The sequence below is a fragment of the Callospermophilus lateralis genome, chromosome 6 (assembly GCF_048772815.1).
Source record: "Callospermophilus lateralis isolate mCalLat2 chromosome 6, mCalLat2.hap1, whole genome shotgun sequence".
Lineage (NCBI taxonomy): Eukaryota > Metazoa > Chordata > Mammalia > Rodentia > Sciuridae > Callospermophilus > Callospermophilus lateralis.
This window is the reverse complement of record NC_135310.1, coordinates 74,714,414-74,786,502: the sequence shown is the minus strand read 5'-3', so window position 1 is coordinate 74,786,502 and position 72,089 is coordinate 74,714,414. Positions and strand designations below refer to the sequence as shown.

General features: G+C 35.3%; 1 protein-coding gene across 2 annotated transcripts; it reads left to right on the top strand.

Moving 5' to 3' along the window:
• The first annotated feature begins 19,752 nt into the window (after positions 1–19,752).
• On the top strand, positions 19,753–37,653 carry Spaca1 (sperm acrosome associated 1). Of its 2 annotated transcripts, none has more exons than XM_076859932.2 (8): positions 19,753–19,872; positions 19,963–20,086; positions 25,465–25,521; positions 30,463–30,564; positions 31,289–31,395; positions 32,378–32,513; positions 36,813–36,933; positions 37,497–37,653. In XM_076859932.2, the coding sequence occupies exons 1-8, from the start codon at positions 19,753–19,755 to the stop codon at positions 37,651–37,653; spliced, it is 924 nt and encodes a 307-aa protein (XP_076716047.1). The 2 variants fall into 2 exon arrangements, with proteins under 2 accessions (XP_076716047.1, XP_076716048.1); XM_076859933.2 differs by having other exon boundaries at positions 19,753–19,890; positions 20,014–20,086.
• The last annotated feature ends 34,436 nt before the right edge of the window (positions 37,654–72,089 follow it).

Genomic DNA, 72,089 nt, shown 5'->3' with positions numbered 1-72,089 from the left:
ACTTTGCAATAATACAGATAACCAGGAATATACCAAGTAAGAGTCAACTGTGTGCCAAATAATGTTTAAATTTAAATTATAATTTAGCATTCTGAATCCATACTTTTAGCACCTTTCATATTACTAAAATGATCATTACAACTAGCTAAAAGAAAGAATTATTCACACTGGGAATAGTTAGCATTTTAAAGGCCAAATATGATTTTACAGTCAATAGACTAATTCATGTAATTTCAGTCAAGGTCACAATGGAGGAAGAACTTAGGACACATAGATAGAAGCCATTTATATCAGGGTATTATTTTATTTCTAAATGTGGATATTTGAAATATTATGGCAACTGGACCAATGATTGGTAAAGCTCATCTTTTAGTTATCTAACATATTTATATATACGTATATTTGAATATGAAATAATAAGTCTGTCCTCAGCCTCCCAGAATCCTTGAATCCATTTCTAATAATATTCATGACTGGGAAAACGCAGTTAAATATTTTTGATGACAGGATGTGTTTACTGGCAATTTCAGGGAGAAGAGATAAGAGTACTGCACGATATCAGCAAGGGATATAAAAGGGGAACTAAAGACTAGAGAGAAATGAAAGAATCCCTTACTTTAATTCTATTTCATGGATCCATGTGGTTTCAGAGTCAGATGAAAACGCATCTGTCAAGTACAGCCCTGTCTTTTTCACACATGTGAAACCAGACTCAGGAAAGGTGAAATGACTTGCTCAGGGACCTGCAGATCGAAGAAGCAGAGCAGCAGCTGGAACCCAGGCCTCTCTTCACCCAGCTCCTCAGAAAAAGTATACCGATTATTGGGATAACTTGAAGAGCCCTGTGCAACAGCGCTTGAAGATAACGGACTGTCTTGGAATAAATGTTTATATCTAGGCATAATAAGCACTACCTGTGAGTGTGTGGCTTTGTTACAGAAGGAAGCAGACACATAATTGGTATACACACACACATACACATCTTTTTTATATATATATATATATATATATATATATATATCTTTGTTTTCCCTCTAGATTTTGATTCAAAACCATCTGAATTGTTTCTAATTATTCTGTAATGGAGGAAATTGCAACTCATTTCTCATATTTTGTGCAGGATGTGTGTAGTACTGAGATAGTATTTATATGGGTAAGTTGGGAATTATGATGGGAAGACCAAGATGAACAGGATAACGAAAGGAGAGAGCTATTTAATTTTCTTAGGTAAACTTTGGGGGTATAATATGGAAAAAAAGCAGAGTGCAGATTTCAAGAGACAGCTGGGATCCTGGCACCCGGGTGCATTCAGCACTGCACTTCTTTCCGGATTGGCAGACACACAGTCTCTGCATTTGACATTGTTGTTATTGTTTAGTGTCTAGCATAGTCTTTAGCTGGAAAGAAGTCACAGGGAACTTGTTGGTTGATTGACTAATTCTTCACAGTCCAGAACTGCCCAGTTGTAAGGCGTTGCTGGAAGCTTTATTCTACAGTTGAGCAAATAAACAACAGTGGGGGTATAGCATTAGACTCACAAATTGCATAGAATATCTCAGATACTTTCTACAGTTCTAACATTGATCTATTAGTATTCTTAAAACATTACTATGGCAACAGTCCCCATTCAGTGGGGGAAAGAAATGCATTATCTATGCAAAGAAAGATGTAAGAAAAGAGTATTTCAGATAATGCTTTTTATACCTTGCAGACAGATGTGCACTGACCTCTCAGCATTATTTTTGCAGAGGACAATGTCTGGAAAATAAAAATCTGTTGAGAGTTACTCACTGACTCTGGAAGATATCATCTATTCAAATACTATGCCAGATAAAATAGCATCTCCTTGATTTAAGACTTTCCACAAAAATGAATACTTTAATCATACTTGGAGTCAATCAGGTTACCATTTGAAAAAACAATGTTAAAAAAAGAATATTTTTAGCCAGTAGCTGAAATTGCTGCGTAGGTTACATTACTAAGATGTGGTTGTAGGTGTTCATGAATTTGTTCATGTGGCATTTACAGAGCAAATATTTACTGAGCATAGTCTAAGAGAAAGAAGGCTGCTTTTTGTCAATTCTATCAGCAAGAGTTACTAGAATTTATGGATGCTTTAAAAACATTTACAACCAGATTGTGCTTTTATTGCTCAACAAGCCAAGCCTCTGTGAAGCATGACCTTACTCAACAACATTTCATTTCTTTTTTTTTCCCCACAGAATCGAGAAATGATAGGTAAGTTAACTACTGTTTATTATCTGTGTTTCAAAAAATGGGAAAACTAAGGAAACCAGACTATATAGCACACGTTGCAGTGTAAACTGGACATTTTCCAGAAGTTGTTTCAACTTGATGGCCAAACCTGACAGAACACTTTATATATATATACATACACACACACACACACACACACACACATATATATATATATTATATTTAGTATTCATATATACATACACTTATATGTATATATATATGTAAAGTGTTCATATAAATACACTTATATGTATATATATGTAAAATGTACATACATACACACTTATATGTGTGTATGTATGTACAAATACATATATTAATTACATATATACACATGTAGATATATGAATTATATATGTACACACAAGCCTATCAGCATATGAATAATCTGGACTCACTAGATAAATGGATTACTCAAATTTGTTAGTTAAATATGGTCCTTGAACCATCAGCATCAGCATTACCTGGGAGTTATTAGAAATGAAGAATCTCAGGTTCACCTCAAATCTACCAGATTAAAGTCTATCTTTTAACAAGATCTGCAAATAATTCATATGTAATTCAAGTTTGAGAAGCATTACTTTAACAGATTCCCACCAGCCAAGTTGACACAATTGCCAAAGGAGGGAATAGCTGTTTCGATCATCTATGTGATTTTTAAAAAGTGATTATTTGGAAGGTAGAGGAAGGAATGGTCAGGATGTTGAATTATCTGGATAAGTACCTCAATTCTCAGATTTTTTTTTCCAGCATAGGAACTTTCATGATGACTGCACAAGAGTAATCACTCATGTCTCTTAAGTCACTGACAAATTGGGAAAGACAAAAGACAGCTCACTATTTAGATATAAATTACTTACTATATATAAACAACACTAGAAATTTAAAACTTAAAAATAAAATCTTAAATCCCATCATATGGCTTTCAACTTCAATGCCCCACCATTGAAAGGGTCAAACGTTTAAATAGTTCTTTTTGTAAACTGATTCATTTATTCCAAGTTAAGGAGTGAGGATGGACAAAGCTGTGGAAGTTAGATGGGAAGCATGTGATGTTTGAAGCTTTTATATTCATTCTTTTTTGGAAAGTGCCATATTGAGCTCACTATAATCATAATTAACTAGTAACAATAATTCCAACTACAATCAAACTTCCTAATCATGATTTCTAGTAGCTGCATCAAATCTCATTGTGTTGCTGCACAAATATTATTTAATCATTTTGCTATTATATAGATATTTAGATTGTTTTCATGTTTTGCCATTATAAATAATGTAGTAATAAATATTTTTGCACAATAGATTAATCTATTAAATTCATTTCTATAGCAAAATTTACCAATTAACAGAATTATTGCATTGAAGTAGAGGGAATTGTTTTCACAGTGCACATATAAGTATATGAAAAATTATGGATAAGGTGTTTCAGATTAATTCTGAATCTTACATTAAGAGAATTCTGGTTTCATCACATCTTGCAATATAAATGATTATTTCCAAATTTATTAATTCATCAGTATATAGCTTATGACTTTTACATAATGAAAAATAATTGAAACTATAATTAAAATGCACTTTTTCAAAGCAAAATTTCCCAAGAGCTCTTTGGCAGTTGAGGTACTGAGACATTGCGTTCCATGGTCTTCTAGTAGGACTGGAGTTAACTAAAGCTTCTAGTGGTCACTCTCCACCATGAATAGGTCAGTAAATTTTGGGGCAGGCTTAGAATCACTATTTTCACTACTTTGGCTTTCTTTTTTGAAAAAAGATTCATTAAAATTTGTAGGCTAGGGATGAAGGAACAGGAAAACATTTATTGATGGGCACTGAGTTGCAGTTAGATAGGAGCAAGATGTTTTGATGTACTATTGTATAGTAGGATGTCTACAGATAACAAAAATGTCCTGAGTGTTTCAAAAAATGGGAAAAAAGGATTATGAATGCTTGCATTATAAAGAAATGATAAGTGTTTGAAGAGATAGATGTGTTTAACCAAATCTGATTTAAACATTGTACAACGTATACATGTATTGAATCACATGGCATCCCATTAATATGTACAATTTTTGCTTTTTTAATATATCAGTGGAAAAATAAATTTAATTTAAATTATTTTAAAAAGTTTAGGGCTTAGAAAATACTCTGTTTGAAAGTGTAAGGCTATATACATGTCACTGTAGCCAAATCCATTGACTATATACCACTCATGCTAACTCCTAATGAAATCTGTGGACTCTGAGAAACAATGATGTGTCAATGCAGATTCATCAATTGTAATAAATGCACTCTAGTGCGGAATGCTATACATGTGTGGGGTATAATACATATCAGAAATATGTGTACCTATTGCTCAATTTTGCTGTAAGCCTAAAATTAATCCTAACACACTTCTTTTAAAAATTAATATACTTAATATTTAGATTTACAGAAAAATTGAGCCAAAAGAACAGAGTTCCCACATAGTCCTTTAACCTCAATTCACTGCCTTGTTTCCACTATTATTAATATTAACATGTTTCATTTGTGTGGTGCATACTTAATGGATCAGATAGAAACAAGGGAAGGATGTCTGCTCTTAATGCCCCTACACAACATGGTTCTAGAAATCTTAGTACAATAAGATAAGAAAATAAATGGTATACATACATTGAAGGAAGACATAAAACTACCTTTGTTCATAGAAAAAACATGATTGTGTATGTAGAAAATTTCAAATAATCAACAACTACAATAAGCCCTGGAACACAAAAGTTATTATAGAGAAAGTTGCATGATACAAGGTTAATATATAGAACAGTGCTTCCTTATACACAAGCAATGAAAAATTAAAATTTAATATAAAAACAATGTAATTTGTATTAGCAGTAAGAAAAAAGCAATAAATATAAATTTAATGAAATATATACGTGATCTATATGAAGAAAACCATGTAAGACGGATGAAAGAACTCAATGAATATCTAAATACATGGAAAGATTCCATTTATATAGACAGAAAAATTTGGTGTTTTCAAGATGTCAATAGTTCTCAAATTTATATGTAGATTCAATGCAATCCCAATAGGAATCCCTGCAAATTACTTTATAGATATTGATAAGTGATTTTATAGTTACATGTAAAGACAACAGACTCAGAATAGCAAACAAAGTATTTAAAGGAAAATAACAGTCAGGGACTGATACTACCTGAAATTAAGATTTAATATAAAGCTACAGTAATCAAGGCACTATGAAAAAACAGACAAATAATTCAATAGAACAGAAAAAAAGAGCCCATAAATAGACTCAAGCAAATATAGTTAACTGATCTTTGACAGAGAGGCAAAGACAATCTAATAGAGAAAAAAAAAAGTCTTTTGAACAAATGCTCATCTATATGCAAAAAAAAAAAAAAAAAAAAAAAACTCTAGACTCAGGCCTTTTGTATTTCACAAATATTGATTAAAAATAGATGGTAGACCCAAATGTAGAATGCAAACCTACAAAACTCCTATAAGATAAAGTTGGAGAAAATCTAGGATCTTGGCTTTGGTGATGATTTCTTAGACGTGATATGATAGCAAAAGAAAGAAAGAAAGAAAATACCCTGATAATGTAGATTTCATTAAAATTAAAAACTTCTGGCCTCCAAAAGATATTACTAAGAAAATGGAAAGATAAGACATAGACTATGAGAAAATATTTGCAAAACACATATCTGATAAAGAACTGTATTGAAAGAACTCAACAAAAAACTTAAAACTCAACTATAGGAAACAAACAACTTAAAAATGGGCAAAAGTTCTGAACAGACACCTCATCAAAGAATATTTGCAGATGGCAAATGAACATATGAAAAGATGATCAACAACATATCATTAGCTAATTACAAATTAAAACAACAATGATATACTACAAAACACATTAAATTCAAAATACTGGAACACCAAATGTTGGTGAGGATGTGGAGCAACAGAAACACTCAACCATTGTTGGCAGAAGTGAAAAATGACATGGCCATTTTGGAAAATAGTTTGGCAATATTTACAAAGCTAAATATACTCTTATTATATGATTAAGATGTTGTATTCCTCAAAAAAGTTTAAAACTATGTATCACAAAAACCTGCACACAGATGTTCACAGCATGTTCTTCATAATGGCCCAAATTTGAAATCATCCAATATAGATGAATGGATGAACTGTCATACATCCATGCACTGAAATATTACTCAGCAATAAAAAGAAATGAACTATCAAGCTATGAAAAAAATGTGTAGAAAATTTGTAAGTCAGAGAAGCCGATCTGAAACCATATACGCTATGTGGTTACATCTATATGACATTCTGGAAAAGGCAAAAATGTGGAGATTGTAAAAGACCACTGGTTTCCAGGGACTCAGGGGAGGATGGCAAGGGAAGGATCAATAGGTAGAGCACAGGTGATTTTTAGGACAGTAAAATTATTTTGTATAATACTATAATATTGGATACATGTGATCATTAGTACAAGACAGAGTGAATTTGAATGTAAACTATAGACTTTAGTTAATAGTAATATACCCATAGTAGCTCATAAGTTGTAAAAGATTGATCATACTAATGCAAGATGTTAATAATAGGGGTATTAAGGTTTAGATATAAGAGGTCACCCAAAAGCTCATGTGTGAGACAATGCAAGAAAGTTTAGAGGTGCAATGATTGGGTTCTGATAGCCTTGACCTAATCAGTGCATTAATCCACCTTAATGCATTAACTGGATGGTAACTGTAGAGTGTGGTTGGAAAGGTAAGTCACTGTGGGCTTGTGTCCATGGAATAGACATGTTGTTCCTGGTTAGCAGAGGTCTCTCTTCTTCCTTATTTGCATATACTGCACTTAGTTCCTTATTTGCATAAATTGCTTTCCTCTGTCACAACCTTCTACCATGATATTTTGCCTTACTTGGACACAGAGCAATGGATTTAGCCATCCATGGACTGAGACTTCCAAAACAGTGAGTACCAAATCAATGTTTCTTCCTTTAAAACTGTTTTTGTCAGGTCTTTTGGTCACAGTGGCAAAAAACAAACAAACAAAAACACCTGACTCAAACAAAGGGGAGCTGGAAGGGTGGGACAGGGTTTATAGAGTATATGGAAACTCTGTGTACTGTTTGCTCAAAAATCACAGTACATTCCTAGCATATAAAAGGCCCAGAATTTGATCTCCAGCACCAAACAAACAAACAAAATAACAACCAAACCCTTTAAAAGTTAATACACTTTATTTGGGGAGTAGTTTTAGATTTTCAGAAACATTGAATGAAAGGCACAGATTTTTTCCATCTACTTCTGATCCCTTGGGAAAGTCATCTAATATTTATTAATGGAATCTAATACTAATCTCTAGTTATAGTATCTATTAGCTACTTCCTCCTAAAACCTTGGGTCCTAGAAGGAAAATATTCTACCTACTCTGCCTACTAGTATATTAATGATAAATGTTCAGAAAGATTCTAGTCACTGAATTAAAAGTTGTATTTGAGATGTAGAAAATGTGGACTTAGAGCAGCTGCAAAACTTGGTCCTTAAAAGAATGTTCCAGTGTCTTATCCATGAGCTCTAACCTCGTCATTTCATAATACACAAAGTTAGACTAACTGTCTATCCATGCTATTCAATTGGATCTTTCTGAAGATCTGAATTTTCTAGATTTTCATTTATGAAAACAAGAGCATAGGAAAAGAGTCCATTACATTGAATGCCATTGAATACCCATATGGAGACTTTGGCTTATGTCAAAGATGGAGGAAAAGGAACTGGTTTTACTCTGCATAGCTAGCAACTTGCCCTCCTGCCCCGCCCCCCCCTCAAAAAGCAAGAAAAGAAGGTATGTAATAACAGTTTGCAATGAAGTACAGTGATCTCTAAAAAGCAGAAAACAAATAAGGTGCCCCTATAAGTGCCCCCACATATTCCCTTGATAGTTTCCAGGTTGTGTAGGGAAGGTGAAGCCAGGAAACATATGGTAGATTTTCTGAGTTGAGGGGACAGAGTTGACATTATGTGATGATAAACATATCTACTTATCAAGAAGATATAGCAATATTAAATGTGTATGGATTAAACAACAGAGTTGTAAAATACGTGAAGTAAAAACTTAAAGAACTAAAAGGAGAAATAGATAATCTTAAGTTAAAGTTTGAGCCTTCAAAATTACTTTCTTAGCAATAGATAGAATCACTAGAGTAAAACACAAGCAAGCATATAAAAGAATTTAACAGCACCATCAACCAATAGTATTTAATTGATATCTATTAAATATGAAACCCAGCAACAGCAGAATACAGTTTCTTTCCAAGTGTCAGTGGAACATGTACAAAGGCATATCATATTCTGGGCCATAATACAAATCTTAACAAATTTAAGAAAACTGAAATCATGAAGAACGTGTTCTCTCACCACAATGGACTCAGACTGTAACTCAATAACAGAACTAGGAGAAAATTCTTCAAACCCATGAAAACTAAACAGACCCTGATCCATGAGTCAAAGAGGAAATCTCAAAGGAAATAAAAATACTTTGAACTAAATGAAATGGAAAATACAACATGTCAAAATTTAAGGGACACACCTTAAGTATCTCTGAAAGGGATATTTATAGCACTAAATACAGTAGGAAAGAGAAAGCCTCAAAATCAAGAATCTAAGCTCCCACCTTAAGGACATAGAGGGAAAAAGAGTAAAATAAATGCAAAGCAAGCAGAAGGAAATAAATAATCAAGAGTGGAATTCAAAGAAACTGAAAATAGAAAATTAATGAAATAAAAATCACACTCTGAAAAGATTTTAAAAATTGAGAAATCTCCAGCAAGCCTGACAAAAAAGAAGAAGATACAAATTATCAATATCAGCAATGAAAGGGGATATTGCTACAAATGCTGCAGACATCAAAAGATAATGAAGATATGCTACTAAAGAACTCTATATCCATAAAATTAACAACATACAAAATGGACCAATCCCTCAAAAAATGTGAACTACCATAAAGCACCCATCATGGGATAGAGCATTTGAATAGCTCTATAATTACTTAGGAAATTCACTATGAAATTTAAAAGTTTTTCCAAAAGACATATTCAGGTCCAAATGATTTCACTGGAGAATTCTAACAAATATTTGAAGAATTAACACCAATTCTACATCATACCTTCCAAAAAACAGAGAAAGGAAACACTTCCCAACACATTTCAGAGGCCTGTGAAGGACCTGTAAAGAGGCTGAAAATACAAGTTGCAATGTGGGAGAAAATATTTGCCAACCGCAAGTCTGATAAAGGACTAGTACTTAGCATATAAAACATAACCACCAGAATGAGTAAAAATTTAAAAAAAATACTTGGTAAGGATGTGGAGAAACTGGATCACTTATACGTTGATGATAGGAATGTGAAATGGTACAGCTACTCTAGAAAAGGGTTTGGTAGTTTCTTTAAAAACTAAAGATGCACTTATCACATAAGCCATTTGTTGTGCTCCTAACATTTATCTGGGAAGAGTAAAAATGTATGTTCAGGGGGATAGTAGGGGATAGGAAAGGTAGCAGAATACAACAATCACTAATATGCCATTATGTAAAAAGGTGAGTGTGTAACCGATGTGATTCTGCAATATGTATTTGGGGTAAAAATGTGAGTTCATGATCCAAATGAGTCAAATGTATGAAAGATGATTTATCATGAGCTTTGTAATGTTTTGAACAACCAATAAAAAAAATAAAAAAAAGAGAAAAAAAATGTATGTTCACTCAAAAATCTGTATATGTTCACAGCGACTTTACTTCTAACAACTGAAAATTGAAACAAATCAAATGTGCTTCAACATGTGGATGTTAAACTCTACTATATTCATACTATAGAATACTACACTCAGCAATAAAAATTAAGTAAAAACTATGGATACAGATATTATACTGAGAACAGTACAGAGTTAAAGAAAAGAAAAAGAAAAACTAATCCCAAAAGGTTACATACTATATGATTCCATTAATACAGCATTCTTGAATTGACAAAGTAATAGCTATGGACAATAGATTGGTGGTTGCCAGGGTTTGAGGAAGAGGCTGAAGCAGCAAAGAAGTGGGTGTGGCTATAAAAGGGCAACAAGAGGGGTTCCTGAGGAACGCAAAAGCTCTGTATCTTGGTTATTCCAGTGTCAAGATCATCCTGAATGACTCCTTCTTTTCTGCCTCTCTTCTTCCCTCCTTTTCTTTCTTTGTGTCACTAGTGATTTAACCCAGGCATATTCTAGTGCTGAATTACATTCCCTGTCATTTTTTTTTTCTTTTTGAGATAGGGGTCTCACTAAGTTGATTAGGGTGGCTTTAAATTTGTCATCCTCCTGCATCAGCCTCTGAAGTCACTAGGATTACAGGTATGTACCACCATATCCAGCCTGTATGATATACTATTATATTTTTCCATGATGATACCATTGGGGAAAACTAGGCAAAGGGCACAGAAGACTTCTCTGTACTACTTCTTACAACTATATCTACAGTTGTCTCAAAATAAAAAGTTTAACTTAATAAATAACAACTAAGTGTTGCCTACCAAACTATAAAGGAAGCTGGATTGGCTATTCTAATCCCAAATATTAGATTTCAGAGAAAGGATTATTATCAAGGATAAAAGAGGTTATTTAAGAAGACAGAAGTTTCATGGGCTGGGGATGTGGCTCAAGCAATAACGCGCTCGCCTGGCATGCATGGGGCACTGGGTTCCATCCTCAGCACCACATAAAAATAAAATAAAGATGTTGTGTCCACCGAAAACTGAAAAATAAATACTAAAAAATTCTCTCTCTCTCTCTCTCAAAAAAAAAATCTTTAAAAAAAAGAAGACAGAAGGTTCATTAATCTTGAGAACATAGAAATCCTGAATATTTATGCCCCTAATAACAGAGCTTCAAGATACATGAAGTAAAAATTGATAGAGCTGGAAGGAGCAAAAGACAAATTCACAATTATAGTTAGAGATTTCAGTACCCTTAGTTCAAAAATTGATAGAACAAGGGAAAATACAATCAGTAAGATACAGTTGACTTAATGAATTTTATCAACCAACTTGACTTAACTGGTATTTATAGAACCTTTTGCCCAACAAGAGCAAAATTATATTGTTTTCAATGCGCATGGAATACTTACCAATTTAAGCCATGTTCTAGGCCATAAAATTAATTTCAATAGATTTAAAAGAATACAACTCATATAAAGTATGTTTTCTGACAATAATACAATTTAAATTAGAAATTTAATGATCAAGAAAATTCCCAAATATTTGGAAAATAAATGCTATATTTTTAAACAATCTGAATCAAAGAAGAAATCAAAATGAAAATTAGAAATTATTTTGTGCAGGTGAAAATGAATTCACATATATCAGAAACTGTGGGCTGGAGCTAGAGCAATATTTAGGTTGAAATTTATAATATTGAATGACCACATTTAAAAAATAAGAAGATCTCAAGTCATGACTTCATCTTTTAAAGCATTAGAAAAAGAAGAGAAAGTTAAGTCTAAAGTAGGTAGAACAAAAGTCAGAATGGCAATTATAAAGAATACAAGTAACAGTAAATGTTGGCGAGGATGTGGGGATAAAGATACTCTCATACATTGTTGGTGTGGCTGCAAATTGGTGCAACCATTATGGAAAGCAATATGGAGATTCCTTATAACATTTGGAATGAAATGACCATTTGACCCAGTTATCCCCACTCCTTGGCACATATACCCAAAGAACTTAAAAATGGCATACTACAGTGATGCAGCCATGTTTATAGCAGCTTAATTAACAATAGCCAAGCTATGGAAAAAACCTAGGTATCCTTCAATATCCTTCAATGGATGAATGGATAAAGACACAATGGAACATTATTCAGCCATAAAGAAGAATGAAATTAAGGAGACTATCATGCTAAGTGAAATAAGCCAAACCCACAAAAACCAAAGGCCAAATATTCTCTCTGATTTGTGGATGCTAATCCAAAACAAGGGAGGTTGGTGAGGGGAAAAATAGAAATCCATTGGATTGGACAAAGGGAAATGAAGGAAAGGGAGTGGGTAGGAAAATAGCAAATACAGGAGAATTAATCAGTCATAACTTTCCTAGCCTTGTATTTGTATACATGATCAGGGTAACTCCACACCACATACAACTACAAGGGTGAAATCCTAAATTGAATACGTCACATGCTATGTATGTATAATCGGCCAAAATACATTCTACTGTCATGCATAACAAAAAGAACAAATAAAAAAAGTAGGTTGAAGAAAGAAAATAAAAATTAAAGCAGATATCAATGAACTAGAAAACATAAAAGCAATAAAGTTATTGAAATCGAAAACTGATTCTTTGAGAGTATATCTGTAACACTGATAAACTTACAGCTAGTCTAGGAGAAAATGCAAAAATTACCAATATTAGAAATAATAAAGGTGACTTCACTATGTATATTACATATATTAAATGGATAATAAGGAAATATTATGGACACTGTTTTCCCTGTGCCTCTTACAATTTCCCTGAAGTGGACAAGTCCTATGGAAAATGCAAACTATCAAAGCTCACTCTAGAAGAAAGAGATACCTGAACAGCATTATATCTATTAAATAAATGGCATTTATAATTAAAACTCTTCCCATGAAGAAAAATTCAGGACAATAATTCATAGGTAAATTTTACCAAACACTTAAAGAAGCAATAATGTCAATTCTATACAAACTTTTCCAAAACACAAGAAAAAGTAACCCTCAACTAATTCTGTGAGACCAGCATTGCAGTGATACCTAAACCAGACAAAGATATTACAAGAAAAGAAAACTACAAACCAATATTCTTTATGGATACAGATATGAAAATTCTACACAAAATATTCAGTTGAATACAACAGCAAATAATACATCAGAAGTAAGTGGATTTTTCCCCTTAGGAATGTAAAGTTGAGTTAGCATCAGAAAATCAATCAATAAAATGTATCACATTATTGATGTTGATGTTATTAATGTTATGTTGATGTTATTGTTGATGTTATTAATCCAACATCTATTTCCGATTATTTTTTTTCCTAGCAAACTAGGAATGAAACAGAACTCCTCAATCAGATAAAGGGCAACTACAAAATACCTAAAGTTAATGTACTTAATGGTGAAAGAATGACTGCTTTCCCTCTTAGATAAGAAAAAAAGACAGTGCCCTCATCCACCACCAGGGAGTTTTGGTCATTGTAGTAAATAAAGAAAAATAAACTGCATCCTCATTGAAAGAGAAGTAAAAACCATCTTTATTCACAGATGACACTGATTATCTATGGAGACAATTAAAAAGTTATCAAAAAATCTATTAGAGCTAATAAATATTTTTAACAAAATTGCAGGATACACTATATACAAAAGTTTACCCTGTTTTATATAGTAGCAACAAATAATCAGATAGTTGTATAAAAACAATACCAATGATCAAACTACTATGTGTGAACTATTTAGGGAATAATTTTGACAAAAGCTGTAAAAGATCTGTGTGCTAAAAATGACAAAATTTGCTGAGAAGTATTAAATAATACCTAAAGGTATTTACCTTTGAGTCCAAACACTTGCTAGTACAGGTAAGTCTACGTTCCTGAATTAACCTATAAACTCATGCAAACTCCTTCAAAATGTCAGGAGACTTTCTTTCTTTCTTTTTTTTTTTTTGTCAGAACTGACATATAGACTCTAAGACTCATGTGGAAATGCAAAGACTTAGAATTGCCAAAATAATTTTGAGGATCAAAGCAAAGATGGGACGTAAACTACCTGATTTCAAGATATATAATAAAGCTACATGAATCAAAACAATAAAATAAAAGAATAAAATTAGATTAGTGGGACAGAATAGAGTCCTGAAACAGACACAAATATCTGAACAATTGATTTGTGTTAATGGTGCAAGGGTAAGTCAGTGGAGAAATTATTCTTCAACAAATGCTAGAATAGCTAAATATCCATGTCTAAAAATTAACCTCAATCCATATCTCTGCCCATATACAAAAATTAACTGAACATGGATCATAAACCTAAATATAAATCCTTAAATTTCTAGAAGGAAACATGAGAAAATCTTAACTTCGCAAGTATCTTGTAGATAGGACAAAAAACCCAAGCCGACCCATAAAAGAACAAATGGATAAAGTGGAGTAAAACAGAAATGTAAAACCTTTGCTCTAGAAAAGACAACATTAGAAGAATAAAGAACCAAAATACAGATGGAGACAATTAAAAATGGGCAAGAAAAATTGGGCAAGAGACTTGAACACACATTGCATAGAAGTATACAAATGGCAGATAGGCACATGAGAAGATGCTCAACATCATTAGGCATCAGAACAGAGCAGGTTAATACTGTACTAAGATACTTCCGTATAGCTTCTACATACCATTGTGCCTATTAGAATAGACAAAATGTAAACGACTCAATGGTTGAGTGCCTCTGAGTTCAATCTCTGGTACTCAAAAAAAAAAATTAATCTGTCGGTGACAGAGATCAGTGGTTTCAGAAAAAAGGGGCGAGCAAACTTCCTGCAGTGATGGACATGTTCATTGTCATTGATTGTGGTGATGTTTCACAGGTGCACACTTGCATGCCAAAACTTCCCAATTCACACTTTATATATGTGCAATTTCTTGTATGACACTGTTCTCAATAATGCTACTTTTTATAAGATCTCATTTGGGGGCAAAAATCTTTACTTGCATATCAAAGCACCCAGAATATTTTAAAAGTGAGTATGAGTTTGGGGAAGTGCAAGGTTTTTATTTTTACCTACATCTGAAGCACTCTTCTTCAGAATGCCCATCTTGTGCTTTTAGCTAGTTGAAAGTAAAGTGGAAATCTGAGGTTATTTTAGGTATTTATGATGTTTAGTGGTACCAGGGAAGATTTCCTAAAGACTAAAGATATCCAGTTCTTTGATTCTCAACCTTAGGGCTATAAGAATTTACCAAGTGTTAAAGAAAGAACATATATTCCTATGGGAAAAGATAACTGGGCTTAAATATATCAAAAGATAGTATATTTTTATATAGCTGTGTTACTAACATATATCCTGAAACATGTGAGTTGCCACATCTGCAAGGTTACATAGTGATGGTGACAGGGAGTAGAATTAGAAAGAGAGTTATAAAGAAACTGGAGATTTCAGAAGTAACTGAATTCATAATTAGGATAGCAATAGACTTATTTCCTGGGAATTTCATGTTTAGAAATCAGGGTGAGGGGCACACCTGCTTGGGGGAAATCAGATGAATGAAAGAAGAAAACAATTAAATTGGGTTTGGAGTGGGTGTGGGTAGAGAAGTACTGGAATGGGACTTTGTACTTGTTCCTTAGTAACCAAGAAAATAAGAGTATTTATTTGGTATGCTTATTATAGACTCAAAGAAAAAATAAGTAAATTAAGATCACAAAAATTTTAGGGGAAACCCAATGACCCGCATAAATACTAAATTTTGTTTTACATACCAATCTCACTCAGCACATGTAGCTGAGTGAGGCTGGGCATTTATAACCTGTATAACCACAGATAGGGTACCTTATTCAAACGTAAAAAATATGGTTGATACCACCCTGTGAATAGAGGAATTTGAGAATGCTATGTGCTTTATATCAAAACTCATGCACAATGTGCTATTTATTGCTGTTACAAAATGCTGACCATATTTCTCTAGAATATTATTTAATTTTGATGGCTTTTCAACTCTTCCTATTAAAAAAAGAAGTTTTAATAGAGAGTTTAATATGTTCTTTCTTTAACACTTAGTCAATTCTTATAGTCCTAAGAATGCCTACAGAGAGGACAGCCTTTGTGGGTAGCTGCATTAGATGAGAAAATACAAGAGTAGGAGAGGATAGGGCTGGAATAAGAGCAAGAAGCTACTGACCATGAAATGGATGAACTTTGAAACTACTATTCCTACATTTTAAAAAAAACCTGGAGATTTCCCAATTCCTATCACAAATTTCTTCCATTGTAGAGCAATGATTTTATCTGATGGAGAATGGATAGAGAAGACCCACCTGGGATAAGAGTGCCAAGGGGAAGGGGGAGAAATAGGAGTGGGGGGAGGAGGAGGAGGAAGAGGAGAAGGAGGAGGAGGAGGAGGAGGTGGAGGAGGAGGAGGAGAAGTATAGACAGGAGAAATCCTGCTCCTGAGATCTTGTGTTCCAGGAAGAAAAAAATTATTTTTCTCTAAAATGTGGATATATCACAAAAGTAGTGTGAGAGCCTTCTCAATGGTGGATGACTATGGGGAATGATTTGGACTAGGTTAAGTATATTAAAGCCTAAATAAGTTTTCTCTCCTGGGCAGCTATTTTCATAAACACTGCTATAAAGTTTCTAATATTACAATAGGACTTAGAACATTCCATTAACTGGATGTACACATATTATTTTTATGTGTATAGAATGTGTCAATGGTTTCATTTTCTGATTGTATATGTGCTGTCTGCTGGATATTACCACTTGACTTCTGTTGACACCTGTAACTTAACCCCATTAACCAAAATATTTACCAACTTTTGCAATTCCCTTCATTTGCTCCTCTCTCCTCCATCTCACTAAGACAGCCAGTTACTCCACTTTATCAATCCTTCCTTTGTAGTTTCTCTCATATTTGTTTCCTTTTAAAATTTTTATGGTGACCCTATAATCAGGCCTTGATTGTCTTGTGTGCATATTATAAAAACTTCAAACTGTTCTTCCTTTTCAGAGTATGGAGTCCTCCTGTGTGGGTAGAGTGGAGACAGGGGAAAGGGATGACTTTCCTGCCCCTAGGCATATCAAGTGAGTGCCAGCAAGGCAGCTTAGGATGGAGGGGGTGGGATGGGTGGAGTGGCTCTCCTCTCTGCCTCTTGGAAACTGGAACAGAGCAGAGATACTTAGTGACTCAAGGGAAAGGAGGACTGAAGCTGTAATTCTTGTTCCTTGGTATCCCCAGGTCAGAGCAGGGTCTTGGATACCTTGGCTAAAAATTTACTTTTCACTTACTGCGGCTTCACCTAGACAATGTATAAATTTCTTGAGGACAGATACTAAGTTTTTCCTTATACAAATTACCATAAAAAGGCACATTTGTTTTGTTGATATTGTAGATATAATTCTATTTCATTATTTCAGAGTCTTATATTTCAGTTCCCCTTTAAGATCCATTTGGATGCCCTTTGGAGCTGCTTATATATTAGGTCATTGAGTTTCCTTGAATTCAATTGTATTATTTAGGGTTTATGGAACTTCCTCTACTCAAAAGGGTACTATATAGGAATAGAGGCCCTAAAAATGCTCAATAATTTGCCCCTGACAGTAATTCAGAACTTCCTTTTAAAGTTCATGTTTGAAAGCATGATTTTTTTTACTTATTCTCAGCATTCAAAAAAATTATTTTTTATTCTTGCCAAGAATCAAAAATTTCTCATTTTAATGTCCCTCATGATCTTGTCAGATGCCACAGTACTTTAAGGTTTTTTAATTCATACAAAATATTCCCAGAGACTCCCTACCAATACCAACTCAAATTTTAATGCTGATCATTTTTTTTTGCAGTTTTTGTCTTTTCAATACTAGAAGCCTGTGTGAGAGAAAAATGCAACTAAAATGTCTACTTTTGCTTCACATACTTTTGTTACAAATAAATGGTCCTGAAGAATTTGAGTTATTGGTTTACCTGTTACTCTGCTGAGACTAGATACAGAGTTTATGCCTCAAGTTCAGCTTGTAGTGTGACTGCCCATCCTGGATGTCATAGGAATTTAAACACTGAGCCTTAAAGGATGACACCCTCTATGTCTTTTTTAAAAACAATCATAAAAAATCACAAACTACCACATTAAAATCAAATTTGCAATAACAAAATTTTTAAAAAGTCAATCTTAACTTACTTTTTTAGTTTCTGAACTCTTAACTCCCAATTACTCCACTAAATACATATTCATTGTCAACTTTGCATTGTAAGAATCACTATGCACTGAATGAGCAGTCAGGTGATCTGGTTATGAGATCCAGCTTTGCAAATAATTTGCTGAACAATCTTGGGTCTGTCATTTACTCTCTCCAGTTCTCTATCTCATTTAATAATAAGAGGTTTGAAGCATTTAGATGATATCTAAGCTTGTTTGACTCAATGCTATGATTCTATTCCTAAAGAAGAAATCTGAATTAATTAGACCATTGAAATTCACACTTTCAATAGAGGGAACTTAACTAAATTTCATTTCTTTCTATAACATAATTGGACATATTGATACTGAATAAGGCAGTGGGGAGTTACACCTAAGCTTTAAGATTTTCTACTGATTCAAATGGAAATGCAAAGGTATTAAGGTATTCTTTCTTCTAGCCTGATTCAACCTTAGTAAAAGACATAATTCCTTTTTGGTAAAAAGAAGAGAGTCTTGGTTTAAACCAACATACAAATTAGTGGAACATATGTCAGAGCATAGCCTCACAAGGCTCCATCCTTGGCCTGTTGAACTTTTAACATTTTTGACAGTGATCTGAAGGAGACATATTTTCCAAATCAAACTTAGGATGCATATTTAACAACAGAATTAAGAATCAGGAGGATTTGAAAAAATCTCTCAATGAATTAAAAAAAAAAAAAAGCCAATCAAACAAATAAAAACCAACCAATCAACCAAACCAAACCAACAACCCACAAAATCCAAACCAAGAAGATGGAAGTTACCAAGAATGAAGGTTAAGTCCTGTGCCTCACACTTGGTACCCCAAACTTATCAGGTACTCCCCACCAATAAAAAGAATGGGGACAAAATTGCTTGAAAACTTGCATGAGCACCTCCCCATCATCCCAGTCTCACTCAATGACGTTCTACATGGAACTGATGGTGCTGCACAAAATCTTAAAAGGTGAATACGTGATTGCATTGCAGTCACAATAGTGCACAAATCGAAGAAACAAAATGCTCCCTTATATTTTCTACAAAGCGAACCTCACCTGCGGTTATGGATCTAGTTAAGGGCACCATACTTAATAAGGCTGTGGCGAATCCTTCTTGTCACGTCGTCCCTAGTTGGATATTTTGGATAGGTAATTTTGCAGCCACATCACATGAAGAGGGCTTGAGGGTCTAAGGAGTCCAGTTTGGAGAGAGTAAACATAGGAAGCGCGCAAAGGGAATGTCTTAGAAGCAAGCAAGCAAGCAAGCCGTGAGAAGAGGCTGGCAGCAAGGGCCCTCAGCACCCCGCATCCCCGCACCCCGGGGTGCGGGTGACCAGCTGCACCGCATGGCTCTGCGCGGTTCCAGGCATCTGCCCCGGCGCGGCCCCACCGGGATGGCGGTGACGAGCCGTGACGACTCAATGGTTGCCTGGGCGCGACGCAGGGGTTCGTAGTCGAGTGCGGCGTGGCAGGTCTCTTCGAAGCGCCTCTCCTTTGGAGCCGGGGCTGTGAGCGTGCATTGGGCGGCCGTCGGGGCCGAGAACCATGAGCCCCGGGGGCGCGGGCTGCTCCGCAGGGCTGCTACTGACCGTGGGCTGGCTGCTCCTGGCGGGCTTCCAGTCCTCGTGTGGGACCAATGTCACCGCCATCCAGGAACCCCCCTTGGTCCACGAGGCCCACGAGGTCCACGAGATCCACGAGGTCCACGAGGCCCATGACCCCCACGAGGGCCCCGAGGCCCACGAACCCCACGAGGCCCATGAGGGCGAAAGCGAAGGCGATAGCGATAGCGACAGCGACAGCGAGGAGGACACCGGTGACAACAACGAAAGCGAAGGAGACAACAACGAGGGCCCTCTGCCTGATAACGAGGAAGCTGGTGAGAGCAGGAAGCTCCTTGACAGGCGCCCAGAGGCACCTGTTGAGGGCAAAAAGCTGATTCTTTATTTGCCCAATAATAATGAGAATCACCTTTGTTACCATTTGTACAGCTTTCTTGCATATTTCAGCCCAGCATTTATCCATTTTGTGCATCTTTTAGCTTTGTAGAAGGATGTGCTGATTGTCCAAGCAAGATAACCAAATAAGAATATGTAGAAGCTACTTAAGAAATAGTTTTAAATATTGCTTTGGAGAAAGAAAAACTTTTTTTTAAAGGGGTGATGGTAGCTTCCTACCAAGGGGAAATCTTGGTTTTGACTCTTGTTGCAATAATTTCCCCTCCCCATTGTAGTTTTTATCGTTGTTTTTTAAAGTTCGAAATTGCTGGTCGCCCTCTTTCTTTCCACATTTCCCCTTAGGGTGGGAACTCAATGGAATTTATAATTCCCTTTATTGTGACACATCTAGATAGCCCACAAAACTGCCCATGTATAGGCCATGTCACCTTTGTGCAGCCCCTTACCACTGAGCACTTTCACACTGTTGTAGTGTTTTATTTGTATGTTTAGCTTCAACAAAGAAATGGTGGCAGTAGAAAACATTTATCAGGGGATTCAACTAATGGCATTGTTAGATGATAACATATTAACCAAGGGAGAATGAGCCTGTGCTTGGTGCATAAATTTGCCTTATACTGTTGGCTCATTAAGCAATAAAACTTGACAAGCTGCTGTACATGTTATATTGATTAGTAACTCACATGCTGGTGGGTAAAAGGTCAGTTGCAGGTTTGCAGTCTTCAAAAGGATGATTCCCTTTCCCCATAAATGACCCAGCTGATGCTAAATTCTTTTAGTATCCTTAGCATTCTTTTGTCTCCTCAATCTGTATGTACAGAGTGGGTGCTGTGTCTATCAGCCTTTGTTTTATTTCCCAATGATAGATAGTGACCCTCAGCATGGAAAGAAATTGATTATCTGAGTTTAATAGTAGGATCCAGGCTTGAACCGCCTTGATTACATTATAGAGAGTTTGAAAAGGTCCTTGACTTTGGAAATGTGAAAAAGAAAGATGAGAAGGGCAGCATATGTTCTAAAGCAGTGTAGCTATTGCTTCAGTCTATTTTTCAAAGAAATTGAGTGAATGACTTTAGTTTAAACTAATGAAGGGATACTTCTAGCTGTAAAATGGTAAATATTATTAAGTTAAACCCAGGTGATGAAGTTACTATGCCTTACATTCAAACTCAAGTGTAGGTAAGTTACTTATTCTCTCAATGTCTAAGTTTCCTCATCTGTGGACTTGAGAGACGTATAATTTCATGCATGGGTGTTTTATCTGGGTAGATTGAGAAGCTAGAACTATAAACAACCAGAAAATTTTCAGGACTCTTGTTAAAATTTGCACAGCTCTTCTAATTCTGGAGGACCAGTAAAACCAGGCATCACCATTATTATCCAGTGAACGATTATATTTTTCACTTTTAAATAATTTTACAAATAATTTCCAAAAGTAAGAATAAAGGGTTAGTGAAAACAACTTTGTTAGAAATTTTAATAAAAATATAAACACACCAAAACCCAAATTTTTATTCCTTGAATCTTAGTTTTGAAGGTATTCACAACCTAACTTGAAAGAAGTTTGAATAAAACTAAATGCTCAAACTGTTAAGCATGAACCTGTAATAAATCCATCATATAAATGCTGATTCCAAATTTCAAGTACATCTCTCATAAAGTCTGGATTATCATTACTCTGGTTCTTTTTGCACTTCTATTGTCAAAGCACAATACTTTTGAAAACTTTGAAGGTACATATTTTGTTAGACATGAGTGCCATCTTTTTGCTGCATAATTGCAGAACACTTTCATTTTCAGTTTATAAACAGCAATTGAAATGATTAATTCAATGAGTTTTTTATTTTTTATTTTTAAACTAGCAAAATTTTATTTAACAAAACTAATTTAGTATAACAAATGATCATTGTCTTTTTATTGGTTTTATTTTTTAAATACATGACAGTGGAATGCATCACAATTCTTATTACATACATAGAACAAGTTTTGATATCTCTGTATATAAAGTATGTTCACACCAACTCATGTCTGTATAGATGTACTTTAGATAATGATGTCCATCACATTCCTCCATCATTGCTAACCCCCTGCCCCCTCCCTTCCCCTTCTACCTCTCTGCCCTACCTAGAGTTCATCAATTCCTCCCATGCTCCCTCTCCCTTCAATGAGTGTTATTCATTTCTAACCCATCTATTTCCTTCCAATCACCTTTATTTATACGTGTCATCATAGTTTGTCCATTTTCAAATCTTGTCAAGTAAATCTTTGTGCATAAACATCATGCAAAAAAAAAAAAAAAAGAATACTGTCCACATCCTTTTAGAAAACAGTATGGTCTTGTTGTCACAAAATATTTCAAGATCAAATTCTTCCTATCAAAAATATAACTGGATGAGAACACCATATTTTCTTTCATTCTTAGAAATACAATTCTCACTCCTTATTTAAAAAAAATTATCCAGGATAGTCACCTAAGATACTATCATCTCTCACTGAGATTCTGTTTATACAATCAATTTCACCATTACCATTTTCATCTAAAGTTCTGCTGTCTGTGTTCATCTTCTGACTCATTCAATAATTTAGAAATGTTTTTCTCCATCAATTTTCTTCTCTACCATTATGGGCAAAAAATGAAAAATTCTAAAGTCTGTATTTTATTTAATGAAAACCAGAAATAGCCTACATGAAAAGTGTCTTTAGACTTGTTTCATATATTCCTGGGGTAATGTGATACTTTGGGCAAAGCAATAAGAAAACTGATGCAATAGCTATGATTTACTTCATAATTACATCATTTTTTAGGCAATGCCAATCCTTCTTCAATTTTATTATTTTAGTCTTTTTAAAAAATAGTTGTGAATAATTAATGAGTGATGATAAAATAATAAAATGTTTCAAAATAAAGGAAAATTATGAAGATATTAGGTTTGTATCCTTATGCCTTTTATCCTTTTATATATCTTTAAAATTATATTTATACCGTGTGTGTGTGTGTGTGTGTGTGTATCATTAGATTTCAAAGGGTCCAAAAAGCTGGGCACAGTGGCACATGCCTATAATCTCAGCACTTGGGAGGCTGAGGCAGGAGGATCACAAATTCAAAGTCATCCTCAGCTACTTGGTGAAGCCCTAAGCAATTTAGCAAAACTCTTGTCTCAAAATTAAAAATAAAAAAGGGATAGGGATGTGGGTCAGTGGTTAGTGGAGAAGCCTCACCACGTTCTGGCCTCTTATTGAACTCACTGTTGGATTCTATTCATTTTTTTTTTACCTTTTTTTTCTATCAAATTAAGACAATCCATACAATATTTCTGATACTTAACTTTTGAGCTCTAGGTATAGGACTTTTTATTCTCCTAAGATTTCCTTTTTTGGCATTTGCCCATTCTTTCACCCTTTCATTTTTAGATACAGATTTACCTTTGAACACATTTGCTATCCTTCATAGCTTTGCAGAATTCTGGATTCAGTCAGCATGATATCAGGGTTCTTTTTTTTCAGGTCATTAATAAAAATGTTGAACAGGACAGAGCCCCATGACACATCACTTCTACCACATTCCCGCCAACTGACGAATTAGCATCTGTGCATCATCCTGTTTGGCCAATTATACATCAAACTTTGCTGACATTCAGATCATATTTTCCCTTTTTATTCATTGGTATATAATGGGAAATTTTTACAAATGTCACACTGAAGTCCAGATACATATAGTTACAAAAAAAAAATTGAAGTGACCTAATGGACATTTAATACATCAAAGAACATTAAAGCTAAAAAGGACTTTAGAGGCTTCTGATTCAATCTCATTTTTTTTCCTATAAAGAAGCTCAAGTTAGAAGAAATTGAATAATTTCTCAAAGCAGTATAGGTAGTAAATAGTAGAGCTAATTGAGTAATGGATTGTAAAAAGAAGCTGTGAGTAGTCTAGTACTCATTTTCTTAACTATGTTTTTTATGCTCAGGCTTTAGCTTTTAACTTATTTCTTATTATGTGCCAGTTGAAAGTATTTAAGCATTTCAAGCATAAAAAGTCAGTTCAAAATTAACAAGTTATGATAGTCTAAATCATTTATTTAACATGGTCAATAACTGATTTACTTATATGTATTGAGTACCTACTGTGCATTCAAAGTAACTATATTTGATGCTTGTGAGTACAGAATGAAAAGCTTATGGAACTATTGAGGTTTTACAATAATTCAAAATAGGAAAAATATCAATACCATGTGATATTAATAACTACAAAACAAGTTTAATTTGCATAATTATGACAACTTTGGCATGTTTATAGTGCTAAACAATTTATAGAATTATTTTGTATGCATTATCTTATTTAATTCCTACAATATCAAATCAGATAGGGTTTCCTTTCCAAATGTAACAAAGATTAACTAGGTATGACAGAATTTAATTAATTTGCCCAAACTCAAAGAGCTTGTTAGTGTTAGAAGTAACTTTTTGGACTTGAAATTCAATGTACTTTTCTATGTGATTTGTTACCCCGAGATACATTGCCTTTTATAATTTTTTTTCTTATACCTCATTTGTTTTTTTATAGAGAGATTTCAGTCCTAATCTGAGCTATGAAGAATTGGTTATATAAGATATTTAGTGGAATTCATGCCAACTTCTTCAAATGATTAGAAAAAGAGAATGTGATTTAGAACCAAGAATTTTTAGCTTCTCAAAGTTGTATACTCTGTGATTATCCTGCTAAATAAAGCATTGAAATATGTTCTTAGAATTATTGAAATTTTCCATTTTAATCTGGAAAGTGAGTAAAACCAATCCATCACTTATAACTTTAATAAACAATTGGCACAAGACTTCTTTTTGGATGAAAATTATGCACTGTTTTTTGTGAGGTTTTGAAAAAAAATTTTATTTCTTTTAATTAGAAAAAATTGTTCTCATTTCCTAAAATACTAAGGCCTTTTGTATTTTTGTGATTTTCAATAGACTTTTAACTCACCATGTATTAACTGATGAAAAAAAAACAAGTTATATACAAGTTTCATATATAAGTTATATACAAGTTTTAAATATAAACCTTCTTTGCAGGTTATTCCTTAGTTTCATGAACTTCCTTAAAAGTTCAGGCTTCTTTTGATTTAGATAATAGTAAATGCATGAGAAATGGCTTTGCTTCTCTGGTTTAATAGAAATTTTTTTTTTTAAATTACCTGCTACCCATATGTTAAGTATTTGTATCCCCCATCCCAAGTAAGAGGTTTTTCACTTAGAGAAAAATCTTCATATGATTAAATACTGTATCTTTATACTTTATATTTAGGTCCGAATAAAACAATAGTCAAAGAAGTTGAATTTGGAATGTGCACAGTCACGTGTGGTAAGTAGAAAAGAGCAGGCGAATAATCTAATTTTGGGGGGAGGGAAGATAAAAACAGATAATGTGGTAATTGTTTACTTGTAATTTGTGTACTTTCATTCATCTCTCATTGCTTTCTATGTCTAACAACTATAATTTACACACAACACTCAGCTGATTTGCTTCAAAATGCAAGATATTTCCAGTTTGCAACCCCCAAGTTTTATTTTAAGCTAACTCCCTATTATTTTTTTGGCACATAAACTGTCTTCACCAAAGTGAAATCTTCTCCATTTCACAGATGTTCATAAGATGAGAGATTTTCCAATGCATCTCACAGATGTCTTCCCACATAATGTGCTGGCAAATCTATCAAGAAATATGCTTATTTGTAATCATCTATTCCAATTTCTCCAATTTATACGTCATGTTTTTTTGGGGAAAAAAGTATTGGCTTTGTGGGAAAGATGATGTTAAAAGAATAAGACTTATGTTGATCATTCTATGGACGGAAATTGGACACAAAATCTCTTAACACAGGGGTAGGATTAAGGCTTATATGCAATTATAGGTCAGTGTTTCTCAAACATCTATTCCAAGTGCCTAAAAGGCTTATTAAAACAGTTTGTGGGGCCTACTCAATAGTTTCCAACTCCCTAGACCTGTGGATGGGCCTAAGAATTTGCATTTCAGCTGACAGTGAAGCTCAGCCTGATGGTTAAAGGTCCATCTTTTAATTTTTTCTAGGTATTTTCATTCACACATTATAATTATACATAATAGTGGGATTTGTTGTTTAATGTTTATACATATATACAATAAAACAATATAATTTGATTAACTCATTATCTAGTTCTTCTCCATTTCCTCCTTTTTTCCTTCCTCCTGGTCCCCTTCTGTTTTCGTGAGATCCCCACCCTGACCTTTATTTATTTATTTTTCTTCCTAGTTTCTTCAAATGAGAGAAAAAAATAAGAACCCTTGACTTTCTGAATTTGCCTTATTTTACTTACCACAATGCCCTCAGTTTCATCCATTTTCCTGCAATGACATAATTTCATTCTTTATGGCTGAATAGAGGACTACCCTTTGATAACCCCTGCCATAAATGAGGGCACTGAGAAACTTTAGATAATTAACAATGAAATTAAGTTCATCTTAAGTAGTCTGCTGTAGACAAAGTGACAGTGACCAGAAGAAAGGGAGAACAATAACTAGAGGATAAGAAGACAGAAAAATTCATGCAGATCTTGATCAGAATCTTTGGGAGCAAACTTTTGGTCAAAAATTATACCTGAATTGTTTTTATTTGAGGTAGCTTTTTAAAAAAAATTATGATAAAATACATCCAAAATAAAATTTACTATTTTAACCATTTATATATATAAAATCTAGTGGCCTTAAGCATATTCATATTATTGTACAATCGTCACCACTATCCATTTTGAACTTTGTCAACACCATGAACTAAAATCCCATACCCATTTAAACTAACTTTCCACTTCTTCCAGTTCCTGGCAACTACTCTTCTTTCAATCTCTTAAAGTAGTTTTAAACCTGGTTTTTACTTTATATAAGTAAGACTCAAAATTAGGGGAATCTATGTAATAAAATATGATTACTCATTTGTAGCTTATATCTTTCTCTTGCTACTTGCTTGAAATTTTTTGCAGGTAAAAAAATTATTTTTATGACAGCTCCAAAAATTAATGTTTTTTATTTGTTAAAGGCATGCTTTAAAAATTGTATATTTATTCTCTCAAAAATTGATTTTTTTAAATCAAGTTTTTTTTTTTTTTTTTTGGTTACTATGTATCAGGCATTGTTATAGGGGCTATGGATAAAATAGTGAAAAACAAAACAAAACAAAACTTTTTTACCTTCAAAGAATGTATATTTTAGTAGGACAATACAAATAATATGTTAGTGATAAACTAGTTGGTTGTAAGTTCTAAAGAAAAAATAAACCAAAAATGTAATATTTCAGATCTAAAATGTTAAAAGTATTGTCAGTTTATATTAACTACATAGAAAAGAAAAAGGTTTTAGTGAAAATTCTATTTAACTCCTAAAAAAAATTTTAACACTTAGACACTTTTTTCCAATATTTTGGCAGATGTTTAGGTGTTACTTGGAAAATCGCATACCTACCACATATCTCAGTGAGCTGTGTTTAAATAAGTATATAAAATACCCGCTTGGAAAATATTTGTGCATTTCAGAATAAGACTGTGCCTCTAAAGAAGCACCTATCATAAATTCAAATGGAGCCATACAAAAGCCATTCTCAGCCATCTCTTTTAATTAATTTGTTTATTTATTTTGCCATTACTAGGGATTGAGTTTCATACATGCTAGACAAGTGTTCTGCTATTAAGCTACATCCCAGCTAATTTATTTATTTTTAAAAGGCAGAGTCTCACTAACTAAGCTATATTTTTAAAAGGATCTTAATTGATGAGCTGGCCTTGAATTGATGATCCTCTTGCCTCAGCCTCCCAAAATTCTGGGATTACAGGCATGCACCACCGTGCCTGATTCAGCTCCCTCCTAATAAAAAGACACTTTCACCTTCCATCCTCCTGTCCCATAGGAAGTCCTCTCTCTCCTTACTCAGACTGTGGTCCATAAAATGGCTACATTAGCATTACCAAGGAGCTTGTTAAAAATGCATAATCTTAGACATACTCAAGACAGACTGAATCAAAATTTGCATTTTAGTAAGTACTCCATGTAATTTGCATGTACTCTTAAATTTGGGAAGCACTATTGTAAGCCACTGTTCTAATCTTCAACTTTTCTATCCCTTGAGAATGGGTTTTATGATTAATACCTTGTAGAGGATGAAAGAGGTAATCTGGTAGACAAGGAAATCAAGGAATCTTGCTTAGCTTGTGACCTTGCAGTCTTAACACCAAATGTATTCAGCAGCGTTGCTGATCCAACAAAAATTATCTTGTTGGAAATGGAGATTTGGTTATTAATAAGTTATCTTGTCTATATTTAACACAGAGACTATCAATCTAAATATTAAAAAGTATCATTTATGGTAAAATATGATTTTGGATTTTTCTCCAGAAGTTCCATGCCCCCACTCTGAAAAGGTTCACAGTCAAATAAGTTTGGAAAATTCTGTGTACTACTGTGCTTCATCAAACCTAATTTTATTTGCTGTAAGAAGCACATTTTATGTATTCTAAGAAGAAAAAATGCTGTCATACCACAGTTATATTAATGTATTCTGATTTCAAAAATGTTAACATGTAAAATCTTTGCATCTTAGATTAACAAGAATTTATACATAATAGCATACTAATTTATTAGCATATTAAAAGTTTCTAAAAACTTCTGTAGTAAAGACATCACATGAAGAGAGAGAGTGTACAGAATGGGAGGAAATCTTTGTCAGCTGTTCCTCTGACTGGGGATTGCTATCCAAAACATATGCACAACTAAAACCACCTAACACCCAACAAACAACAAATATCCTTGGCTGGGACTGTAGCTCAGTGGCAGAACGCTTGCCTCTCATGTGGGACGCACTGGGTTTGATCCTCAGCACCACATAAAAATAAACAAAATAAAGCTGTGCTGTCCATCTACAACTACAAAAAAATTAAGAAAAATAAATAAATATCCCAATCAATAAACCAGCAAAAGAACTACACAGACATTTCTCAAAAGATACACAAAGAGCCAATAAATATATGATAAAATGTTCAACGTCTCTAACAATCAGGGCAATACAAATCAAAACTACATTGAGAATTCATCTCAAACCAGTCAAAATGCCAGTTATCAAGAACACAAAAAAATAATAAATGATGGCAAAGACGTGGGGAAAAAGTACACTGTATATTGTTGGTAGAACTATAGATGAATACAACCGTTCTGGAAAGCAATATGGAGATTTCTCAAAAAACTAGGAATGGAACCACCATATGACTCAGCTATCCCACTTCTTGGTGTTTACTGAAAAGAATTAAAATCAGCATACTATAGTGATATAGCTACCTTGATGTTTATAGCAGCACAATTCTCAATGGCCAACTTATGGAATCAACCCAGTATCCATCAGCAGATGAATGGTAAAGAAAATGTAGTATCTATACACAATGAAGTCTTACTCAGCTATGAAGAAGAATGAAATTATGGCATTTTCTGGTAAATGGATGGAAATGAAGAACATTGTATTTAGCCATTCTCACAAAATCAAGATTTAAATATTTCTCTCATAGATAGAAGCTAGAACAAAACAAGGGAAAGAAGGAGGGGGGAATTGGATATTATAAAGATATTGACAAAGTCCATGGAGTAGAAGAAGATCAAAAGGGAGGGAGGAGGGACAATAAAAAATGGAGGAAATGTGGAATGAATTTAACAAAATCACGTTAGGTGCATATATAAACACAGCACATGGAATTTCACCTTTACATGTAAGTAGAAAGAATCAATCAAAAATAAATAAGAAAATGAGACAAAGGAAGATCAGTAGAGAAGAGAAAGGAGGAGTATATGGAGAGAAAGGAGGGGAGGGAAAATCTGGGGAATGGGAACTGAAATCAAATTCCACGTATGTACTGTTTTGTCAGAATGAACCCAGCTACTATGTATGATTATAAATGTGCCAATAAGATAGAAAAAGAAAAAAGAGGTCCTTTTCATTTTATTTAATGTACCATTTTCAAATGCGTAGATGATTGTAGAATGACCAGTGTTTTATGTAATTAATTTGAGAAAATACTGTTTTATGAAATTATTGCAAACAAGGAGCTGCAGAAAATTCTAAATGTCATCACTGCGAATTTAGGAGTTAACTTTCTGAAATTAAAAGAAAAGTCTAAACAATTAATAAATTTTAAAAAGGAAGCAAGATAAGATAAGCCAGACCTGGGTGAGAAAGTAAAGACTTTCTTCAATTCGTTTTGTTTCTTAACATTTGCCCATTTCTTTCTACCTAAGGTGTTGGTGTTAGAGAAGTTATATTAACAAATGGATGCCCTGGAGGCGAATCCAAGTGTATTGTTCGAGTAGAAGAATGCCGTGGACCAGCAGATTGTGGCTGTAAGTATTGGCGGGTGACAGAGGGGAAGAGTTCACCTCAGGGAAACACCCTTACCTCAGATTGCCACTGAATACAAGGAGACAGCCAGTGGATGTGTTGAAAGGAAATCTACAATTTAATTTCCATTCTCTAGACACTTATAACTGTGAGTAACTTTCTGCTTTTGCTTTACATTTTTCAGTGACATCTAAAATTTAACAGATATATTATCTGCTGCATACTGGACCCTCTCTCTATACTTGGGGTCTGTGACTGAGTCTGTCCTCAAGTGGAACACTTTTGATGTTTTGGTCATGGCATTTTATCAGTGGGTTGGTAAATCTTAAATTGGGAACTTTGAGGTCTGTTCTGCATCCAATTATGCTATTTTGACATTTTAATATCTCTAATGAGGTTTCCTAACCAGTAAATTGGAAGCCACTAGCAGACCTCAAAGTTCAGTGTAACAGATCACTGATTGCCCTTACCTCTTCTCTAGAATTTATTCTGCATTAAAAAACTGAGAGACATTGTGTCTCCTCACTTGCTTTTTTTGGTGACTTCATTGTTGTCTTGTCACTCTTCCCTTACCCCACTACATTCCAGCTCCCAATTTTAAGATTTGGTAACTTGCAATATCTAATTGATTTTTATGACTGGGAGTGACTTTTAAAAGTAATGACATATGTAAAGCAACTTATAATGCCCAATGATATTTATGTATTTGATTTTTCTTTTGTTCAGGGGGTAAACCAATTTCAGAAAGTCTTGAAAGTGTTAGATTGGCATGTGTTCATACATCTCCTGTAAATCGTTACAAGTATATGTGGAAACTTCTAAGGGCAGACCAAGTAAGTAATGAACATATGTAATCTGGTGCTTTCCTAGTGAGTGATAAAATTTGTATCCCAGTTTAGATAACTCTCAGAAAACTCTCTTTAAAAGCATTTTTCAGGGGCTGGGATGTGGCTCAAGCTGTAGCGTGCTCGCCTGGCATGTGTGCGGCCCGGGTTCGATCCTCAGCACCACATACAAAGATGTTGTGTCTGCCGAAAACTAAAAAATAAATATTAAAAAATTCTCTCTCATTCTCTCTCTCTCTCTCTCCTCTCTCTCTATCTTTAAAAAAAAAAGCATTTTGCAAAAGAGGAAAATATTATTGGAATTCAAATTTTTTTCACTATTCAGTGACATTTAAGACATTCTATATGTCTTAAAGTCAACTAGAAATAGAACTTTTAAACATCCATATAATATGAACTATTTTTATTTTGTAAGTAAGGTTTTTATTTATTTTTAAAGGAGTTGTATATTAATGGCAGTAGCTAACACTAGTTAAATAATTTTGTCAGGTACTGGGGATTCAACCCAGAGTAGCTTAACCCCTGAGCCACATCCCCAACCCTTTGTATTTTTTATTTTGAGACAGGATTTCACTAAGTTGCTCGGGATCTTGCCATGTCACTGAGGCTGGCCTCCAACTTGTTATTCTCCTGCCTCAGCCCCTTTAGTAGCTGGAACTACAAACATGCACCAACACACTCTTCTTAAGCATATAACAACCCTACGGTTGCTATACCATTGTATAGATAAATAACTGATGTGTAGAGATTAACTTGTCTACAGTCACAGACAGGAAATGGTAGCATTGAAATTTGAAGTCTGGATTTTCTGGATTTTCCAAAATCCATGTGCACAATTAATTAGCATACTAGGCCCCAAGAGTCAGTGACTCTTCTTTTTTTGAAGGAAGTAATGGTTTTCTGACCTTAAGTGTAGGGAAGAACATTGATACTTTGTTTTTTGTTTGTTTGTTTTGTTTTGTTTTAATAGCAACCTGTTATACTTGCAAATGATTCAGCAATCCTGGATGTACAAAGAGATATCCACCCCTTGGCTTTCCAGTGTGACACCATAGATAATTCTGAAATGGTAGCATCTATTAAATTCACAGTCTATACATCTAATGGTAAGTACACAGCAATATTTTGGTTTGCTTATATCTTACACTTCAAAAAGCATCAAAATCACCTGGAGAGCTTATTAAGATACAAGTCTCTATCCAGCCCAACTCAGAGCTTCTGTTTGAGTAGGTCTAGACTAAAGATGGCTTGCAAATTTGCCTTTCTGACAAGTTTCCCAGGTGATGTTGTTGCTGCTGGTGACCACAGGGCTGAGAAACACTGGTTTATATCATTGAAACTTTTCTACCAGATAATAATTAATTTCTTTTTCACAAAGTAGCATTAAATGTGGCTCACTTTGGGAAACTGGTCCTTTAAGACCAGGCTTTTAACTTGAAATATATATATTCTTGCATTTACTTCCATCATAAAAGTGAAAGTGGATTAATGGAATTCTCATGAATGCTTACAGAACTCTTAGCACAGAAAAATAATAAAATAATTTAAAAAATTAAGAAACACGAAGTCAGAGCACTTTTCTTTAAAAATTATCCATTTGAAGAAAATATTTTTTTGATAATGCAGTAATGCATGTCTCTGTGTCACAAAAGGCAAATCTTGTCCTGAACATAATTTTACATGTTGTACATTGTTTCCCTTGTGAGATGGATCTGCATTCATGTCCTTTCAGTTTAATGTATGATGTCTTTTGTATCCAGGTAATCATTTCCTTTTATGTAGGTGCTCTTAACCATTTATAATGTTGTCATTTTTGTTAGAGGCGTGGGGGACTTGGTCACAAGTTCTTTTGAGAATCCAATCAAGGCTCTGGATCTTCTTCAGAGAAAAATGTTCAATATACAAACATGGCAAAAGTTATATGTAATTTTAAGAGAGCTTATGGATTTCCTGAAGCTATTTTTGTACCACAGGTAAATGGCTTCCGCTATTGTCTAGAGATACCAAACATAATGTAATGTGGTATCTTTATTCAAATGAGAACAGGGTAAAGTGTTTTGGGGGGTGATTCTAAAAAATAAACTATTTACTATTTAAACTTCCTTTGATGTGCTATTTAGCAACTTAAAAAAAATCTTCATGGTTAAAAGCTAATAACACTAAAAGGATAATTTCAATAAAGTACTAAAAAACGACAGAAGAGAGGACCAAAGTAGCAAACTAAAAAATATCTCAGCTAGCCTTAGTTTATGATATTATAAAAGCCGCTGGACCATTCTTGGCCCTTGTCCTCACTTCCTGGGTCCTGGGAGAACTGGTTAGTAGTGAGTAGTTTAAACTACTCTCCACCTTCTCTTGGCTAATGTTGCAAGATGCTACATACTCCTCTCATGATTAGAAAGGAGAATGCATTTGCTAGGATGTAAGTTAAGAGCTGGAGCACAGAACTCAAAATGCCTGTCCTTTATTGAGATGAAGTTAACTTTGCAGCCTAAGGGTGGTGGGGTAGCTTTGTTGTCTTAGTACATGCAGTAGTTGAACAACAAAATGTTCTCAGAACACTATTAGATTCTTTCAAAAGTTACAATTTGGGTACACCACTGTAAAAGACCCTTTTGACTGTTTAGACATTAAACAAATGTTTGGGTTAGAAATGTCCACATAGAATTGTATTGGCTTCCATTTTATATATCACATTTTTCACTCCCACAAGAGCTATCTTTCATAAATAGGCCTTATTATGGCTTGGTTTGTGTGCCCTTTCCCCAGAAAAGAGACTTTGAAGTCTTGCCTTTCCCAGTACTCAGAACATGGCCATAATTGGAAAGACCATCATTGTAGATGTAATTAGTTAAGATGAGATCCTAGTAGAGTAGGATAGGCCTTAACCCAATGTGACTGGTCTCCTTATAAGAAGAGGGAAATTTGAAGAGGGGAGAGAGACAAAGGCAGAGGAATGCGGTGTGAAGACATAGGCATATGAGGAGACGGGCACGTGAAAACAGACAGAGATTGGACGTATGCTACCACAGACCAAGGAACATCCGGGGCTCCCAGAAGCTGGAAGAGGCAACACAGGATCCTCCCTTAGACCCTTCAGAGGGATCATGGTCCTACCATCACAATTCCCCCCTTATTTTTTTTTGCCTCCAGAACTATGAAACAATAAATTTCTGTTGTTTTTAAGTCACATAGTTTGTGGTACTTTGTTATGGTGTCCCGAAGACATTAACTCATACATAAGCTTTGTTTATATCTAAAAAGTGAGTGTATTGAAATTTGACCTATTTTCCATTAGAAAATTTCAATAGATGTAAAAGCAGTCTAGGTAACCCTTGAGAGAAGATTACTGTTGTAATGAACTAAAATCTTTATATGCCTCATTCTCTACCTTCTCTCTCGGCTAATGTTGCAGGATAGTACATAAATGGAAACTAATTTTTGCATTTCTCCTCAGGTTTTAGTTCTCAAAGGTGTTTTTAATTTTAAGTTTTGTTTTTTTTAAACCTCACTCTGTATATCTAACATTATTTCACGATAAAAAGATTTTTAAATCTATCAAAATTGGGATACAAACATGGATGTATTTTTTCCATTATACTTGGAACTATTTAATATCACTGTATTGAGTTTATACTCTAGAATTACTAGGGAAAATGGGGAGTTATAATCCATGATGTTTAAAGGTCAGGAAAAAATATTCAGAAAAATAATTGAGATTTTCCATAGAGGAGACTACTTCTGATACACTGGCACTTACCAAAATAGTCAAAACAAAAATTTTGCAAACATTACATCTCTCTGGACCTTTCTTTACTTGAACCGTATAAAATTATATTTGGGTCTGATGGTTTCTATGGTCCTTTTCAGCTTTTTTTTTCAATGATTCTAGAATTTGGGGAACAGAAAGAGCCATAAGAAAGTGATTTAATTCACAAAACAAGTAATCCTTGATATAAATTGGCTTTTCACCAGTTTACAATGTAGCAGTGCTCCCACACATATTGTAAACTAGCTTTGTTTCTTTGGTAGCCTTATTTGCAGATAGAGCAGACACATATGGGAGAGAAGGCTTAATTTAAGAGTGGTGTGTGGATATTTGTATAGAAAGAAATGAGCCTCAACCTCAGTTTTATATTTTTAACATATTAAAAATTAGAGATGTATCATAATCCTAAGCATAAAACTAAACCCATAAATCTTTAAGAAAAAAAACATAGAGGGAAATCTGTGTGATTCAGTAGTAGGAAAAGTTTCTTAGACATGATTCACAGAATGATCACAGTAAAAGGAAATAATGAATGTATTAAGACTTCATTAAAATTTAAAAACTTGAGCTCACTTAAAGAAAATCACTTGGAGATTGAGTAGCCAAGCTAAAATCTGGGAGAAACTCATAAGACATGGACAGCCAATACAATCAGTTTGAGAAAGTCCTTATCGTTACTTAGAAAACTAAGTATACATCTACCCTATATGACCCAGCAATTCCATTCTTTGATTTCCAACAGAACTGATAATATATATTCACAAAATGACTTATACAAGAATGTCCACAGGACTATATAATAGGTTTCAAACTGGAGCAGTCTAAGTATTCACTAGTGGCAGGATAAATAAATTGGAGGACTACTCTATATAAAAAAGAAAAAAACCATCATCACATGTAACAGTGGGGGTGAATCTCTAACACTGTGCTGAGTGAAAAGAAGCTTTATACAGTGTATGTGCCCATTCATAAAAAGTTATAGAAAAGACAGAACTAAACTTGGTAGAAAACAAGATCAGATGCAATACTGTTTGCTTCTGGGGCTGGGGCAGGAATTAACCCAAAGGGGCTTGAGGGAACTTTCTGGGATATAGGAGCATTCTTTGTCTCCATCAGCATTTGATTACATAAATGTGTTTGTCTTTCCAAATCTAAGCAAATGTACATTTAAGATCTTTGTTCAATTCATTACACACAAATTTTATGTCAAAGAAAAAATATAAGCAAATGTTGAATTCTAGCTATTGATAGGCCACCTGCAGAATTTGGGGGAAATTGTGCTGATGCCTGCAAATTACATTAAAATACATGAAAATATAAGATGAGTTAATGGATTAATAGTGGGATGGATGGATGAATGAATGAAGGAATAGTAAAAATATTATTGAAACTATTTAGGTGGTGGTAATATAGGTGTTTGTTGGTATGTTCTTTCAAACTTTTTTGTATGTTTAAACATGCATATTTCAGACATGCCAAACAAAGTTCATTAACAATTTTCTTCCTACTAATTCTTTTTGTATTTTCTTAGAGTTGTTTTTTCAAATATAAAGTTTCCATTTAGATTTTCATTTCCTTTTTTTTTTTTTTTTTGTTTCCAGTAGAAATAATCATCAGGTGTGTGTGTTTTCTTTAGAATTGCAGATGAGAAGATCAAGCCGACCAGACACTGATGCAGTCCTAGTTTTTGTGCTGACCATAGGAGTCATTATCTGTGTATTTGTGATCTTCGTATTGATCTTCATAATTATTAATTGGTAGGCGAATGCCCAGGATGCATTGTCACCTTTGATTGACATCCTCCTCATCTCCCCTTCCCTCATCTAGTGAAAACTCCTGGCCATGATGTCTCCAGAATTGTCTTGAAATTGTCCAGCTCCCTTCATTCCTCCTGTGACAATGCTAGTTCAGGCTATCCCATCTCTTATGTGGATGCTTTTAAAAATGATCTTATGACTTTCTTCCTAGCCATGAGAGAGCGTTTAAATGCAATTCTTAGGAATTTATAAGGCAATTCCTTAAAAAAATATTTAATGAATATTTGTGTTGTTCAATTGTAGTTCTCACAACTTTAAAACTTGATTATTGTAACCTACTAATTCATTTATATGAAAATATATCTAATGTCTGTATGAGCATTACACCCTGGTAAGTACAAGCATTCATCTACTAGCCCAATGCAGCTGGTGCATTACAAACTAAAACTGAACCGTGAATAAAAGACAAATCTATATATAGAAAATGTAAATAGGAGTCTCATTTAGTTTTTGTTTTCACTTCATATTATGGTTTTTGTTTCGTTCTTGTTTTTTCCCCTTAGGGCAGCAGTGAAAGCTTTCTGGGGGGCGAAAGCCTCTACAACTGAGATACACTCAGAGCTGAGTTCTATGAGATACAAAGACTCAACTTCTCTTGACCAGTCACCAGCAGAAATACATGGACATGAAGATGATGCTTTAAGTGAATGGAATGAATGATGCATGGATGACATATGACAAACCAGAGGATATTAGAGAATATCAGATTTATTATTATAAAAATAAAATATATACTGAAATACTTTAATAACGTTGCAACAAATTTACCACAGTCTGGAACTAATTCAATGTGAGGATAGGCTCTTTAATCAGTGGCACACTTATTTGTGGTACAGTTATCAAAAGTTACTTTTAATTTGTTCTCAATATTTGCAATTTCAGGTAATAGCTTTGGGGATGTTTATCTAGAGGTGTGTGTGTGTATATATATATTATATATATATATATATATATATATATATATATATATATAATATATATATATTCAGTCACTTTGATCATTTTTTAAATTATTTGCCCTTCTATCCTAAATAAGAGAATTGTAATATAAAACATGCCTTGGATATTAAAGTTTTTCCTCCTTGGGTGCACTGGATTGAACTTGCTAAAGCAAATCACACCTTAGAGTCTCTGCATTTGACATATACAAAGCATCACTTGTAAGACATGAAATAATGGTAATGACAACTGAGGAAGTGACTACTATGTGCCAAGCATTGCTCAAGGCATCTTATGTAAATATTAGATAATTTAATTATGGTTGTATAAAGGAAATATCTAAGAAAGAACAGAGAGGAACTTGGAAGTAGCTAAGGAAATAATATGAATTTAACAACCTGTATTTCTCACAGGAACAGTGAATTAAGGACTATTGAATGACTGCTGATAAGAACCTTCATTGCCCTTAGTATGGTTGATAACATCTCAGAGCCAAGATACTTATTTTAGAACATGATAACTGCCTTTTTGTGCTGACAAAGTCTTGATCAACTATTACACAAGATACCCAGATACTAGATAATTTGATTCAGTAGACTTCAGAAATTGCTTTTCAGAGGCTGTGATAGTAGCATAAAATGATTTAATTTTTTTCTGTTTAGATGAGTTCTATGCCAACATCATTGATATTATTATGAGATTTATAGGATGCTACCATTAACTCTTTGCACACCTATGCAGAAGATATTTTAAGTGGGCATTTATGTTACACCTCCCTCCTATATTATAGAAATAGTATGCGTAAGGAAATTACCCATCATTGAGAACTTAATTCTCTTCCATAATGGTTGTTAATTCACTCTAATGTTATGCAGCCAAGAATATATAAAGAAGTCAAGAATATATAAAGAAGTCCCAACAATGACCAAGATTGGTGAGCATACCTTAGGCGCCAACATCAGGTGATAAGGTGGTTGATAGACACAGGTTGCAATTTTCTGCAGTCTTGGATGTGGTGTAGAATGAACCAGATAACATTACTGACCTTATTGAAATACATTCAGATTTCCTTCTGTTAACATAATGATAATGTTTCAATTCAAAATGATTTTCTCTCCAGAGTGCTTCTATATAATCTATATGTTCTCTGTTTCTGTCTTCTTGGTCTTTTAAAAATTGATGTCATTTTTCTATTTTGGTTTCACTTTATATTTTAAATCTGCTTCTTCAGGCATTTTTGTTTCATTCTGGAGGACAATCTTTTTGGAATTCATAACCCATCACTGTTGTGATCCACCATCTGTCTCAAAAAACATAGAATCCATTTACATGGTTATTTAGGCTTTGAGGTTTGTGCAATTTTATTATCTGTGATCACGTCATTTGTATGATGGAAAACAGTTTGTCTTTGACAGTTTTCTGATTCTTGTTGAAAATAAAACTTGGTTGCTGAATATCAAGTTTTATTAACATTTAAAGGAAATAAAATGAAAAAAGGAAACCTTTCTCTGATACTCAACTTTAACATTTTGTGAAAATATCAAGTGTATTTAAATAAATGGTAGATATTCAAGTATTTTTGCTTATTGAGAAGTTAAAATTAAGCAACAATTATTTAGATCATGCTCTTAGAGACATACATATGAGTTTATTATTCTTTGTACCTATTTATAACTATCCTTAAATCAATCATTTTGGCTCTCTAATGTGTATTTTTACTAAAAAATGAAGTACATTATACTAATCTGCTAAACGAATCTAGGATGAGAAAAGATTCAGAGGTGGAAATGCAAACTATTGCCTTCTATGATGACAGTAGAATATGTCCTTGAGAATGTTCCTTAGCTGGAAAGGAGTTTGTGTAGAGCTACCTATAATGCTCACTGATTTCTTATTCACTCAAGTACATTCTTTTTTTTTTTTTTCTCCACGAGCATTGTTTGTTGAGGATAATAGAAACATCACAGCTCTCCTTCTGTACATTAATTTTCTCCCTTTTCTGGGAGATATGGTTTTCTTCCAGGCATTACTGAGACAAAACTCAAGGTCCTGTTAGACAAACCAGTTGGGGTTAAGCCCTCTCATCAGAGAGGCATTGTAAAATTTGTATTATTTATGCAGTACCCCAAGGTAACTTGAATATGTGCTTTACAAGGAATAGAAATCATCTGACAGTAATAAAATCATGTTCTTCCAGAACAAACAATTTAAGGCCCTAGAGGTATTAGGGACAAGAAAGAGTACAATGCAAGTGATACTCTTTTGTAAACTCTGGAGGAAAGCAACATGCAGCTCACAGTCATTGGAACTAACATGCCTTCATAAAGGAAGCAAATACACTGGGTTTCTTTGCTGCAGGACTAGGAGCGTGTCGATGTGCATCAGTTGAGAGTCCTGCAGGGGAGGATGACGTGGGGTGTTGGCCTGAAGTTTTGAGAGCCTGAATTTGGTGGTTAATGATGACAGAAGTGATGGGGGAGTGGGGGTCAGAGGAAGAGGGGGATGGGCTGTGGGATGGGGGCTGTGGGAAGGGTGTGGAAGAGTTATAGGCAGATGCAGAGTCGTGGGATCCTGGAAGGTGAAGAGAAGCCACAGCAGAGTGGGAGAAACATAGACTGAACAGCAGGAAAGGAAGATGGACTTGGCAGTAGCATTTGGCAAAGACTAGAGTTGAGAACTGATGAGAAAGAGGCCAGTGAAAAGGGTTTTGTGTAAATCAAGGCAGGATGTGATGAGTGTCTTGGCAGCAGAAAGAAATTAAAAACAGATTTAAGGGAAAAAATATTTTAAGTAAAGCTAGATATGAGGATATGCACGTACAGAGAACACGAACCCCACAGCCAAGTAAAACTCTTCCCACCAACTTCCATGTCAAATAGCATCTATTTTATCGAAGATCCTTCTTTGACCTTCAGTAGCACTGCTTTCTACCTACATCTCTTTTCCTATGGTTGCAATCTTTCCTTTGGATGCCTCTAATTATATATCTCCAATCTGAACAGATCCTCAGAGCTTTAATTTTGGTTTTCTGCTGAATGGATATTTCCTCATGGTTGCACAGCTATCCTCTCAGAATATACAAAATGGAAATTTCCTTTAGTTATAAATAAATAGTACCCCCTCCATTATTCACGCTCAAAACCTCATCCTTATGTATACAAGTAATCACCAAGGCCAACAAGGTCTCCCCAGAATCCATTCTTTCCATCCCAGTTTGGGCTCACCTGTCCTTAACCATCATAGATCGTAACTCTGCCAGCTGCCTCTGGCTATTCAGTGCCCTAAATACAGATTTTAACATTGGTGAAAACATTGGTGAAGAATTTTACTTAGCTTTTGTTCAATGCTTCTTTTATTCTTTGACAGATTGATAGTGTTTTAGCTTTTTGTTGTTGTTTTTGATATAAACAAAAGACCCGACAAGAACAATTAGAGGAGGAAATGTTCATTTGGGGGCTCATGGATGAAGAGGTCTCAGTCTATAGCTGGCCAACTCCATTTGATGGGCCTGAGGTAAGGCAGAAAATCATGGCCGAAGAGTGTGGTGGAGGAAAGCAGTTCAGCACATTATGCCAGAAATGAGAGAGCTATGTTCACCAAGGACAAAATATAAGCCCCAAAGCCACACCCCTAGGAACATATTTTGTTCAGCCATGCCCTACCTTGCCTATAGTTACCACTCAGTTAATCCCTATTGGCATTAATTTACTAATTAGGTTAAAACACCGACAATCCAGTCATTACACCTCTAAACTTTCTTGCATTGTCTCACACATGAGCTTTTGGGGGATACCGCACATCTAAACCATAACACATAGTGTAGTAGCCCAAACTCAACTTGGACTTTGTCTTTTTAGACCCTCGTGTATCTTAAGTTTCAACAAAATCAATCCAATTCCCCTTCAAGCATATGTGCTATGCCTGCATCTTTGCTTTTATTTTTTTCTTTAGGTGGGGATTCTAATTTTCTTTTTCCTTCTAACTCTCACTCTTCATTTTCTGTTGAATCTCAATCCTAGCCACATGTTATGGGGCAGCCACTCAGAAAACACTCAAGTTCGAATTAGCCAATTTAAGAATTTTTATTATCTGGCCAGAGTTGTCCTTCACAGAGTCCAAGTGACCCTATGGGAGAACAGCCCCGAATTGTCTGTAGCCAGAGTATTTAAGGAAGAAAACCACATCCTATGGAATCTGCAAGTTGCAAGCAAGCAGGATACAAGGACTGAGAAAGCAGTTAGCAGAGCAAAAGCAGACAACCACATCCTGGGTTAGAGCACATTTGTGGGTCTACATCCTGGGTTCGAATACCTCCATGGGCATATAAAGTACAGAAAAACAATTTTTTTTAACATCTTAAAAATATATGTCAGTTTCACACAGGAGTCATTAAAATGGAGTCACTATGGGTATACCAAGTTATATTGATTTAACCTTATTAATCTCTATATTAACCTACTAGCCTATATTTATCTATAACTATACTGGCCTACTGACTTATACTTATCACCTCACATTGTTTTATATCTTATTTCCTGTAGCTTATATTCTATGTCTTACAGTTATATGATTATCTTGCTATTTCTTATGCTTACTTCTAACTTATTACTAGGGCAGTTTAATATTACTCATCTCATAGTACTTATTTCTATTATCCTAATTTACTTATTCTACTTATTAAAATATCTATAATCTACATCGATTAGAATCAGATTATAACACATGCTTCAAGGTATTTCTTCGTGAAGTGGTAAACACTGTACAGACCAAGCCACTACACTAAGGAGACCAAAGTATTTAGAGACTCATATAAGACAGAGACTTATTTTCTACTGTGTAATGGTCTACAGGTAGGCAGGCAGACTGGGATAGGTAGGCTACTCTTATTTAAGAGAGAACTCAGATCATCTATCCTGACACTCTGTTTTCGTGGTGAGAACACCGATATTGGCAAAATGTGCAGGTCCACATTTCACTGCTGTAAGGCAAAAGAGAAAGCTGAGAACAAAGCAGCTTTCTCCAAAGGGTACAACTTGAAAGTTATGCTTGGCCCAGAACATGTCTGGTTGGGCAGTATGTACATGCCCACACCTACATGTCAGGGAGCTAAGAAGTCTTAATACTGAAAGGAAGAAGGGGAAATTTTGGTATTGGGGATGGAGGGGGAATTGGCACTCTGTTCCCTAATCACCAAACCCCACAGCAATCTCTACTGCCCTTAATCTTCTCCACTGGTTTCTCACATTGCATTTATGTTTCTTTGCTTATGTTTCCACCTAAAATATAAACTCCTTGACTCCAACTGCTCCAAGCTCAATACCTGGTACATAGTGGATGTATAAATATTATGATCCTCACAAATGATGATGACAGTGCTTTTAGATTTGAACACGGTTGGAATTTGTAGCACCAACTGTATGAGCAAGAAGAACTGAATGGTACATGAAGACTTGGTGGGAGGAGTGTTACAAACTCTGAGACAGCTGAAGAGTTGGATGTGCTATTGCTTGAACACATATTAAATTTTTAACCTAAAAAGTGCTTTGACAAACCTTTCTAGTGCCATATGAGACATGCCCAAGTATAATCAACAGACCTGAGGAGTTTATATGCTTGGCTGATGATTTCATTGAATCTTTACCATGTTTGCGTGAGGTCAGTACTAGCCTTCTTCTGAAGATGAGGGAACAGATTTGGAGGTGAATTGAACAACTCACCCTCACAATATCATGTGAGTAGTGGGCAGTATATTTTAACCCTGATTTTCTGACTTTAAGCTCAGTTCCCTTTTTACCCAACACAATGTAGGAGGATGCTACGTTTAAGATGGCAATAAAATGAATAAAATTTTTGAACTTAAGTAAGGGTGATGTTTTGAAATGAGAAGACAGAATTTAAAAGGCAAATACATTGAACCCAATGAGATTGTGTGCCAAATGTGCAGCTAAGGTTAGAAATTGGGTGAGAGACCTAATGAAAGCCATTCTGTAGCATTTTAATGAAAATGAAGTAAAACCCCCTCATTACTTCAAAAGTCTGAAGGTCATGGCTCTGGATGCTGTATTGCTACAGACATGCTGTCTGCTGGCTATGTTGACACTCTCAGCTCTCTGAATAGTTACAATAAGCAGTGTGAGGTGACCATGGAAGCAGGAGGAGGGTGGGAGGATATCACAAAAAAGAAAGAAGGGATTATGTGAATAGTCAGGGGTCTGTGACCCTTGCTGTGAGGGACTAGGTTGGGATGCAAAACCCCACAGAGAAAGGTCAGGGTGTATGTGGAAGGAGTTATGTAAATACAAAGAAAGGACCTTCTCAACTAGGGAAATGGAACCTAGGAGCATGAGAAAATAACTTACTACTGATGGCTAAGATGTCACGTCATTAATAAACACAATCACATAAATGAAATTGGCAAAACCAGCTCCAAGCTCATTTCATTAAAAAAGTAAAAGAAACATGAGGTACAGAAATAATTACTTATTTATTTAAGTTTTTACAAAGATTTACTGTCAATAGACAATTCATTAGACATGTAAGTGTGCTGTGCCTTTGAAAATATTACAAGATAAAATATCAATTACAACATACAAATGTTACTAATATAGAAAAATTATTTATTTGAGAAATAAAATTACAATTTAAAAAATCCATACAAATAAATAGTATTATAATGGTCTTTAGACTAACATTTCTAAATGAGTCTCCATCTATAAATAACATAATGTTACAATTAGTCTAAAGACCATTATAGTACTATTTATTGGTATCCATTTTCTAAACTTGACAAAGATGTCTCACAAAGATATATATATTAAAGAGTATGGGAAAAGATTTTAATTTTTCTTAATTTTTTTACTTGTTTCTTTGGTTTAGTCAGACAAAATATTCTTTTTTAAATGAGTTGTTTTTATTATACATGACAGTAGAATTCATTTTTATATAATCATACAAGCGTGGTTGGAATATATCTTATTCTAGTTAAGATCCTATTCTTATGGATGTAATTATTCATGATGATGGGATTCATATAAGTACATAGGAAAACTATTTGGTTTCATTCCACTGTCTTTGATTGCTTAATAATTTAAAGGCTTTGGGCAAAATAGAAAGGTCAGATGAGGCTGGGTGACAAAAGGTTTTCAAGGTAACAATTTTAAACAAAAGTCTTTGGTTTCAAGTGGTGCTGATTTCCCTTAGAAAGCAACTGGGTCCCAATTCCTCTGCTGTGTTGGTCGAACCAAAAAACTCTGACTACTCTATGATCAAGCAGGGTTTACAGCATGCTTTAATGTTTTTGTCAGGGGAAAAATTGCCCTTATGAACTCCATAATATCATCACAAATTCAACATTCTCTCCCACAGAGGTTTTTCTTTCCAGAAAGGAGAATACTGGGAGAAATACACCATCATTTTATTTAAATCTGATATACAGGATCAACTATTTTTTTTTTTTATTTCAACAATGGTGATGATAACATTTACGGTAATGTCAATAATGTATTATTTCTACCTCATTTAGCAAGGTGCTAACCCCGCACACACACCCTCTATGATCTTCGACAGGTTGGGAATAAAATTCTCAAACTTCTGTTAGAGTTTTATTTTTAGAGAAAATTGTACCCCCCTCTCCTTTTTAATTGGGAAAACATCTATTTTAGTTTTATGACTAAACAAAAATAAACCCCAAAATCTGTGAAGTGGTAAGTATAAGAGGCAATGAACTTCATAGCTCAGTCACAAATTTGTTCCCTTCTGAGAAGAGCTATATCCTAGCAGAAGCAGTTCTGAGCCGGGGCGGGGGGTGGGGTCTGAGGGTTGTGACAGGGCTTGGACAGGTAGTAGAGATAAGATCAGGCTGGAGCTGGCATTGGGAAGAAGAAAATGACCTGTATAGAGAGACACCATATGGAACCCTGTGGGGCATAAGCTGGGGACCATGGTCTAGCCTCATATAATTTTTAAAAACTTTTGTATACTTGAATTCCCTTTTGTGATTCCTAGGTTGACATTGGGTCAATATAACTGTCTGGTGTTGTCTAGGCTTTGGAGTATTGGAATGTATTTCATCCATGCTTGCATGATTATATAAAAATATATAAAAAAAGATTTTAAACAAAAATTATATAAATTTTCTCTAAAAATAATATTCTGTGTTCACACTTAAAGGAAGTGGTGAGAGCAAGAGGGCAGCAGTATGAGGAGACAGGGGAGCAGTGAGGGGCCAGGAGGACTTAGGGGACAGCCAGGACAACTTAGGGAACTTGTAAGCGTTCTTTGTGGGTTCCAGAAATAATCAATGAGGGAAGCCTTGTCAAGGGCTGGAATCCTCTAATCAAATGGTTGGGGAGTTTGAGGCAAAGCTGTGCAGGACTTGAAAAGAAGTACCATCAGTGAAACAGAGAAGAGTGACAGCTCAGTTAAAATTTTGGTTAAAAAAATGTCAGACTTTGCCTTTCTGTCAAAACTTCACATATCAATATCAGCCCCAATGGAGTAAATATTAATAATTCCTTGTTACTGCTGATTGGTTCGCACATTTCTTGAGATAGTTCATCCTTCATCCTTTTCCTTTATTCTTTTCTGTCTAAACAAAGGATCTCACTCAGGCTTCTCTGCAACATGAAGTATCTTTCCCTGGAACTGGTGGATTTCCTTTGGTCACTGCAGACACTTGGAAGGCTACAACCTCTGAGGTCAAGTTACCTCTTCACCCTAATCCCTAATCCAATATAACCACTGAGCTTTCCTTTGCTGTGGCTCCCCCATTCAAGAGGGCAAGCAGAGATTTATAATCCAGGGGAAGTTGCACAGGAAAGTACTATAACCTTTTTAATAGTTTGCTATATTGTACTGGCACACTGATGGTGTGGCTGTAAATGAGAGTTTTCTCCTTGATGCCCATTTCATGTCAGGAAGCCCCAGGACTGTGGATGACCTCAATTTGGGGGCATAGAATATTCCAAAGTATGAGATTGGTTCAGGAGTAAGCACATAAAGTTTGAAAAACTTCTGGGAAATATATTTTCTTTATCTCAGGAAAGAATCCAGCTATCCCCTGTAATTGTCCTGCACAGATATGAAATGCTATGGTCACCTTGATTTTACTTAAGGATGAGGCTAACAGGATATATTCAGAAACAAGAAATCAAAGAGCAAAGAAAGTGGATCCACTAAGTTATGCCAATTCTCAATCTTCCCTGCTCCTGAACTATCATTTATTCTAACCACTGCCAGCACATTTCCTTACTGTTTAAACATATTCCATTACTTACATAGATTTAAACCATCCTAGCTCACAGTATAGTTCCTTGTTCTTCCTCAACCAGACATGCATGGGTTTCACCTTGGCAGTATATTCACTTAGAAACATGTCAAAACAGTTTGTGTAACCACAGTGGCAACAAACTTAGAGTTTATCTTGGATGGCTTGGACCGTAATACGGACACTGAAACATCCCAGAGAAATTTTTTTTTCTTTTTATTATGATAACAACAAACCAAGTAATCATACATTAAAGATTTCTTTGGCTCTACTTCTGTAAGTCTAGAAATAACTGTGATTATTCTAAGAGAAGTAATATTTCCAGAAACAAGGATATCATATTAAAGTACAAAGCAATGACTGAATGTAGTTCTTGTTTTCCTTCTGGAAATGTTCAATGCAGAGATGATGTACAATAGAGATATCTGGGGATTGTAGAATGGATAAAGAGTGGCAGGAGGGACCACATATGACTAGAATAAAACTTCATAACTCTTCTGTGATCATTCCAATAAATTCTTTTCCATTACAACCTAACCTTTCATTGAGGGATAATTTTATACTGAAATAATTTATTTTAAAATAAAGTTGATATTTTAGATTATAAAAAGAAAAAAAAACCTCTCTCATAGTTTTACCCCTAAATTTTTGAACCAACGAATTATATTGCTACATTTATTTATTAGTTCTTTTGCTCAATAGCTACCCCTTAAGCACCACTTGCTTTCCATTTTGTCACACTCTAGGGGGTCAAGAGGAGATAGGAACAGAAGACAAGGGGATAAATAAAAACATTCAAAGTGTTTGAGGAGCTCCTAGCTTTTAGACACAGACACACACAAAACACAATCACTTAGAAGCCAGTGCAGGCAATAACATTGTTAAGAACCCAAAGATGAAAGTGTAACTATTCTGCAAACTAATTTATGCTCATATGTTAATAGTTTATAAGTGTTCACGCTCCCAAGGATATGTATTCGTAAGAATTTCCTGGATATCATGTTTTAGTTCTCAGCAAATTCAGATAGTGAATAATTTTGAAGAAAACAACCCTCAAATAATATGATGCAGAGAGCTGCTTTCTCTGTCCAAGTATACTTAAGACTAAACAAAGATATTTGCATTTATTTGTAGCCTATGGATATAACCATGGTTTGAATTAGGCTTTTATTAACAGATGTTATCTGCTAAAATGGAGTTTCCTATTGCAAAACTTTTCTCAACCTTTGGATAAATTTGGAGGACACAATCATTTCTTCAGATTACTCAAGCACCAGTCATTACATTAAGACTGAACCGTTGTATTCAGACACAGCGGTTCTAAAAGTATTAATTCTGCTTCAAAGGTTTCTGACATATTCAGGAAATAGCTTAGAATATTTAGTTCATATTTATGCATGTGGTTTGGAATTCTCTTTGACAGGTTGAAATATGTCTTCAAGCTCTATTATCATGAACACAAGTGACTGTTAGAATAGAATTTACAGGGCAAGGATTATTATATGTCTAGCTTTGGGATTATTTTTATCTAAGAAATTTGCACAGCTTTCCCTTCCATGATTAGCAATGGACATAAAGCAATAGTGTTCTGGAGAGGAATTAGCATATCTCTTGGTAACATCTTGTAATGGTAACTGGCATTTGGGCAATTGATTCATCAATAAGTGATTTGTGGGAATTTCACCCTGGAGAAGTAGTCAGAGCCATCGTTCACCAGTCACAATTTCAAGCCTTTTTAGAAGATTGCATGCTGTTATTGAATTTTCAATTCTAGCCCAGGATTTTTATATTGAAAATGAAAGCTCACAAAAGGAATGGAAAAGGAAAGCTCAGGATAACCCAGGAATACTTTCATGGGAGTGCTGAAATTGCCTTCTTTGTGACTGAGCTCACAGTCTTGCATCCTTCTTGGTTTCTGTAAAATTAAGTCTAAGCAGAGAGGAAGCCTTGATGAGGATGGGATCTAATCTGATGATGTATTTCCTAGTTTTTCCTAATGGATGTGCTTTTCAGATTCTTAATGATACCGGGCGTATCCAGAACTTACTTCAATCACAAAACCACACAGAGGATGCTGTTAAAGGTAGTCCATTTCCCTCATAAGAATTCTGACACTAAGCCGTGTCCATTCTGTTGGGTCATTAGTGAAGACGGTCTCGAAACTTGTAGCCACATAAAACACACTTGTCTGATTTTCAGACCAGTGCTTCCCAGCTTCCAATGTCTAGTTCAAATCATCTCAAGAGACGAGTCACACTGGAGCCATTTACATCAAGTTCAGCATCTCAAGTCAGGTTGTCTTTGAGAATCCCTGCTGTGCTGTTAGAGTGGCTATCTGTGTCCCTAGGGAACTCAATTTTATTAACAGTTGTCCTCTTTCTCATCAATCTTTTGACATAGAGACCAAAGAAAACCAGGAATTTATCTGAAAAATTGGGGAATACAAATCAAAGAGTGTCTCCACTTGGCGCTGAGCGGAGCCCACGAGAAGACTCATGCTGCTCAGAGTTGGCTTTAGATTTGAGCAAAGACTTAGGAGTAGTGAAGAAAAATCTACTGGAAGAGTCACAGACACCACTGTTCATGGTTTACACACACTTGGAGAGAGTCTACCAAAGGACAGGGGACCTAAGATGTGCGTCCTGGTCCTCGCTACTCTCTTTCCTTATGCTCTCTATGTCCTAGTCCAATATTGTCACAGTCTTGGTGCTTCCTAGGATATAAAAACAAAATTGTCTTTCAGAATCTTATATTTTTGCTTCAAGATGATCCATGTTCTCTCCTTTTTACCTGGTCAAATTTCACTTGGCACTAATGTTGGAGTTACGTCTACTCTACTTCAATGCTCTTTTCTTCTTGCCTTCTGCAGAATTTTTACCAAAAGTTACTACACGAATGATTTTCTGAGCCCCTTCATCCTTTCTGCAAAGCTTTGGCTAAGGATATTATCCATTGACCCACTCCCTGCCTCTTAGTCAATGTCTAGAAACAAATTTTTTTTCTCTGTATGACAGGAAGATCAACTTTATCTCTTTGGTATTCCTTTTTCTTCCAACTATTATATTTCTTTCTTTGTCTTTGCTGCCAGGAAACTTAAAGTTGGATTTTATATTCTTTCTCAGCCATGGTAGAGGCTTTTGTATTTGCTTTGTACCTCGTAGCCCATGACTCTTTTGGTTTCCATTTTGTTAGTTTTTTGTAATTAACATTTTTGTGACCAACTCAAATTATTTTTAGAAATAGGTGGGACATAAACAAAGAAAAGACCAAAGTGTCATATCAGAATGATGCTTGGGAAAGGTGTTTCTGTGAATAGGCATGAGAATTAATGGACAGCCAAGTAGTCAGCCTCCCTGGGACCTGTCTTCATTCACCCACTCACAGAGTTTTGAGCTAGGGAAGAATGAGAATAGCTCTTAAATTATTTTCCTTAAAAAAAAAATCCTCTTAATCAGCTTTTGGGTACAAACTAAATATCTGTCTCAGTTGGATCCAGCTCTGTGACTTGGCACCAAAGGAGGGAGAAGAGATCTAATGTGGGAGATTGTGTCGGTCCAGGGATTTCACAGAGTGACCTCACACTGAGGTGTCTCTGGTTGAGCCATTAGTCTGTGAAGAAGAAAATGTTTAGGTAACAAAATTCTTCTTACCTTAAATTCAGTGGCAAGGGCTGAGTCAGATGGGAGACACAGGAGAAAGGTAGAATGGATAGAGGAAGAGCTCAATGGTTCCACTCTGGAGAATGAAGACAAGATAACGACAAGGAAGCAAGCCTGATGGGATGGGATATTTAGTCTGTGCCTGGGTTTTCCTTGAAGTTCTCTGATTCTAAAGACTAGCACTGTAGTCAGTGACACATACATGGTCCAGTCTACTCGCATCCATGTGTCTCTTCATCACCATTTTTCTTTTTTATTTGTTCTTTTTAGACATACATGATAGTAGAGTGTATTTTGGCATATTATACACACATGGAGTATAACTTATTCTAATTAAGGTCCCCTTCTTGTGGTTGTACATGACGTGGAGTTTCACTGGTTGTGTATTCACATATGAACATAGGAAAGTTTTGTCTGTTTCATTCTACTGTCTTTCCCTATTTTTCCTCCCTTCCCTTCATTTCCCTTTGTCTACTCCACTGAATTTCTATTCTTCCCTTTTCCCCCTTGCTGTGTGTTAGCATCTATATATCTGAGAGAACATTTCATCTTTGGCTTTTTGAAATTGGCTTATTTCATTTAGCCTGATAGTCTCAGATTCATCCATTTACCAGTAAAATTCATAAGCTTATTCTTTTTATGGCTGATTAATATTCCATTATGTATATATATCACATTTTCTTTATCCATTCATCTTTTGGAGGGCACTTAGGTTTGTTGCATAGCTTAGCTTTTGTGCATCACCATTTCTAGCAAGAACTCTACTCTGAACATGAAGAAAAACAAAAGCAGGTAGAGATTCTTGGGTCCAAGCATTTTCCATTGTACTTTTGAGGTCCCAGGTAAACAGACCACAGCCTTCAAACACTATTTTGGCTACTATACTTTCTCTTTATCAACCATCTTCAACCCCTGCCAGGATATTCTGGGGACTCTTTTTCCTTTTCAGGTGTGTAGGGTCACAGGCAAAAAGGGAAATGGAAACAGGAAAAGGAGCCTCATTTCTAGTAATGGTGAAAAATTAGGCATGAAGTCCTTAAATGACTGTAACCTTCTGAAAATGCCAAGTACTTCTCAGAAAAATGGGTGAAAAATTCAAAAGCTGTTTAATTTTTCCTTAATAACTTTCCCTCCTAAGACAATGTCAAAACAAACAGCCTTAAAACAGGGGACTCCCCATCCATGAATGCCATTGACACTATGGAAGCTTTCATTCTCCTGTCACCACCAAGGACAACCTGCCAGCTACCTTAAGCTTCAGTTTTCCATTTCAAGTTCTTGTTTCCATAGATGTTCCATTACTCAGTGTGTCCATTTCTAATCCTGGAGCAGAGGTCCCACCAGATACCCTGCTAAGAGGTGACTGTGCTAACCCCCATTTCTATGGGGGTGATGACGGTTCCCTGAAGGCTTCTATTTCTTCCTCTGCCCCTGTGTTGGAGTCTGTCTCTACCTCCAGATGTATCTTCCCATGTCTACAGAAGCTGCTGCATTTCTCATCAGAGGACTAGTAAGTTGTTTTCATCTGGCCCCACGGGGCACCTGGAAATCTCCTCTGTTCTTTTCCCTCTTTTCATTTCCTAGGAATCCATTAATATTTCAATGAGTTATTTCCAAAACATTCCAGATAGAAAAATCCCTATAAGGCATTTATTATCTCCACAGTTACACCTGTTTTTTTTTTTTTTTTTTAAGTTTCCTGTGATATCTAAGTTAGAAAAAAAATTCAAACTAAAAATTTATGTGTTTATTTCCTTAAATGGGATTAATGTTTACTTTGGATAAAAGCAGACGGGAATATCTTCAAAATGCAACATACTGTACTTAATTGGATACTCAGAAGACAACCCTCTGTCTTATTCCCCTCTCTAACTCTACCAAGGGGAGGAACATAAGGGGAAAAGCTAGAGAAAAAAGTAATAGGTCCTAATTACATAAAAAGCAGGATGGGAGTCATCTTCAAATTGGGTATTGCTAACTATTCGGTCTCCGCTGGTGAGTTTTTTTTGTTGTTGTTGTTGTTGTTGTTTTGTTTTGTTTTTTATGCATTGCTTCTTGACATTTTTACATTTGACATTTCCATTACAAATGCAAAGAGTAGGAATGAGGCAACCACACAGGACTGCTCAAAAAATGCCACTGTGGCTTCGTCTGAAGGGGAAAATACAGATAGTGGAAAAAATTATTCTTTGAGTCATAAAACACTTTGGTGGAGGTTTTTAGGGCAAATCTCCAAGTCTTCCTCAGTTAGTTTATTTGTTTTTCCTCGAGATAATCTGGGAAGTATCACAATAGGTTATACTCTGGGTTAGCCTACAGACTTCAGTGGAATTTGTTTGGATATTAAATAAAACTGAAATGTTAAAAAAAAAAAAAAGACCTGACAGGAAGAGTAAGAAATAAACATTGAATTCTTAAGTATATCTTTGCACAGTGTGATTCTGGCAACATGATGGATGATTAGACAAACCTGATTTCTTTTTAATATTGAATAACATTTTCCCCCAGGCATTTGTATGATTTTGTTCTATCTTGTATAAAGTTTTCCAGTTATATAGCATGCAAAAGTGTGATTAAATACACACAGAGACAGTTTGATGGACTCAAAATCTGCTGTCCTTACGTTGTTGCATTGAACATGACAAGTCATTGTTGCAAATATCCTGGCTTTATAAACATGAGATTCATTCACTGCATATTCAGTTTTGATTAAGATCCTTCTAGTCCTGAAGTAATATAGTTAGCCCACACTAGTGTCACTGACAACATACATTTATGACATATTATGGTACTCAGGAGGATATCAGAAATTTGTGAAATATGAGCTCTGTATCTTTTTTACTTATTATTTATGACAGCCTTAGAATATTTTAATTTGCCAAGAAAATAACTTCTCAGTTTGTGCCCCCTTGTATAATCACTGGGGTAGGTAATTGGACAGGCAATCATCTGGGGGTTTCCAACCCCACAGAAAAAATCAGACATAGTCTGGCTATGGCATTTAGTGATACCAGGTACAGAAGAGATGGAAAGTTAGGAATGGAGAAGAAAACTTGCTTAGTACAATGGGAATATGCCTGTTTGCTACTACTATTTTTATATGTCATTCCTACTAATGTCTTCTTAGCAAAGAATATGAATATAAAGTTTTTGACTCTATATAGGATGAACTGTACATTTTCTGCCGAGAATGGCAAATATAGTCAGAAAATACTCTTTATTCGATTCTAAGATGTTCACCAATTTTGTTAGATTTCACAGAAAATGTTAGAAATATTACATTAGGTGGGCATGGTGGCACATCCTATAACCCCAGCAACAGGGGAGGCTGAAACAGAAGAATTGAAAATTCAAGACCAGCCTCAGCAATTTAGGGAGACCCAAAGCAATTTAGCGAGGCCCTGTTTCAAGCACCCTGGGTTCAATCCCCAGGTACTTTGAGAGAGAGAGAGAGAGAGAGAGAGAGAGAATGCTAAAGATTTTTCTAAAAAATTAAAAATGTCACAATAAATGAAACAAACATATGAATTATAAGGTATACCTCTAAATTTCAGAAATGTTGAAATGTGGGGAAAAGATTTTTAAAATTAAATTAATTCAGTCCCCTGCATTGTGCTAAATGATGCAGAAATATAAGAAACATGAAATCTATTTGAGTAGCTAAGATATGAAAAATGAATCAATTAAGAAAACAAAGACTCATCATTCAACCAGATTTTTGGTAAAATGGATGTTTATAACTTTAATTTCAGATTTCAGAGAGTGTATTTTCTACAGGTTATATATCACTGAAACTGTGATGAATAATGAAAATAAAAAGAATTTTAGGAGGGCCTGAAAAAACAAGAGATAAGGGAAGATATTTACATCAGAAAAGGTAAATCAAGAAAGATCACGGAAGCATCTTTCTTACTCATCTGCTTATATATTCCTTGAATTTAAATTCAGAGTCCTTTCAACACAAAACTTTAGAGAAAATATTCCCTTCAATCTCCCACTTAAACAAAAAAACTTTAGTTCCTTAAAGTCACATAGTGAGTGTAACACAATCTGCAAAATAATTTTGATCCTCATGCAATCATTAAGATACAGAAAATAGGGCTTTAAAGGGGCATATTGAACAGTTAGAACTCAGTACACTCTCTGCCTCTCTTTCTCCCTCCCTCCCTGTGTCTGAAAACTGATTAATCTTTAAGGCTTTCTGACGGTTCATAATAAGTGTAGGTCTACATATGTTCCTTTGGGACTGGGCCATCTGGGAATCTCACATATGTTCTTGGGATACTGTATCTCAGCTGTAGTCTAAAGTATTTCTGTTTCTCTATAACCTACATTTTAAAGTTATAATTGCTAAACTATTCAGCATACTGCCTAGTGGTTTTGAAAATGCACTTGGCAAAGCAACCAGGTGGCTGGGTAAGGTTGGGAACCATGATGCTGCCAAATTAACTCAATTTAAACTTAAAAAAAAAAAAAAGCAGTGAAACTTCAGTGTTATGTTTTAGAAGTAATTTTTGAGATTTTTCTGGTTTAGACCGTTCACAGTCCGTCTCCTACAATCTCCCCAGGTTCCTATAACCATTAACCTACTTTCCATAGGACTGGTTGGGGAAGCCATCTAAACCTCAAGTTTTCTCTACAGGAAGGTTTTTAAACTATGAATCCAAGTTATTCAATATGTAGAGAATTATTCAAGTTACCTGTTTTTTTCAGTGAGCTTTTGTAGCTCATGTAATTTAAGTATTTGTTTATTTCAGAAGTCTTGATTTCATGGACACAAGAGTGTTTATAACATCTTATTATTCTTTTAATGTCTGTATAATCTTTAGTGACGTCCCTCCTTGATTCCTGACATTAGTAATTTCTCTATCCCTCTATCCCCCCTCCTTCCCTCTCCCCCCTTTCAATTCTAACTGGAGGATTAGGAATTTCTGTTATCTTTCCAAAGATCTATCTTCTATCTTTGCTGACTTCCTGTATTACTTTTTGGTTTTCTATTCACTGATTTTTTTCTAGCCTTTATTATATTCTTCCTTCTGCTTATAATGGGGTTAATTTGCTCTTTTCATTTTAGTTTTGGAGGAAGTTTATTTCATTGAGCTTGGTCTGTCTTCTTTTCTAATGTAAGAATTTAATAGTATGCATTTATTTCTGAGCACTGTTTTATCTATATTCCATGAACTTTAATACATTTTTTTTAATTTTTATTCAATTAAATAGTATTTTAAAATTCTTTTCTTATGTTTTCCTTGACCTAAGAGTTATTTAGAAGTATGTGGCTTAATTTCCAAACATTTGGGGTATTTTAAAGGTATTTTCTGTTATTAATTTTTAGTTTAATTTTATTATGGTCAGAAAACATACATATTGATCTACATTTCAATACATTTGAAATTACTGAAACTTGTATTATTCCCCAGAATATGTTCTATTTTGGTGAGTATTCCACCTTCACTTGAGAAGAATCTATACATTTCTATTTTCAGGTAGAGTAGAAATTCTTAAGAAAATTTGGTTTAGCAAATCAAATCTAGGAATTATACAAAGGAATCAACATAATGAGAAATCCATATCCCAGGAATGCAAAGTTGTTTTAATATTCAAAAATCAAAGACTAAGTCAGGTTTATTGATAGTTTTTTTTGAGGCCTTTTGTAATTATAATAAAATTTCTGACTGCCTATTCTATACATTCTGAGAATGGAGTGTTAAAATGTCTAATTTTGTTGGTAAAGTTTTCTGTTATATAAGTTTCTTGTTATTAGGTTTATACTTAGTTAAGATTGTTATATTCTATTTTTTTCTCTTTCTCTTCCTTTTTTTTTTCTCTCTCCCTGTTACTGGAGATTGAACACAGAGGTACTCTACCACTGAGTTACACCCCGAGTTATTTTTTCTTTTATTTCTTTTATTTTTTTAATAAGTTGGTCAGGCTAGTCTCAAATTTCTGATCCTTTGCCTCCGTCACCCCAGTTGCTTGAACTACAACTAATTACCATGGCTTTAGGCCAAGATTGCTATATTCTTTTGGTGAATAGACACCTTAATCATTATGAAATATCTTTAACTCAGTTATAAGTCTTTTTCTTGAAATCTAATTTGGATGATATCAATATAGTCATTTCTACTTTGCTTTGATTAGTGTCTTTATGGTTTTCCTTTTCTACCCTTTTACATTGATTCTATCTCTCTTTGTAAGTTGACTTCTTACAGACAACCCATAGCTGTACCTTATTTTTATCTAATGTTATGATTTCTGACTTTTAATTGAAGTTTAAATCAATTATCTTAATATAATCAGAGTTTTATTCCATTTAAATTTAATATAATTATTTTATGATTGGGTTTGTATCTACCATCTTGGTTGTTTTTTTTTTTTTTTTTTTTTACCTAAAAAGTTTTTAATTTCCTGGGTATTTTTGGATCAAGTAAACACTTTTTCTTATGATTTTATTTTACTTTCTTTTTTTCCCACTTAGAACTCTTATTCGATTTAATCAAAGTAAGCCTTTTAAACATATATAAAGAATAAAACAAGCAGACTTGAGTTTAAAATTAGAAACCATAATAATAACCTCTGAACTCAATGGTTCATGGTCAAATAAAGTTTAAGCAACATCTTATTATATAAGCAGGGCTTTCATTTCACTTTTAAACTTGTGTTCATCAGCCATTCATCAATGAGATCAAAATACCTGATTAGAACAAGTTAGAGAAGGAAAAGTTTATTTGGGGGCTCATGATTTGATTGTTTCAGCCCATGGTTGTCTGATTGTATTGCTGTGTATCTGAGGTGAGACAGAGAATTATGGCATAAAGCCAGGGTGGAAGAAAGCTGGTCTTCTCAGGCAGCCAGGAGAGAGAGAGAGAGAGAGAGAGAGAGAGAGAGAGAGAAAAGAAGAAGAAGAAGAGGAGGAGGAGGAGGAGGAGGAGGAGGAGGAGGAGGAGGAGGAGGAGGAGGAAAGAGAAGAGAAGAGAAGAGAGAGTGCACTCTCTCGTGCTTGCATGCACAAGGAGCCAAGGACAAATGTAGTCCACAAGGGAATACCTCTAGTGACCTGCTTCCTCCAGCTACACCCTATCTGCTTATAGTTACCACCTAGCAATCCATTCAAATTATTAATCCATCAAATGGATCAATCCAGTGATTAGGTTACTGTTCTCATAATCTAATCATTTCACCTCTGCACCTGCATTGTCATATGAGCTTTGGCGGGGGAGGTTATCTCATAGCTAATCCATAACATTCTGCTCCCATCTTCAACCACAGGCTCATCTCACAATGTGAAATACATTTAGTCCATCTCCAAGAGTCCCCACAGTCTTAACCAGTTCCAGCATTTCCCAATAGTCCAAGTCCAAAATCTCATCTCAGATACAAGGCAAACTCTTAGCTGTAAGCCCCTGTAAAGATCAAATTCAAGTTACATATATCCAACATATATTGACACTGAGTAAATATTCCTATTTCAAAAGGGAGAAATAGGGGCATAGAAAAAGGTAGGATCAGAAGACTGAAATCCAGCTAGACAAACAAGTCCTATAGCTCTACATCACGGTTTCTGGGGCACATGACAATGAGACGTGCACCCTAAAGGTCTTGGGCAGCCCTCCAACTCTACCATGGCTTTGCTGGTTAGAGCTCACATGGCTTGACTCTTAGACCGGTTCAGTCTGCAGCCAGCAACTTTCCTCAGTAGATGTTCCACTGAAACTTTGGATTCCTTCTCATAGTTTCATGCATTTCCCTCTTTGGGGCTATCCACAGGGATTCTGTCCCTGCTACACTTTGTCTGGCCTCTGGGGTCTTCCTTAGAAATCTTAGTGGAAGCCTCTGTGATCCCCTAACTCCAGAATCCCTCATTGCTGGAAAGACAGCATGTGGATGACACCAAAGTATGCTGCCAGCTCAGACAGCAGCCAGACCTTTTTGAACCATAACTGCAGTGGCCTCTAAGTGCCTGGGAAGCTGAACATGCTGAATGATCTTGAGAAAACAACTTTCCAGGCTGCCCCCCAAGTTCTCTTAAATGAGCCTCCATTTTTTATACCCTTGAATCTGAAGTGGGTGTCATCTTGCTGATTACTTAAGACATTTTTCCTGTTGTCTCTGTGCAAAGCACTTAGCTTCTCTTTAGTGACAGTAATCTTTTCAACAACCACAACTTCCTTGGTCCTGATTTTACCTGTGATTCTCTGATCAAACTACAAGTTTTAAAAATCTTCTCTGCTTTCAGATCCAATTCTCATAGTAAATCTGGCTAAAACCTAGTAGCAATACTCATACTACCACCTGAATATTGTGCTGCCTTGAAATTTCTTCTTAGTGCATCACTTTTAAATTTAGCCTCACACAAAGTCTCAGTACATGGGCAAAATGTAGACCCAAATGTAACATAAATGGCATCTAGTCCAGTTCCCAATAGGGGCCCCATTTCCCTCTGAAACCTCATCAGTAATCTTTATTGTCTGCATCCCTATTGGCCTTCTGGTCTTTTGAGCTCACACCAGAATTGTCCATTAAGCTCTGTTTACAAATCAACATTTCTTCATTCTGATCTCCAAACTCCCAATATCCTCCTGCAAATCAGTTCCAAAGGCTTCTGGTCAGGTTAATCACAACAACAACCATATTTCTACGTACCAGTTTCTGTGTTATTTTGTGCTCATGGTTTCATTGGTTCAGACCATGATTGCCATTTCCACTGCTGTGGGCCTGAGGTAAGGCTGAATATCGTGGCAGAAGGGCCTAATGGAGAAAAGCTGCTCCGTTCAAGGCAGATGGGAAATTTAGACAGAGCTTATTTCAACTCTTAATTGCCAATTATCCATTTCTGTCTGTTTTAATGTTTTGAGTTGTTGCTTTAGGGTTTATGATATACATATTCAACTTAGCATAATGTATGTTCAAGTAATTTTATATCACTAGGTATATAATCTAAGAACCTTACAACAATATACTTCTACCTCCCCTCCCATCCTTTGTGCTTTTATTGTTATATTTTACTTCTATATATGTTAGTGTGCATGCAGAAATTTTCATATTTACTCATTCATTTATAATTCTGCTATATAGATCCAAATTTTTGGTAACACATAGTTTTCAGTTTCAATGTATTTGCTCAGATTTTGTCTGAAAAATATTTTGCTTTCATTTTTTGAAAGACATTTTTCAGTATGTGTAAAATTCTCAGTCAGCAGGGTTTTTGGTTTTTTTTCAAAACTTAAAATCTTGCTGTATCATCTCCTGATTCAAATAGCTCCTAGTAAGACTTCTATTGTCTTTTCTCCTCTGTGCATAGTGTCTTTTTCCAGTCAGTTTAAGTCACTGATTTTTAGCAATATGATTATGATAATATTGTCTTTCTCATGTTTCTTAGCTTGACATTCATTGGCTTTATGATGATTGGATTTACTGTTTTTTAAGACATTTGGAAAATTTTTAGCCATTATTGATTCAAGTATTTTTTTTTTCTACTTCCATCTTCCTTCTCTCTTTTCCATTACAATTACATTTATATTTTGCTCTTTGATATTGACTTAGAGGTCATCAATAGACTGTTAGTTTGTTTTCATTTATTATTTTCTCCACTCACTTTCTCTACCATAGCTTCTATTCTTATATTTTTTGATTCACTGATCTAGTCTTCAGCATTGACAATCTGTATTGCAGTTCTTATGAAGTGCACCAATTTTTAAATGTTTTATCTCTACAATTTTTTTTTCTGGTCTCTGTTTCTCTCCTTGTCAAATTTATTCTGGTTTAACCTACAAGAGAACTAATCAGGAGACTTAAAACCTATAGATTTTTTAAATAAATAAATACATTTATTTATCAAATAGCTCTAAATATTAGAAAGTTCCTCCTAATGTTAGTCAAAGTCATAAAACTTTTTTAAGCTTTGAAGATAAGAAACATGGCTGATGGAAAGTTTCTTTCCCCCAGACTAAAAAGATGATCCCCTTCTTAAGTAGTGCTTTTCTGAACTTATCATCTTTTCCTAAGTTCACCTCCAAAAGATCTGTCCAGGATATGGGCAATGAACTGAATGTGAGGCTTTGATATTGAATACTATGTTACGGCTGTTCTGATCATATCAAGAAGAGGAGGATTGTCTTCTTCCATTTCCAGATTCTATTTACATCTAAATGTAATTTAGGAATTCATGGCTTGTTTTTCTGCTTCTATTATTTCATGAATCAAACTGCACTTGAAATAAGCTAAAAACCCTTTACCCTTTCCCACACAGGTAGTTATTTAGTAATTTTTTTTTTTATATCCTGTATTTGTGCTTTTAAAACCTACTTATTACTATGAAATTTCATTCTCCTAAGTGGACCATATAATTTCTATTTCTGTTGGGATCAACTTGATCTCTAAACAATCCAGCTAAGCCTGATTTCTATTATGTGTGATCCTCAGACATCAAATATACTGACTGCTCAGGAAATTTGCATGTTCTCTCAGTATCTATTAACCTGTGAGATCCCTGAGGTCTGAGATAACACACTTCCTCTCCTCCCTTTCTCTTTCTCTCTCTCTCTCTCTCTCTCTAACAAACCCCTAGTGTCTATTTAACACATTTAATGTGCTAAATAAATGTTGGTTGATTGCATACAAAGCCTTAAAAGTTGAGTCATTCAAGATAGGGGCAATGTCATTCAAAGCAGTTAAATTCTTCCTCTCTGTGTCTGTTTGCTTAACTTGGGCTGCAGTTCCCTCAAATCACTGTTAATTTTGCCTCCAAAATTAGCATTTCTTCTTGACAGGGAAGATGGATGCAAAATAGGATTTGAAATATTTTACTTTCTTTCTGTCATTCATACTAATTCATGCCATTAATCCAAATCAATCAAATAGTGTCTGACTTTGTCTTCTTGCTCCAAGTAAAACTTTTAAAAAGTCTTGGGTTTTCATGAATAATGCCTACAAGACTCAACTAATTTCAATATTTAGCCTTCTTTACAGTGGGGAAGATTAAAGATACCTAAATTATTTGTCAATCTACCCACCAGGAGGTGGGATCTCTTTCTCAAACCCCTTGAAATTCCCTAGACTTGTGACTGCTTGAACCACAGGGACAGAGTCCCCCATGGAGATGGTAGGCTGCAAACTGGAGATAGCCTGGGTCTCTGAAAATCATATAGAGCAGATTCATAAGCTCTTAAACCTTTGGGATTTGGGTTTAGAGTGAAACAAACTTCTATTTTTAGAAAAATATTGTTACTTTGAATCTGTTACATGGAGCTAAAATTAATTCTAATGGAACTTCTTTGTTAATCAACCTTAGATCTAGAGTAGCACTGTAGAGATAAATTTCTTATTTTTAATGTTATTGTGATTCTTTTATTTTATGTTTCTCATTTAAAAATTGAAGAGGAGATGAAAATGGGATGCACAGTTGATGCAGACAACAACCCAGCAGACGTGCCTCTGGAACACAAGACTGGAGATCTATTGGAAGAGTTCTGAGGGTTTATTCAGTTTCTTAGGAGAAAATTATTATTTTTATGTCTTTTTTTAAAACTGTCTCTGAAAGTCATTTAATCTTATGTTGATGACTAGACCTAATAGCATAGAATTCAGTGTTATGTTTTCTTTGACTTATTTCTTGTTAGGTTTGTTTCTCTAAAGATATAGTAAGCATTAGAAGGAAAAAAAAAATATGTTATACTTTCTGTGGTCTCCATAGTATTAGGGACCTTGAAAGACATACAATAAAATTGAATTATGTTTAAATATCTGATAAGAATTATTGAAAATATTGCCATTAATTTGGCTTATGAATTTTCTTTTTAATGTCTCCTGATAATTCTCATTGGTTTTTATTTGTGACACATGCATCATATTTAGGTATTCTTTTTAAAGGACATTGAAAATTTATTATTCATTTGAATATTTTTCTGTGATCATTATCATTTTTTCTATTTGAATATGAACATTATAAATGACTACATATAAAGACATCATCATAATGTGTTGATGAAAAACACTCTACAGTCATATATATCTAAAAACAACAAATAAAAAAGTATATCTCAATGCAGAAACACTGTATTTTTTTAAATCCTTGAAGAGTACAGTTCTTATATAAATCAATACAAAGTAAACAATATAGGAAATATTTTTTTGCAAACTTGGTAGATTTTTCTCCAGAAAAAATATAAGAATATGTGGGAACCAAAATTATGCATCATTTAAAAAATACCTATGTAAGTCTGACTCCTTTAAAATCCTGAGAAAAATATAGATAGAACAAAAAACAAAGAGAGATTTGAAAAATAGGATCATAAATGCTTTTGGTTGCTTCTGGCAAATACTAAATAATTAGATTTTTCTTTGTGATTAATATGTTAAAATGTACTGCAGTAATGTTCACATGAAGGCAAAAACAAGCTGAACTCATTTTCTGGTTATTACTCATTATTTTTAAAAATGAGCCTTACATCAATAGTTGGTGGTATGCTAGAAGGTACTGTAGAAGGAGAGAAAATGAAATCTAGTCTATATATTTAAATTTAGTAGATATAAATGATAACAGTTCAAATAATAGAAATACAGAAAGTAAAAGAGTTTCATCTTTGACTTTTCCCTTTTAAATATTTCCCTTTTAAATACTTTTCCCATTAAAATATTTCCCTTTGTGCAGGAATATTGGAATTATTGGATTGCAGTTTGGAAATTCCATTGAAATACTTTGCAATTAGGAACTGGAAGGTTAAAAAATGAGAAGGGAAGTTTGGGGTCAATGTCTCTGTGCCTCCACATCACTTTGGCCATCCCTTGCCTCCTACTTCCCACCCATCTCCTGGGGTGCCTTCTGCTCCCCTTACATGAGCCCTTGCCTGGCTGCTCTACAATAGTGCTGCTCTGACCCTGGTGTTTACATAGTTTTCCAGGAACGATGTTTGTGGCTGACTTAAGAATCTGTCATGAGTCCATGCACAGTTTGGTTAATTAACAGAATACAAGTTCAACTTCAGTTTCTGTCACTTTTATCCCCCCACCCCCATCCCCATATCTCTCCTAACCACTTGCCTCCTCTGCAGGCCATCATCAGTGTCCCTCAGACTTCCAGACACTGTTCTGTCCACACAGGGACGGATATTGCATTACTGATTTCCTTGACACTCTCATTCAGGCTAAATCTCCCTGCAGGCTAAATCTTTTATCTGTGAAATAAAAATGTTGGCCTTGGAATTCTGACTTTTGGAATGTGCTGAGATGTCTCTTTGAGCTAAACAGTCTTACAACTGGTTTTGAAGGTTGAAGCAGCGTAGAGGGAAAGAGGAAGCCAAGTAGAAAAGATCAATCAGGTCCTAGCCTCTCTCTTCCCTTGATTTTTTCTTACTGCTTTCATTCCCATGCTCATTTCTAACTTCTGACACTCGTAGTCCCAAATTTAGTCCACTGACTTCCCTTACTTTCCTTGTGCCACTTTGGTCAACTGCTCACCAGTCTCCCGACATCTGCCATTAGATATCATTATGCATCTATTGGGAGAGTGAATCATTGTACTTTCCTCTCTACAACACCTAGCTTCATGTCCTCTAGCCCCTAACTCTCCCTGCAGGGCTTAAAAGTAGCAAGAGCAAAAGAATCTGTCATTTGAAGATAAAAAGGAAATGTTACGATTTGGATATGAGATGTCCCCCAACAAACTATGACAGACAATGCAGGAATGTTCATAGTTGTGATGATTAGATTATAAGAACCATAAACTAATCTGTGGATTAATACATTTGGTGAATTAACTATTTGAAAAGATGAGGGGTAGTAATTGTAGGTAGGTGGGACATGACTAGAGGAAGTAGGTCACTGGGAGTGTGCCCTTGGGGATTACATTTTATCCTTGGTTCCTCCACACCCCTCCCCCATCATCTCTTTCTTTCTTTCTCTGCTTCCTGGCCACCATGAGCTAAAAGCTTTCCTCTACCACACCCTTCCACCAAAATGTCTGCCTTACCTCAGGCCCAAAGCAATGGAGTTACCTGATCATGGACTGAAACTTTGAAACCATGAGCCCAAACTATACTTTTCCTCCTCTAAGTTGTTCTTGTCAGGTATTTTGTTCACAGCAATAGAAAACTGACTAACAGAGAATAGTCTTAGAGAAAGGGAACCACAGGCCCTGTATCTAATCATTGCCATTGTGATGACAGTATGGATTATTATCATCATCATATTGGAATATTAACACATGGAAACTCTGGGAACCTTGGAAAAATAAGTGAAGATAAGTGGCAATATGATGCAGTAAAAGAAAACTAAACACATACAACACACACACACAATGATTGTATGAGAATAAAATGGAAACTCAGCTATCTGGAACCCTTAGATTATTAATAATGACATTCATTTAGAGAACAATTGTCATTGTGGTGGACACTTTGAGCCTTCAGGTTACTATAGTAAACATTAATTTTTATGCCTATTGTAGCCTCTCTCCTTCTGCCTATGTGCTCTTGATATTGTTAACAATAATCAACAATTGATGTTTATAACCTTTTATCATGACATTGAGGAAAGTACTGTGTACTATCTTATTCAATCATATCACCTCCCCCCACCCAGTAAAGTAGGTACTATTATTATCTTGACTTTGAAAATGAGGTAACTAAGGCTTAGAGATGTTTCATAACTTATTTAATCACACACAGCTAAAAAAAAAAAAAAAAAAACAAAAAAAAAAAACAGTAGAACCAGAACTTGAACCCATATTCTGTTTGATTGCAAAGCTTGTACTATTTGTACTATGCTGCTTTCACTGAACTCAGACTAGTACATAAAATAGCAGACTCTACGTGATTAAAGAACAAAGGTCTAGGTGATGAATTCAGTGGGTGGGAATGGGATGTGTGTTGGAAATGTTGGTCTAAGATAAGATATTGCTGTTCAGACAAATCTTAATTCTAAACTTCCTGGCAATGAAGTAAAGATAGAATCATGATGTTCTTAAAGAATTTCTATTTAGTTGAAAGAGCACACTGAAATTTCATTTATTTGAACACTTTTTGTGTGGAGACTGAGCAATGACTATTGTTTTGTGGGACAGTGTGATTACTTTCCAAATTCCTTCTTTAAAGAATTTATAGAGTAAATAAAAGATAGATATGTAAATGGACAATATGGATATATTGTGCTAAGACCAACACTGGTATCTTGGGAACTCCCTACGGGGTTAGGGCAGGTTTCAGGAACAGGTTATTCCTGAGTTGAATGGTGAATGTGTAAAGGACGATGGAAAAGCTCCGTAAACTCAACAAAAGCCAAAACAACCTTTTACCTGTATGAGATTTTATTAGCAGGACCCTAGCGGCCAGTTACAGAAATGAAGGGAGTCAAGAGAGAGAAGGGGAAGAGAGAGAGAGAGGAGGGGGGAGAGAGAGGAGAGGGAGGAGAGGGAGGAGAGGGAGGAGAGAGAGTAAGAGTAAAAGAACAAACACGAACAGGGTATTGATATTTATGGGCTTAACACAGGATGAAGAGGAGCAAGGCGAGTGGGCTGTTACTTCTTCATTGGCTGAGAGTTTGCGCCACTTCAGGGATTGGCGGTGTGCCATTCAAAGTTCTCGCCATTCACAGGGATTGGAGGTGATGGTTCACGCGCCATTCAGTGCGACATGGACCTGAGCTCCTGGAAGAGAAGCACTCCTGGCACCATCTTTACCAACAGAATGATCTATTGGATTTTCCAGGCAAGAAATTTAGAGAGGAACATTCTAGCTGAAGTGCCTAGGTGGGACAGCCTGGATCTGATAATGTGGATCATTCCAGAACATGGCAGAAGCAAGAGATGTGGATGAGAAAGTGACAGGAAGCAAATTATAAAGAGCTTTAAATGTAATCCAAAAATCTTTTTACCTTACCCTAAAGACACTGGAGGAGCCACCGGAATGTCATAAGGGAATGACATAATCAGGTTTTTGCTTTCAAATGCTGATTTGAAAGTGGTGTGTGGATTAAAGGGAGTGAAACCACAAATCCCCTTACAAGTTATGTTAGTCAGCTTTGCATCACTGTGACCAAAATACCTGACCAGAATAACTAGGAAGATGAAAAGTTTATTTGGGGCTCATAGTTTCAGAGGTCTTAGTACATAGACAGCCAACTCCGTTGGTCTGGGCCCAAGGTGAGGCATAACATCATAGCTGAAGGGCATGGTGGAGGAAAGCAGCTCACTCCATGGCAGTCAGGAGGCAGAGAAAACAGAGAAGAGGAGAAAGGGCCACAGGGAAGGTGAGCCCATCCAGAATATGCTCCCAGTGACCCACCTTCTCCAGCCACACCCTGCCTGCCTAGAGGTACCACCCAATTAGTCCACTCTAACTAGGATGAACTGATTATGTTATAGCTCTCACAAGCTAATAATTTCACCTCCAAACCTTCCTATCAGCAAAGGTGCTTTTGGAAGACACCTCATCCAAACCTTTACATTCTGCTCCTGGCTCCCAACAGTTCATGCTCTTCTCACAATGCAAAATGTATTTAGTTTTCCCTTCATATTCTTACTCATTATAGCATTGCTCAAAAGTGCAGCACATCCAAAATCTAACTTGAGACTCAAGGCAAACTCTTGTCTATGAGCCCCTGTAAAAATCAAAAGCAAATTATATATGTCCATTATACAGTGGCATGGAGTAAACATTCCCATTTCAAAAGGGAGGAATTGGGGCATAGAAAGAAAGGATGGGGCCAAAGACCTTAATCGAGTCAGGCAAAGGGGTCTTGTACCTCCACCTGTAACTCCCCTTACCGAATCTGGGACACATGACCTTGTTATGTGCTGTGAGGTAAAATGAATAGTAGGGGAAATTCCTTTGAAAGGATATCATGGGAGTGCCCTGCTTGCCCTGGGGGAGCCTAGAAAGTTGTTTCACCCAGATCCGCTACCCAGACACTCAGGAGCCAGTGCAACTGATTTCAGGGGCCCAACTCTTGGAAGCTGGCATCAGACCTTGGCGTCAATCACGTGGTACTGGTTCTGCAGGAATACAGGATGCCACAGTTAAGGGGTCATACAGGCTTCCACTGAGATTTCAAAGGAAGGCCCGGGAGGCCAGGCAAACTGCAGCAAGGTCAAAAATTCTTGCAGGTTTCCCCTGAGAGGACAAGGTGTAAAGCTGTGAAGGTGAAGCCAACGCTGAAACAGAGACCACAGGAATTAAGTGATGCCAGCTACGTGGATTGTTTGTCAAGAAAAGCTGCTGGCTGCAGAGCAAACCAAGTTAATAGACAGCCCATGTGGCAAGGCCAAGGGGTGGGGCTATCCAAGTCCTTTGGAAATAACATCTTGCAGCTGTGTGTCCTTAATGCTGTACACAGAATGGATAAAGAAAAGGATGAGTTGTGAGAGATATCAAAGAGATCAAACTTAGATAGTTGACTGATTGTGAGGATGAGAGTGTGGAAAATGTTGGTAATTGCCTCCCACCCCAGGTTTCTATCTGGGTTGACTACAGTCATCCATTGAATTAATCAAAAAAAAAAAAAAAAAAAAAACCACAAACAAACAAACATCAGATGCTGCTAAGAGTTGGATCATTAAAAGATATTAATAATAATCTTAATTTGCACATATTAAGCTTGAGTTGTCTGTGGCACAGGCAGCTAGAGCTATGCCGTAGGCTCAAGAGAGGCATTTGAGAGTCATCAAAATACAGGTGGTGTTTGAAGCCATGTAAGTGACTCCTGGTGAATTAACTTAACTGCCTTTTGAATAAGGAATATTGAACTACATGGTAGGCATTACTGGCCAAAGTGATTTTTACAGATGACATAAACTGTTGGGCATTTATATTTTCACATTCACCTTCAATAAAAGGTGGCAGTACAATATTGTATTATAGCTGTGTAAAGCTATTTCTCTCAGGAGCAAAACTAATATAATTAAGATGTCTAGTTTTCTGGTTATCTAAAAGTTTTATAAATGCCTGGCTGCCTGTTAGACTCACTGAAGGTGCTTCTGAAAAATTTGAAGTTGTTCTAATTCAGTTAGTTTGGGGAGGGTCCCAGAAGTGTGTGTGTGTGTGTGTGTGTGTGTGTATTTAAGTTCTCAACGTAATTTTGTCATGCAGCTAGAAATAAATGATTGGCATGTCCCTAGACCCTCCTGAATCTCAGTCTCAGATGGGTTTTGGCAAGAGCTCAAAGCAGACAGTTCAAGACTAGGTGAGTCATACACTTAAGATTCCAAGCATCGTGTTAGAAAAGATGATATTTTTATATAAAAACTAAATAGCCTGCCACAAGTACTTGCTTAGCCAGATGGAAAGTATCCCTCTTCTATACAGAAGTTGTGATGTGCAGAGAGGACCAAGAAATTTTTCAAGAAGCAACTTTAAGACCTACTCAATTGCTCATACAGCAGAATTGATTCTTCAGGGTTGTGCTACATAAGGCAAATGAAAGCAAAACTCAACAGGAATATTTTGAAGGCAAATTCTTATATATACTATTTACAGATTACCTGTGAAATGAATTAAAACTCATTAAATGTGTTAAACACTAAATTTATTCTAATTGTAATTTAATCGTTGATGATTCAGAAGCCACATTAGGATCAGAATGTCCAGCCTGGCATTAGAAACATCAGCCATTATACTGAGGCTGCATGACAGTACTGGCTAAGAATATCTATTAGTGAAGTTTGCTGTGTGAAATACCACTGAGACTCTTGCTTCTGGCCATACAGAACTGGTTTGCAGCAGATCAAATTTTCTGTCAAGAACAAGTAGAAAAGATAGATTAAAAAACAAAAGTCTGTTGAAAGTTATCAAGATAGCCAGACATAGGGTTAAAGGCCAGGGAGAAAAGGGAAGTGTTAGGTGAATTCATCCTTGTAAATTTTCCCACTTGAGAAATTTGCTGATTCATAAGTGGCATTGGTTGAGAGAATGAAAAGATAAGTAGAAAGTAGCTGCTAAGGAACAGAGAATATGAATAGATCTTTCAGCAATCTTAGACAACTAAGGAGATAAAAATTGACATTCAAGGCTAGTCAGGTTGGCGGAGCCCTGGAGAACACTAAAACTCTCATTGACCCTGAAAGAATATGATCCATAAGTATGGCTAACTTGGAACTAGATGAGACTTGATGATGGGTAAACTCAGTTTTAATTATCTCAGTGCATGATTAGATTTAGCTGATTGTCTTTCTCTAATGCCTGTCAGAAGCTAAAGAAAATTCTTTCCTGAGTATATATCATCAACATTTTTCAATATCAATATAAATACAATGAAAAACACACCTAGGTATAACATAATAAGATTGCCAAAAGCCAATAATAGAGAAAATCCTAAAAACAGCTGAAGTTTAAAAAGACTCATTGCCTTGATAAGTGCAACAATAAGACTTATCACTGACATTTAATTGAAAAGATGAAATCTAGATGACAATGTGCCAAAGAAAATATTGGTAATGTGCCAAAGAAAATAATTGTCAACCAGAATTCCTTAAACTATAAGGTAGTGAAGTTCAGGAAAGAATGATCTCTTAAATGGTGCTGGGAAAATTGGATATATACATTGAAAAAAGGAAGTTTTGACTCCTTTACCATGCCATATTTAAAAAATCACTTCTAGATGAATTATAGCTCTAAATGTCAAAAGGGTATGATTTTTGAGTAGGCAACAGGGTATAAAATGCAACAACCATAAAGGAAACAATTGATGAATTGCGTAAATTAAACATTTCTTTTCATCAAAAGATACCATTAAGAGAGTGAAAGGGCACAAAATAGATGAAGATATTTGCAATTAATATGGATGAACATAACTTATAACCAGAAAACATAAAGAATTTCAAATCTACAAGAGAAACTTGGGATACAACTCAATGGCAGAGCACTGGCCTGGCATGCATGAAACCCTGTCTTTGATTCTCAGCAACACATACAGATACACACACATACACACACACACACACACATAAACAATATATATATATATATATATATATATATATATATATATATATATATTTAAGAACAACTTCAAAGAACATTGGGTAAATGTCTTATCAATTCATAATAGTGTCTATTCAGTGGCCAATCCTCATGTGAAAAGAGCCTGTGCCTCATTAATCATCATGAGGAAAATTCAGAATGAAGGCTTAATAATATATCAACTACCATTAACCAGAATATCTTAAATAAAAAGAACAGCAATATCAATTGTTGAAAAAATATGAAGCAATAGAAAACTTTACCCAAGTGGTGGAATTCAAACTATTTGATAGTGTAGAAGACACTATTGGTGCCCTCCCTGTAGCATCTCATCACTCACTACTCCCATGCATTCTAGCCTGTCAGTTTCAAAAGGAAACACCCATAGTTCTTTAAGGATTTCCTTTATGAGTCAGAACTTACTTGGCCTGTGCATAGGGAAGACCAAAAGTTCTGGGGATTTAATATCCCATAGAGTATTGCCTCAATCAATCAGTGATGGGCAATATGGAAGTATTCCAACCCTTCACTCAATTGGGAAAATTTTGAATTATGTCCTATCCTTCCTCCCTGAGTTTCCTAATGGGATTGAATCTCAGTTGCTGCAACAAGAATTTGCCCAATAACCGGAGAGACTTCAGACTCACTTCTGCCATGGATCCAAAGAGTGTCACTGATCCTGAACCAGTTTCTGATGGTAGGTTTTTGGCTTAATATTCCTGTACCATACATATAGTATTGGTCCAGATCTCACACCCACATGTGGTACTGCATGGGGTCTGAATTTCTCCTAGGCAGTTTGCTCCCTTCCCGGACAAACAGCATTTTTTTTCCCCTCCCAAGCTGATGAACAAAGTTTTTTAGGTTCCATTTTTTTTTTTTTACAAGGCTAACGGTTTTACATAAGAAATTAATTTCTAGCCTCACACGGTCCATGCTGTGAGGTTCTAGTCATAGCATTTAGAGCCCATGTTAGACCTCAAATTCCCTTGGATACAGGTAACCCGCTTAATCACTGCTTTGGCTTTGATTTATCTCTTCATTTTTGCCACATAGGAATTTTCCTTTCTTTGTTGAGCTCAGCTAGTGTAGTAGATGCTGCTGGTCCTCATCTTTTTCAGCACTAGTTCTACATGTTGAAGGCTACCTATTACCCTTATTTTTGGGTTTTTGCCTGAGAGCTTTATATTGGCTGTGGAGCAAACTCAGCCTTCAGGCAAGCTTAGAATGCCAGAAGAATAAATGCCCTCCTTCCCACTTCTACCCAAGGCATTTCCCAATGAC

Excerpts from the sequence above, each read along its gene's own strand:
- Spaca1 (XM_076859932.2), top strand. The coding sequence starts at position 19,753 with ATGAGCCCCGGGGGCGCGGGCTGCTCCGCAGGGCTGCTACTGACCGTG. Across the intron at positions 20,087-25,464 it reads GCCTGATAACGAGGAAGCTG|GTCCGAATAAAACAATAGTC; the intron begins GTGAGAGCAGGA and ends CTTTATATTTAG. Across the intron at positions 25,522-30,462 it reads AATGTGCACAGTCACGTGTG|GTGTTGGTGTTAGAGAAGTT; the intron begins GTAAGTAGAAAA and ends TTTCTACCTAAG.